We start from the raw sequence: 72,089 nt of genomic DNA, 5'->3' as shown, positions 1-72,089 counted from the left end.
GGGGCAATGTTTCTTAGCAACATGATAGGACATCCGATCTTTAACCATAGTTTAGTTGTGTTTGAAGTGGGTGTGGGTGTTGCTAACAACTAACAATGTTATTTTTGTTAATAAAAAACAAACTGTATAAATTGTAGTTAAATCATATGAGTAATGAAATATGTTATGAGTGTACCAGGGTCTGGTCCTTTTGGACATTTTGATAATGAATCCTTTCTTGAAGCAGAACTCGTGTTAGTTTTGCTTAGTGGTGTATGAGTTTTGCTTTTGTCATGGGGCATTCTTGTTGTAGGTTTTCTTATTTCATTAGTATCTTATCAAATATGTGTATCATAATGGTGCATATACATATTTAAGATGTAAGGGGAGAATGGGCACTCATGGGTATTACTCATGCATCAGTCAATCATGTATTGTCACCTCATTTCTACCCTTAATTACCCATAAACCACAAAATTACCGGCAACACCTACCCACAAGTACCCTAAAACTTTATTAATTCATTTTAATTCTTCAATGGTCAACAATGAATCAATTTTGTGTGGCAAACATTTGCCATGAAATGAAGTCACGCACCTCACCCTCATTGTGTGAGGCGGTGTTGGCATGTGATTTGGAAGCCATGCACTCTATCTATATGGGCGCCCCGTCCTCTCTAATAGCACATTTACTTGCAATTAATGTTCATGACTCCATGAAGATTAGAAATAATATATATTTGATCATTCCTACCCCAATCCTCCGAAACGACCCATCCATGTTCACCCATGGACCATCAAAATTCGAGCTCAATTCACACACATACTGGAAAAATCGGTTAATTAGTGTATAGAAAATGATTATATTAAGGTGAAATTTCATATATATCCTTACAAATATCGCAAATATAATATATACCCATGCAAAACTAAAAATATCGTATATGTCCTTTCAAAGTTATTAATATATCAATTCATTAAAAAATTTAAAAAAATGACCATAGTACTCTTGTTTAATTAGAAGCAATAAAAGGTTTATAGTGTAAACCATTTGATGCGATAAATCTTCGAATGGTTTACAATTTTGAAGTAGTGACGAGAGACAATTTGGTTGTCGTTAAAGGTGAGAAACGTCAATTAAAATTAAAATAATAACATAGGGTATAAACACAATATGTAATAGAAAGGGGTATAATGGTATATTCGTTAAAATGGGCATAAATAAAGGTTAAATTTTTTAAAAAGTAACAGTAAAATGGTCATTTATTAAATTATTATTAATTAACAGGGGTATATATGATACTTTAATTGTGTTTATAAGGGCATATATGATATTTTAGTTACTTTGTAAGGGTATATATGATATATTAAGTTTTGCTTGGGTATATATGATATTTGTAATGTTTGTAAGAGTATATATGACATTAATCCTTATATTAACTACCGTTTAAATTTGTTGCGTAAAACTAAGATTTTACCCACCATACCCGGTATTCACATATAATGCAAAAAAAAGTATTGAATAGGGTGGCCCGAATAGTGGTACTTGTGCCTGTTGTCTTTGTGAAGTGCGCGAGAGGCAATGTTTGTTTCTAACATTCTAAAAGTGTTAGATGGAATTAACAATATGTATACTTGTTGTGAGAAGAGTGGTAGATGGAATGTTTGACTGTAAAGAGTGGCTAGGAATAACATGTGAGTTAACTTGAAAAAAGGCTAGTGATGGTGTTTGTGAAACCGAAAGTGTCATTGAATGGATGCATCAATGAGTATTAATTGGTGAGTTGATGGAAAGTGGGTTTCATTTCATGAATATACTAATCTAAGTTGATGAGTTATTATTTAATACTGGTTTAAATTGATGAGTTATTAGCTTGCATCTATAAATATCAAGTACTTGAAGTAAACTTTTACATAACTTAGTAGTTTCTTTTAGGGACATTACAAGTCTATATGATCATGTCTTAATTTATTATAATGCTTGTTTGGTGGTTCTTGATTAACTTTTGTGATTATATGTTTCATATCTGGAAACATTAAAACAATGACACATATACGGTTTAAGACAATTTAGCCCATATGGTTTTATTGTACTCTGTTTTATAGCACATCCTAAAAATGATGTACAACTAATAAAAAGTTAAAAACACACTAAATCTCATCATCAAGACAACAATAGATTCCAATTCTACAAATTTATTCAACCTCGTCTAGAAAACATAAACAGACAATGACATTCTTCAAGCCATACACTTCCGGTATAATTTAACACAATAAATGTTCTATATTAAATTTAACTTTCTATAATGTTGTTATACACAAAACATGCATCTAAGTAACCTTTCCTGCTCCATCATTTCACAGTCACACCAAACCATCACCTGCACATTATATTAATGCTATTATCAGCATCTACATGTATTTCAGATAATATGACTTTTTTATTTTATCATACCACAATAAACTCTTGCTCCTGTTATGACTCACGCTTTTGTTAATTGAGAGGTATATATGAAGTTGCCCCATTTTTGAATAAACACTTTTTAGGTGTGGGTTTTGGGTAAATAAGTCGTTCTTATTATCCAAAACTAATGACTTGACACCTGAATACTCATATAATTAACCAAAAACATAAAAAACTAATCATACCCAATTTCAAGTTGCATTAATCAGAAAAATTATCTTAATTATGATAAAAAAATGTAAATAAAGAACAATACATTGCTGAGTTAAGACATGAATAATCATATAATTAACCAAAAACATAAAAAAAACTAATCATACTCATTTTAAGTCGCATTAATCAAAATAATTTGTTTAAATTATGATAAAAAAATGTGTAGAAAAGAACAGTACATGTAGTTTGCTTTTCTCCTTAAATAAAATGAACATCAAACAACCAACCAGAAGATGAATTGAGTTAAATAATTTGAATATACAAAATAATAACAAGATAAGCACCCCTATCGTGCAATGCATATAACATTGATAGGAATTCTTCAAAAGTACACACATATATAAAAAATGATGCTACATAAGTAACTAATGCTAACATCATGAGACTTTAAGATGATAGTATTGTGGATAATAACTTATAATAATTATCATAATTACTTGAATCCCCACTAAATGGTAAACCTTTGGATTTCCTCCAACTTCATTAGGCGAAGGACATGAGAGTAACTTCGAAGGTGGATGAAGCTTCATCAAGTTGCACCAAGTGCTTTAAGAATTGATCTAAGTGTTGGCAAATTACTTTTTATGCCCAATTATTAAATGACTCTTTTGCCTTTGTCATGTAATTGTGAAATTACCTCCATTGCCCATCACTCCTCCTTTATATATAACTAGCAAAAGTGCCCGTGCGTTGCGACGGGGGCGTGACGAGCATTTAATCAGGCTTGATTAGTGTCATCGGTCGTGTAAATGAAAAAATGATTAATATAGTTGAATAGGAAACGAAAGTATTCTGATTAGAGTATGATTTGACGACTAAACTTTGAAAAAGGTATAAGTCTATGACGTTTTAAAATGAGTGAGCTGGATTGGGTGTGACAGGTGATGTTAGATTGAATTTGGTTATGTATTATCAAGCAACCCATTCTTGGTTTTAGACAATCTATTATGTCCATCCAAATATTGTGATAGTATTTTGTATGGAGAGTATGAGTGTATGTCTAGTACGTTAATTTTATTTATTATTGCACCCCTACTTCAAGTGTATATAATTTAGTGATTATGAAGTTAACGTTTCGATTTTATATATACATGATTTGTGTATATGGATACTTTAAAAAATCTACAAATAGCGAAAGAAGTAATTTTAATAAGACGTTATTCATGCTTAACTGGAAAGAATAATTATATACTACAAGTATAATAATATGCTATCATAAAGACATGTTTTTGCATTGTGAAATACACCCGAGCGGAGGTGTTATGGTTGGCTCATACCAACAATATGAAAAGCAATGAAACTCAATTGTAGTGACATCAGCAAGCATCGCAATAGCTCATTTTAGTTCTAATACGCTTCGCTTCAGTTGTACACGGTCGACCCAATCATTTTGGGGCGTAAAGCGAAGTAAAGATTTAAAATAACATGCAATCATGTGAAATCAATGTATGGAAAACATAAAACACTCAAGGTAAAAATAATTCTGTAATATTTGTCTAAAATTTCCGTCATGATCAAATATGATGGTGGTAAATTGTGTAGGCCTCAAAATGTTCACCAGATAATAAGACATAATAGTGCGTAAAGTTAACTTTTTTTAGAAGAAGTTGTTTTCAATTGAACATTACATGTAAATGTAAATATGCAAGACGTATATATATATATATATATATATATATATATAGGAATATATGTTTACTCTGATTAAGCTGAACCAACTTCAAGTGAATTCTCGGCTATTACTTTTCCTACAACATCTATATAAGGAGCACATCATTTTATTTGTCAGATGTATGTATGTTTATGTAGTGTGTCTCTGTGCTAGCATGTGTTCTAAACTTCATTTATGTAAGCGTATTAACAATTGGTTTTGAGGTTTCTTCTTTCGTGGGTAAGCTCAATAATAGAATAAACTAGCGGATTTAACATAAACCCCTTTGGTATGTTACAATTGAATGGTATGAGTTTCGTTTGCTCACTGACAACAATTATTAAACCGTCATAAATCGTTATGTATTGTTCATGCTTTGGAATGTCCTGATATTTGAATTATCGACATGAACCTTATACAGCACAAAATATGTTTTGGAGGATTATTTCTATAGTATAAGTGGACTCATTGTTCGGGGATCACGGCGATGATTTTTTTCCTCTATAACGTTAGATCATTTGTTAATGTGTTATATTATATCAAAGAAAAAATAATTAAGGAAAACACACTTATGTTTTGATCAATAAGAATAATATAAAAATTATTTTCACTGTTGACATAGGCCATAAAGTTTACTCAAACAAATGTTACAGTATACCCTATTTCACATTGCGTTAGAGACGATAAATCGTCAACTGTGTAGTGTGACTCCATTTTCGATTAGGCGGTGTGAAATTAAAATAACATGTTAGGGTTGTCCAAAAAGTACTATGTAAATAATTTGGAACTGTACGTGATAAAATCAATGTAACCAACTATATTATTCAGATACAAAAGAAAGTAGTGTGCTAATGCTTTGGGCAATCACACGTTGTTTAACCCAAACTATTAATAAATTGGATTATTAAGTTAAAAATTACAAGGTGGATGGTTAAAATAAAGCGTATGATAAAACTATGAATCCCAATGTCGTACGATAAAATTTATAAAATAGACGATAAACTTACAAATTCTCACTATATTTTTCGATAAAGAAGTAGTATCGCAAACTTTTTGCCTAGTCAGAAGTCGTGTAACCCAAATTATTGATCAATTAAATGACAAAGTTATAAATTCTAATTTCGGATTGTTAAAATAAATTGGATGATAAAGCTACAAATTCCAGTGCTGTTTAATAAAATTCATAAAAAAGATGATATAGTTACAAGTTCTAAGTTTACATGATTAAAATAAAAGGGGCGATAGAGCTACAAAATTTAAGTTTGTCCGAAATTAAATCTTCATGCAATTGCTAGTGTCTCAGTATAAACAATGGCTTGTTATCCTTGATTGAACAACAAAGGGTAGTACGATTTGTCGACATTCTTAGTTCCGTCTATCTCTTCAGTAAATCCATCACTTGAGATAGCCACAAACTTGCAGGTTGAGACGATGTATGTTATGGTTAAACCTAATAGTATAGGCTTCATTGGGGAATACCCATACTTTTGTTCAGGCGTGACCTGCCATCTTCCACAAATCTACGTTCCAAAACGGGAAACCATGAGTTACAAATATGTGGGGGTCTTTTGAATGACAGCCAGATGTCCATCTAAGGGTTTTGTTGGAAGCCAGATGTCCATCTAAGGGTTTTGTTGGAAGTTTTGGGAAGGTTGTGTTAATGAATTTCCCCGTGTGAGTATCAAAAGCCAACAACAAAACACGTCGCCCTAAACCTGTGGGGTTACAAACAAAATACAGAACTTCGTTATTGAATGTTCCGCATTACCATTTATGGTCCTTTGTTCTTAGTTGATATTCATTTAGGGTTCCGGCTATTTTCCAGACCCGTGGTTCTAGTGTGTATAATGGTGATAAATTTTTAAGACATTGTTGTACCTCATCACCCATTCCATATTCTTTTATAATGGTTTCTTAGTTAATCTGTTGTTATAAACATGAATTTAGACCACAAATAAGTTCACAAAACTCTCATTCGATCCCACCGGTAAAAAGTTTCACTATTTCAAAATTAACTTCATCTCACTTTGTATTGTATTTCCTAATAGGTGGGCATTTTGGTTGTCAAGGAGCGGTGTTTTCATAATTAACTCCACCGTGAAACAAAGAAGCCAATATGTGAAATAATAATAATAATAGCACATGTATTATATTGAATTCATAGTTGGTAGAAGTTAATGTCACACCTGATAATTCATTTCTTGTTTATGATACACTCCTATACTAAAATTTATTAAAAATAAATATGAGAATTATGAAAGTAATTTGTAACAATTTTATTTATACATGTCCTGCATATAAGAATGCATACACTTTTGCAGAAGTACCATTGGCGCGCACTTCAATTCAGGCAAATGACCATAATATCCCATTGCATGGTTATGCTTCATAGCTCCCCTCCGATAAACACTTCATCCAATCAAACACTCCGCCGACACATTATTTAATCTGCAGAAATTTTGGTCATAAAAGGGAAATAGACAAACCAGAAAGAAACATGTTAGTGATATCGAAGAGATAGAGGTATGTACTTACAACTCAACATATTCATATTTCAAATATCTAATTATTATTTTGGTGCAGATGATCATCTAATTACCAAAGATGTATTATTTTTTTGGTTCAGTTTTGTTTTTTGTATTTTTAACTACAATTTTATAAAAGAATGTAAAATTTAAGAAAACTTAGCAAACCAAATGGACTAAATAGTCGGCACAACAATTTCTCTGTAGCTTCAAACTTCAAAGGAAATAGTGATAATCGACTATAAGTCAATATTGCACACTAAAGATGTTAACTATACTATATACCATCGATGTTAATAGATGTCAATTCTCGGCATCTCAATTAGCCCAAATAAACAAAAACAATCCTCAAATGATTTAGCTAGACTAATCACACCACATAAATAGTAAGAGAAGAATTAAAAAAAAATTACGATTTAGTTACCTAGTGTGTTATTTGCAAAAGCACAATAGCTTCGGGCCCATGGATGTTATTAGATGTCAACACTTCACATCTCAATTAACCAAAGTAAAAAAAAACAAACCTGAAAAAAGATCAATTAAAGTGGATTTATCTTGATCAATAACGTACATGTTTAAAATAATAACCAAAAAAAAGGAGAGCACACGCTTCACAGTGGGTGTTAGATATGACCACACTATTGTTGGTTATAATAATTTAAAGTGCTACAGTTCTCATCAATGTTGCATGATTAAGTAGTTATCAAGTTGATATATAATATGTAGGATTCAAATTTGTTGTGTATATGCCCGTCAACCCATTCCCGGTTTTAAACATATTATTTTGACCCTCCAAAAATAGTCGTAGTAGTTTGTCTGGCACGCATGAGTATATGTTTAGTACGTTAATTCATCCATTTTTAGCCCCTATGTCAATTGTATATGATTCAGTCGGTATGAAGTTGACGATTTCATTACATATATACACAGATTGTGTATATGAAAAGAGATCTATGAATGACGGAAAAACGTAATTTGACTAAGACGCTAATAAGCTTAATCGGAAAAAAAAATGTAACATATGATTAATAATAATATCTTATCATAAATACGTATATTGCATTGTATAAAATTTGTTAAAAAATAAACAGAAAACACAAAAAAGGTACAAGTTTTTGCACACACATGCAACAAATTCCAAAAGTTGTCTTCCAAGCTTACGAACAGGACCAATCAGGATCAATCAAGTGCAAACCGTAGTGTTTGGAAAAAAATCATATAAACTTTGATTACACTTCTCAAAAACCTGGTGACGATGACATGGCATCATTCGTATTGCTAAATTAATAATATGATTATATCGTAAACAACCAAAGTCCGTAATCACTTACAATACATGTTTATGAAGGGATAACATGATTCAAAGGTATCTAAATTCTACCAATCTCCGGGTTGCCGACATATTTATGAAAAACTTACCAAGACCCCTCTTGGAATATTTTTGAATCATGCTTTGTGTGCGTCCCCCACCTGTTAGATTGAATGGGGGGTTAATAATATAACGAAGTCAGTGCAATCAAATGTTTGTATATATGGTAGTTATAGCCTGGTCAATATCGTTTATTATATAGGAGAATTACCTTCTATATTTTTGCATTGCTCTCTTTGTATATATTCTTGTAGTTTTTTCCAATATGATCGTTTTTGGACATTATCAATTCCTCTTTCTTAAAAAATTATACAATTAATATTATTTATCCTTTAAAAGATTGCTCGACGCACTAATAATAACACTAAGACTCTAACTCTCTAAGAGCACGTGCAATCAGCACTACAATAGATGCGCTACACACAACGTCAGTTGAATATGTAATCGCTTTTCCAAAATCCACTCTTAAGAAGAGTTGCATCATTATGCTTAGTTGCTTGTATAAGTTCCACAATTTCATATTATACGCTTTGAAGCAAAACAACAAATGTATAGCAAGTAAAAAATTTTATAACCAACTCACTGAAAGTAGGCCAATCACTTTTATCCGAAACTCGGAACCTGAAACCTGACCCAATAAAACTCGAACCTTGGAACCCGAAATACACCAACCTGAACCCATACTATAGTAATTTGGGTCGATTCGTGGGTATGAGTTATGGGGTTCGGGTCAACCCAAATAAACATTTTGTTTAAAACATGATATTTTCTAATGATCTAGTGTGTAATGTATTAATAGGCTATATGCATTACATTAGGCAATTAACATGAAAATTGTATTACTGAGTTAATTACCATTTTTTTTTTGTTGCCGTGTCTTATTATGAGAAAGCCCCAATACAATGGTTTATAGTCTATATATGAATACTGTTTGCCCATAATTGAATTTGTTTTATCTAACGGTTTGTATACTTTATATGAATAGTTTGCCCATGATTTTAGCATATAGCTTTTTAAGTTTTAGTTTTGTTTAAGATACTCGAAACCCGAAAAACCTTAACCAAAAAAACCAAACCAAAGTAAACTGTAGTTTGGGCCGAGTTTTTGTTGTAGATTTAAAACATCGAAGCCCGAATAAACCAACCCGGGCTAAAAGTGCATAAGATAATTTGTAAATTAATTAATAAAAAATCGTTAAAAAATATTTTTTAGATTGCAGGCCTTTCATCAGCCCAGCAAGAAGTGTGATCTAGAAAAAAAGGATTAACATTTCCTTCAAGAATCATAATCTTAGCAACAACAACCATGTCACATGCATGCACTACAAATACATTATCCATTATTGTTAGATTAATAAACAATTCGGGTAACACAAGAATGATAAATAAAGTCTAATTTATTAGAATAAAATAAATCAAACCTCAAGTCTCGTCTGTTTCAAGCCCCTATTTGCATTGATAAGAAGGTATCATTCATCTTGTTCTGTAATGTATAACCTTAATGCTTATTACTCAATTTCAAATTTTCAAAAGTTGAGGGTATATAAATGCATATCAAACCAATAAAAAATGTACTAATTGTATTTTTATACCGAATGTTCGAGTCGTGCTAGTGGATCACCTCGCTAGGGGACTTAACAGACTTGAGTTGAACCACAATCACCTCTTAAGGCATTGAACGAATATCATGATCAAGTTAACCACAAATGGGTTCCTTTATAATGATACCAAAAATAGGAGTGTTTTATGGATTTTAAATTGACCAAAACTAATTATATAACCATGATGAACCATCTTTCATTGCCTCAAATAGAGCAGACATAAATCTTTATAAGTTCTGATCAAAAGAAATGAAAGAATTTACATTATGCAAAAAGTCTACAGTGTATAGAAACTGATGAAATATACACACTGTCTAAGTTATAAGAAATAAACTTGCTAAAATTAAATAGCACTTAATTATCGTTACATATCCTCAAGCTTATGAGATAAGACTTACACAACTACTTGCAGAAACCAAAATCCAATTAAAAGAATGATATAGATAATTTGTCTAAAAATAATTTGCTTACATCCAAGCAAAACAAGACCCCACTATCATATGTTGTCTTCATGTTGCTACACCTGCACATATTGAAGTGTAACCTTTCGCAATTAGAATTAAAATCTCACCAGACAATACATCAGTAGAAGTGGGTTATGTGACATTCATCATTACAGGATACTCCCAAACACCCCAGTTCAGATCCATTGTTGGTACATGATTATGAACATATGGATCATTATAAGGTATACTTCTATGAGAAGCAGGCAAGCCGTATTTGTGTGAACTCATGTTCACTGACTAATATGTGCACTCTTGGATACAAATAAACCATAATAATAAGCATTGTTGTCAAATAAGTACACAAGTTTTGCAATAAGACATGTAATGAATAATGAAACAACCTGACCATACATGTTAACAACATATTCATCAGCTATAAATATTTTTTTTTAAAATGCATGCTTTTTGATTTATAATAATGATTTTATTATCCCTCGTTAATTTAAGTCAACATATGGCTTCTAGAAATTACTAATGTAAATGAAAATATTGTTTACAAAAAATAAAACATGGAATAAAATATTTAAAATAAGATTACTTTTTTTCTACAAATATAATAATAGTCTTCTTAAAGTACAAATTGATTTAAAAAAGGAACCCGGTTTTATTGAAATTATATATTTAGATTAAAATTAATATAAATAGTATTCTCCCTGTGAATATTTTCATAAGTAATATACAATACTTAAAAAAATATAGTTAATTACAATACCAAATAATCATTTTTGTTATTTGGTACTTTTCAATGTTTTTATGCTTATTTTATAATAATATTTTATATAGCTATCATTTTTGAAAAGTTATTTCTCTTTAAAAAATTGCAACGCCTTATATTCACTATGAAGCTTGATGTTATAGTGTTTCTAATTCAAATGTAATATTATTTCTATTACTATTCTCTATCTTCAAACAATAAGAAAGTTTTATTAATGGCAAACTGAATACAAACCAATACGTTATTCAATTTTCAGACATTTTCTACATCAACGTCATGAATAACAGTATTAAAATAGCCACAAGCATATTAAAATAATCACGTACTTTTTTTCTCTTGACAAAATTTTCTTCATCCCATCTAATATCCATTTTATAAACGAATATCTAACAAAAAGTGTTGATCAAAGTTACAACTAACTAAATGGGGCTGAGGATTCTTGTTCAACATGGGTCACTTAAAATAGATTGCGGTTTTCCCAAGAGAATCCTCCTGTTTCCGGTGTACAACAGCCAAAACAGTATGTTTATCGAGGAGGACCGGACAACCAAAGTGGAACTTGAAACTTCAAATAAAGAATTAGAAACATAAGCGTGACAAGCTTCACAAGTGTTTGTGTTTTGTTGTAAGTTGATGATCTTGGAAGCATCCTTCCAAACAAGCAGGCTTCTATTGTTTATATAGTGGATGAGAGGCTTTTGAGTTGGATACAAGAACTAAGAACGAAATAAATAGTTATTAAACGTTTTTAGTGTCATTATTAGTTTAATCAATTCTAATCACAACTCCCGACCTTTCATATGCTTCATTTAGTAAAGAAGCTACATTTATTGAGCAAACTCAACAATCACAAAACTTCTTAATTGAAAGAATTATTGTTATATTAATAACTAATAATATAATATAGATAAATGATATATAAGCCATAAAGGATACAACAGTAAATAGACAAAACATGGCGTTTTATAAGCTTGTACAATATGCTTGAAGAACGAAACAATGTAATGTCAAATTACTTTTTCTGCCCTATTATGAAATGACGTGTCTGCCCTCATGCTCTAATTGTGAATTTACCCTTTCGTCCATAACTCCTCCTTAATAATATAATATAGATATAGATATTGTGTAATATTGGAAAGATGCATTGCTAGGTATGAGAACTATAGCGTACGAGTTTTTAAGACACCAAAACCCGTTTCACATTTTTTTCTTGTCACTTCTTGCGCCACCTTGAACCTTTTTCGTTTATCGTCATTTAGATAAGCTAAATGATTTACCAAGGGGCATATCTTGTTGGCAAGATAATATTTGTGTTTGTATTGAACTTCATTGACCTCAAATAGACACTTTGGATGTAAAACGTCGTTGGAAATTAGTTGAGGACATTGAGGTCATTGGAACCAAAGAATATGGATGAGCTCATTACCAGACTACCGGTACAAAAATTCGCAAAAATAACCTATTCTAACCATTCACATGTAAATACTGGTTCGAATTTTTGTTGAGTTTTTAGTCATCAACATAAATACTAAATATTCTGGCTCTTTTATTTCCTTATCTAACATCAACATTAACTATTCCCATAAGAACAGCCAAATGGCCAAATTAACAAAGCTATAAATACCACAAAATAAGCTAAAGGAGTAAACTAGAAAGAACCTAGTTATACATTTGGTTTAGAGACGATCGAAGAGCTAAATACACAGCACGCCATCCGGCTTGTGTTGGATGAACCGTGTCCCAGAAGAACGCTGAATCGGGTTTTTCACAAACAGTATACAACTCCTTCCCATTTTCGTCCAAACTACCACAGTGTACACCACTTCTTGTGCCTATACAACAAGGCTTATATGGAGTATCAAACTTCAAGTTCCCTGGATTCCACAAATTCATATAAATCCCAAGAACACAAGATCAATCCCAAAAATTACCGAGTTATTTAAATTTGGAAATTAGGAAACTGAATTTTAATTTTGAACCGAATATTAGAACCAAATGAAAATGATCAAGAATTAGAGTATTGCATACCTGTAAGATCTCCTTTGCTAGTTAACACCGTGTTGAACGCGCTAAAGTTATCAAGAATGAGAAAGCTAGAAGCTTTGGTGTTATTATTCAGTGTTGTCACAGCCTGCTGCAACAACTGGTTATGGAAACTGGCTGCTGTGTTCGGGCTCTCCTTGCATTGTTGATATGATGTAGAGATGGTTTCTTGGGGGAGGCATCCTACGGGCTGCAGGTTAGCCACCAACACTCGGTGCACGCCCATATCATGAATTGCTTCAAATTGATTGCTGTTTGATTGACAACTTTTGTAATGAATGCAGGCAGATCCTGCATATTAGACAGCCGTTTCGATAACATAATTAAACACATAATCTAGATAATTATATGTGCACGTTATGTTTGTAAGGGAATTGGTTCATAGATTTGAAAACTTTAATGAATATTAATGTATTTATCTTCCTTTCATGAAACTTTGAATCTTCACACACTTACATAATATACAAAACTGTTGGTAAACAGATGCAAAGTTAATCGGAAATAAAGAAAAGATTTGGGACGATTTTCTGGTTTATATTCAAACTGAAAATGAACGATTACAAAGGAAATTGGAAATTGAAAGTACTGAGTTTTTCTTCTTTTTTTTTTGTTATGCTAAACAAACTAACATAAAGGCTATATATAATAAAAACAAAAACGTGCAGACTCCCACGTATTACTCCATGATAGCTAAGTTGGTTAGTTAATGGGTCCATGACTCCTTCCACTTTGTTCCTCTTCTTCCGGTCCAAGTAAACCGAAAATAATCCAACAAAAACAATAACAAAATATAACTAGGAATCTGTAAATAGGGTCATTAAACCGGTTAAGTTCACAGGCTGGCAGGTCAAACTTGACACGAACCTGATCACGACACAAGTCCGAAAATCACGTCAGACACGTGAATCCGAACATAACACGGGTTTTGCGGGTTGACACGAATATGATCCGTGCATAAAACTATCAAGAAGTATAATAACAAAAAATTAAATGAAATTATTATTATTTCTTCATATTAATTAATATTGTAAAATTATAGATTTAAATCCAAAGATACAAAAGTACATGAAATAATCATGTTTATACTATAAAAACCTATTGCTCGGTCTTCTTTTATCTTTTTAAATTTCGAGATAAAATGCCCACTCAGTTTAAGTTATGACATAATAATAAAATATATTTTTTATTTATAAATATAAACCAGTTAAACAGGTCAACCAGCAAACCTCCCAAGCTGACAGACCGCGGCCTATTTAAACTAGTCCGTACCCATATGAAGTACCTTTTATAGTTTATTAACAAAACTGTGTTTTCATAAAGATATGTTAGGGGAAGTTACCTGCTCTTTGCCACCAGTCAAGGTGTAAGCCCCGTAGTCATTGCCCGAGACCGTGACAAGAGCCAAAGACGATTCTAAATCCCGCTTTGTGTAGACACCCTCTTTAATTAGTCCTTGAAAAAACCCAATCTGGGTGGTCATGTTTGGCTGCAAGTTGCCAGTGTCAAACACCCCGGTTCCACCGCAAGCAAAGTTCACTCCGCCTCGCAACTTGTCCCGCGCGTATTTTCTGAATGCATACGGCAATGGAGACTTGATCCCCATAAACCTGGCTGCAAATTTATATATTAGACAATAGAATGCCTATGTAATCTTGATGTATATATTCTTTTAATTTGGCTCATATGATTTGTGTTTTAAGACATGCACGTACTTAAATGATTAAATATTGTATTGTAATTATTCTAGTTTAAAATTTTAGAGTAATAATAACTATTCTATTCTAGTTATTTATTAATTAGATGTTACGGAGTAATTTCATTTGTACTAAATCACAGTATCACACCCCTGTATATACATCTATAATATTGTACTTCCTATTGAAGTATATAAAATAAGGTGTCTCTAGTAACCACAAGAAAATGTAGAGTTGTAGATCATCAAACATGCATGTGTGTTGCAAGGCCGGCCCATAGGGGTGGTGGGGTGGTCGATAGCTATGGGCCCGACACCCCGTTAGACCCGGACTTTTTTTAAATATATTTATTTTTACTAAAAACAATATGTATATCTAATAACTTAATTAAATGACCACTAGCTTGGTCTAGTGGTAAAGGGGTATTACTCTCAACTAAAAGGTTATGGGTTTAAGTCTCATTTGAGATATGTTTAATATTATTTTTATACAAAAAAAATTTACACAACCCAAATTATAACTAAGTAAACCTATATAAAAATTTAATTGTTTAAACTAACAAAATACTCATTTTTAATTAAGGCCCGAAAAAATTTCGCCTTCAGCCCAAATTATTTTTTTTTACTTTCTCGGACTCGGGCATGGTGTGTTGTGTCATGTATGTTTTTAGGATCTTGCTTTTTTCTTGAGTCTCATATCGGTAAATTTTTTAATATAATAAGCTAGTCTTTATAAAAAGAAAACGTTTTCCGAATTGAACTGGACGTCTAATCGATCTTCTTACCAATCCACTGTCACAACGATACAAAAACTACATTACAGCATATTAATTACTATTAAAATATGAAAGTACTTGGATTTGTAACCTATAAAAAATATGATTACTTTAATAATTAACATATGAAATATTGAGATTTTTTTTTTTTTAAAGTTAACTCGTGTCCAAGCACCCGGTTCATTAGTCAAACCAGTAATTGGTCGGTTCGAATGAAAACGGTTCAAAGAGACATCACTGAACCGGCTATAATCGGTTCGATTGTAAAAACATTGGATAAGACTTTAAAAGCCAAAGAAAGATGAATATGATGATCACAAAAGTTTCAGCGAAAAATCTGTGGCAATATGTCCACGTGTCATTAATATAAAACATAGGTGGCACCTTCACGACCTAGCAAAAAAACATATATCACCCAAAAGACCAAAACTAAAATGTCACAAATAATAATACTGACATTAAAAACAAAGATAATAATAGAAGAAAAGAAAAGAAGAAGAAAAGGCATACTCACCCCACCACTTTATTGATGAACACAATGACTAAGCGGGCATCATCTCACACATAATCTTTAAATAGATCAAATTCATTTTTTACATTTTAAAAATCTTCACAAATTTTAAGTGTTCATAAATAATTAAAACCAGACTCTCTGTTTCATAGTTTAACAACTCGGTGATTCGAGTTCAGAGGTGTAATGATCAATCGACAGCTTGAAATTTTGAACCAACCGTTAATTTATTATTATTTTTTTATTTTTGAAATATGCACTTATTTACACGTGCTACATATTAATAAATCATATCATTTAAATATGAACTAACGATTATAAAAAGTAAATTTCTAAAAATCAGTTCAAAACGCTAAAACCAATTAGTTTCGACCAGGGGCGAAGGATATCAAGGGCCAGAGGTGGTCCCGGCCCCCCTGTTTCTTCATGCATTAGTGTAAATTTAGTTGTTTTTCGCCTGAAAACTTTTTTACGTAGTGTAATTTTACATGTTTTCGGCCAAAAGTTTGAGCCCGGCCCCCCTCGTTTATGATTTTTCTTATACTTTTTGAGTCCGTGACATTCGTGTCCAAGCTTCGCCACTAGTGTCAACCGACCCTATAAACAATCAGACCAATTTGGTTTTTTTTTGTATCTTACCTCCAAATCGATTCGTTACAAACTAGCCGATTGCCTCTAATGCTTATCGCTTTTGTTAAAAATTTAAGAATATTTTGGGAGACATGGAAACTATTATTAAGGATTCAATCCAATCCCAAGAATTAAGCTAAAAATCTTGTCACCATAAATTATGCATTTTATATATTTGTATTTATAGTATTTTAGTATTTCTAGAGTTTAGCTCTTGTATCTTGTATCTATACGTCTCATTATAATATTCTATTCAAAATGTGGTTGATCAATTCTAATAACAGCTTAGAACGGGGTAGGGAACATACCAACATAATCGGTGAGTACACGGCCATCGGAGAATCTTCCGGCAGGCTTCCCGGGGAAAGTGAGACCATAGGGAGGTTTCCAAGAGCTAGCGTGTTCCTTGGGGTTGTTCCCGGTATCCGCATACGAATCTCCGAATACAAAAAGCTTCAATGGTCGAAACTTAACGTCTGCATGTTTATTATCATCATTTTCATCCGCAAATACCGCTCCTCCTGCATGTATACACACATATATATTATGTAATTAGAAACCATGTTGAATATATGTTTCTGGTTATATATTGTTAATTCGGATTAATATTTACCGGTGAATACCAGGAAGAGGAAAAGGAGGGAGAATGTGAGTTCCATAAGGCCGTACGTACGTCCGGTAGGCTCTCACCGCGGCGTCCGACGTGGCAGGGAAAGATGATGAAATTGAGAAGATATTCTGACAATCTATGTGTTATATATATATATATATATATATATAGGGATGAAGGGGCGGGCTATTTTATTTTATTTTTAACTAGGTTAGTTACCCGTGTAGCACACGGGTTAAAATAAATAAATTTATTTAAATAATAACATAATGTAAAATACAAAAAATATTTTCAATAAATATAAAGATATATTATAAGGTAGAATAAATTACACAATACACAATATGGAAATAAAAAGTTGTTACAAAATTCATAAATTTTAAAATATTTCTTTGTACACAATATTTGTAATTTTATTTGTAACTTTATTTTATATATCAAAACTTAGTAGTTTCACATTGTTTTTGCTTTAAACTCTAAATAATCCAACACATAACTGACCACAAGCTAAATAAATTGCCTAAAGATTGAATTTAGTTTTTATTAATCGTCATTGCAAAACAAAAATAAAGTGAAATTTCATTCTTTGAAATTGATTATTTTATCTAAAGGTGTAGGATTTTTTTTACGAATAAAAGTATGTGTTCCAATATTAATTTTGGATATGATTTCGGCTTTTATAGCACGACTATCATATTGTATTTTCATATGTAGTTTAGTTTCATTGCATAGACCAATTTTCTAGTTTTTTTTTTATTTTAAGTAACATCACTTCAACATCGGCTTTAGGACTAATCTATGACTTGACAACCTTAGATTTGAGGCCATTTAAAACATCATAAAACTAATACTTTCTTGTAACGTATCATTTTACTGAAAAATGGTAATATTTTCATCTCCCGGACACATGGATAACAAACGTTTGCTAATTTTTTTGTACGACCTCATTTTTTTGGTGCAAGTACAACTCATTCACTAAAGAATTCTATATTTTTGAAAACTTCAATAATAGAAGGATATACAAAGTCAATTTTTCATCTGATTAACAGTGTGCTAATGTCTAACATTTGTATACCAAAGATAAGAAGTTGTCTTATCTACCTGAAAACCAAAACATGTAGTCTAGTGTTTATATATATATTTTTAATTTTTATGATGATGAACTTAACATAAACGATGAGTTGATTAAATAATCAATTAAAAAATGAAGTTGTAAATGGTTAATTTTTAAACCAACCCGTGACCGAACTCGTTCTAATCATAAACTGTTTTAACCTTAACCATGTTTGATACATTAATCAGTTAAAAAACCGGCTCATTTAAACTAACATAAACACTGAATTTGTCTTTTTAAGGTTTTGAAAGAAAAAACTTGAAATTTAGTGAACAGTCATATATATTTAGACCATGTGTAGTCATAAAGCTCCACTACCAGGGGTTATGCGTCACGTGGCGCCCAGTCAGAGTTATGGTTTTGTACAAAAACAGGCTGTAGTCATAACTCTCCACCCCCAGGCATTATGCGCCATGTGGCGCCCAGTCATTATTAATTTTATTTGTTTTTCTTAAATACTAAATCATTTAAATAAATTAACATAAAATTAAAAATTACATTAAACTTCCAAATAAAAAATACATTAAACTAAATTAAAAAAAATACATCAAATTAAAATAAAAAACATAAATAATACTAATAAAACTAAAACTCATTTATATTTTTCTAAAATTTTCGCTCGTCGAGCGGCTTTTAAAGATTGGCCTATCGGGTCGTCTTCGGATAGCTCGTTTGATAAACACTCGATGTCTTTGTCCATCTCATTCCTTCGAAGTAGGTCGACGGCGTCCAAATTTACTTGAAGTCGTTGGGTTCCAAGTTGGTGTAAATCGTGGAGTCGAGAGTTCATTAATTAGAATTGGCTTTCCAATTTGGGATTCGAACCCGTTGCCGACGACGAACCGGCCCCTTCCCCTTTCCTTTGCCTTTGGTTCTTCTACCCCCAGGCCGAGGCAGGTCGGTAGTATTCACGGGGTCATTATCGCTTAAGTTGAAGTTTCGAGCGTCGGAACTGGGCGTGTCTGGATCAACCGAATACGATGTTTTAGACTTTTTTTTTACTCGGGCCACCATCGTTCGGCTTCGACACCCAACACCAAGCCCCATTTTGGGTGAAACCTCAATAGGTCTTTCCAAATGCCAAAGTAGTTGAAGGTCCCGCCGACCTTATGTTGAAACTCAACCAACGCGTTATCCATGACTTCCGCGTCCGAGACACCGCTACTCCTAATTCGATTCATCTGAGAGAAAACCGTATGGAAAGCCATGCATTTAGTGTTTATGTCGCCCCATTTCGACAGTAACGAATCTTTTTCTCGACGCGAGTCCCCGCCAAGGTTGTGAAACCTCTCTATAATTTTGTGCCAAAATACCCCCGTTTTTTGATAGTTCGCTAAAAAAATAAAAACATTACAATTTTAATGTTTGTTATAAGAAATTTAAAAAAATATATATATGCATGTTAAAAACCTACCGCATTTGGCATCTTCCGATATCTGGCACCAAGCACGAGCACATAGTACGCACTCGTCGGGACTCCACTGGATCACCGTCTTTCTAACCCGAGGTTCCCCGGCGGGCTTCTTTGCGTGTTTTTTCGAACGTCTGCGTTGGCTCGAACCGCCTACGGTCTCCGGGACGGGTTGTGTCTTCGGCACGAACTCGACCTCGGGTTGGGTCTCCGGGGCGGGTTGGGAACCCGAACCGGAAAAAATGTTCGCCGTCGGGTTTTGAAAACCGGGCACCGCATTTGGCATACCGTTTTGTAGATATGCAATGTACGCGACCATTTGCGGGTCATACATTTGCGGGACGGGTACGGTTGGCGTCGGGGCGGTAGATTGGTTCGGTTGTGGATTTTGGTTGGGTTGACGGACATATTGACCGAAACCGAGAATATTTTGGTTGTTGTTTGGAAACATGATGGTAGAAATATTACTGTAAAAGATATAAATATTTGTGTAAATTGGTATAGATTGGAAGGAATGTGTTAAAAAATATGAGTTTGGTTTGTTTATATATTATAAATATAATTAATATAATTTTTTTTAAAAGACCCAACGGCTCCAAGACCAACGGCTTTTTTTTGGATCTGCGTGCCATTCTCCGCGTTTTAGATACAACGCATAAAAAAAAATAATCAACATAACGCGGGGGGGGGGGGGGGGGGGGTGTACCCCCCGCGTTTTCACCAAAACGTTGGCCAGTACACCTGGTCTTAGTAGGTAAAAGTTTATTGAAATTTTAAATTTAAGTTAACCTTGTCTCTTCATCCAATAATATCATTTATTATAAAACCTTAATATTAACTAATTTATAATATATTTAAACATTAAAATTTTCAATCATTATTCAAAATCAATGTGAAAATTGGTTACTTACAAAAACTGATATTAATAACCAATACAATAAATTTATACAAAAAAATAACATATTTATGCTGGTATTTAATTTTTTAAAATCAAGAAAAAAATTATTAAAAAGAGAAAAATGAAAGATTAAAAATAAAAAAAATGAAGTACAAAACTATTAATAAGAAGGATAAATGTATTTAATATGAGAGAGAGGAGGAAAAATTTGGTAAGAAACATTTTGGTGATGACATGTGGCATTAGAAAGCTTTATTTATTATATAGTATAGATTCCTTTTATGTTAACAAAAATACATTAAATTTAAAAGTTATAAATTAATCAGTGTCCATGATTTACGTTAGTAAATTTTGACCTTAATTAAAGCAATTATAAATTGGGGTAAATATATATTTATATAAGTCAAAAGTTAACATAGATAATGGATTGAGCATAAATCAGTCAACCTAAAAAATTATATATTTAATATAAATTTACCTAATTAAAGAATTATTGAATGAGCGTATATTAGTCCGAATTTTAAGCTGCATAAGTATTCAATTTTCGTCATGATTAATATAAATTTAATGTCTTTACGAAAAAAAAATGTGTATTATAATTTATTTGAGTGTCTATTTTTTTATAAATTTTTCGTATCTCATATTACAAAAAAAGATTTTCTTTTTAAAAGTCCAGACTTAACATAGTAATTTGATTGAGCATAAATCAATCAAGTTAACAAATTATATATATAAAATAAATTTAACGAACAACGAATGTATTCAAGTTGATGACAGAGTAATATAACTTGATCTAACTTAATTATATAAATAACTAACGAACAACGAAGATGACGCTTATTAATCAATTAATGCCTAAGTAGATAATGAAGTCGATTTAGTGTTTATATAAATAATTAACGAATACGAAATCAAATGAGAAAGCAACTATAACATACCGGCGGTCCGAACATGCTGCTGCAACACCGGAGAAGTGGAATCGATTAATGCCTAAATACATAATGAAATCAATTTAGTGTTTATATAAATAATTAACGAAGACCGAATCAAATGAGAAAACAACAACTATAACATACCGGCGGTCCGAACATGCTGCTGCAACACCGGAGAAGTGGAATCGATTAATGCCTAAATACATAATGAAATCAGTTTAGTGTTTATATAAAATAAATTTAACGAACAGCGAATGTAATCGAGTTGATGACAGAGTAATATAACTTGATCTAACTTAATTATATAAATAACTAACGAACACCGAAGATGACGCTTATTAATCAATTAATGCTTAAGTACATAATGAAGTCGATTTAGTGTTTATATAAATAATTAACGAACACCAAATCAAATGAGAAAGCAACTATAACATACCGGCGGTCCGAACATGCTGCTGCAACACCGGAGAAGTGGAATCGATTAATGCCTAAATACATAATCAAATCGATTTAGGGTTTATATTAATAGTTAAAGAACAACGAATCAAATCAGAAAGCAAAAACTATAGCATACTGGCGGTCCGAACATGCTGCTGCAACACCGGAGAAGTGGAATCGATTAATGCCTAAATACATAATCAAATCGATTTAAGGTTTATATTAATAGTTAAAGAACAACGAATCAAATCAGAAAGCAAAAACTATAGCATACCGGCGGTGGCGGTGGCTGGTGCGGTGGCGGTGGCGGGTTCTGCAACACCGGAGAAGTGGAATCCGGTGAGAAAACGGGGTTGGCGATGGCGGTGGCGGGTGTGGGTGCGGCTGCAACACAGGAGAGGAGACGAACGGAGATGAAGGCATTCTACAGCCTGATTACACCAGTGAGGAGGACATGAAGGATGAATTAGGGTTTGTTTGAAAGATCTGGTGGTAACAATTAGAATCGGGCCGGGTTAATGGTTTCTAAATGGATTGTGGACATAGGCGGGAATGGATGAGTGAGGGTGGGCTAAATGAATGACACGTGGCTATAGGAAAGCTTTATTTATTTAATTGTATAGATAAACAGTTAAGCACCCTTCTAAATTTGGAAGATCTAACAAAAATGTTCTAGATTTAAAAAAAAAATAATGTATCTTGTATGTGTGGAAGTAACGAGTCAGCTAGTTTGTTTACTGCCCTACTCATAAGCTTACTTGAGTTTGGTATTGCAATATTCAATCTTGAGAGTTTATTAGGTATCTCATGTGTTGCCAATCGATCTCCGGTCTGAATCTGATCAATAATTAGTATAAAAAACGAGTTTGGGAGGGGAGGGGGGGGGGTGGTTAAAACAAAATTGTCCTAAGAACTGTAAGAAGCGATTATAAAATGACACTGCTTGTCTATGAGGCGAAGGGTAATACATCTAACAAAATATAGGTAAAAATCTAGGGGCAAGTTCACAAAGTCACAATTACACGGTGAAAAATGTAGCCTAAACTAATATGGGTTGAAACTAAATGTGACGCATCATTATATGGGGGTAAAATGCACACACCCTATACCGAGTTGAAACTTAACCAGATTGGGTTGAAAGCAAACGTGATGCGCCATTTATAGGTGAAGTGCACCTTAAACTGGATTAAAATTGATATGGCATACCGTTAAAATATTCTTAAAGCTTAATTAGAAACATTCAAAAATTTAGTTTAAAATGGTTAAAATAAAAAAGTAAAAGAAAACACAGGTACATTGCTTTCTCATTGTGAAAATCTAAAAATGAAGCTTGTAAAATATTATTGCTATTAAATTATGCATTTAAAAATTTTGATAGATAAAATGTTAAAATGTGTAAAACGTAAAAAAGGAACGGCAAAACTAAATGTTTAACAAAATAATAAAGGATAGAAAAGAATAGTAAAATTGAGTAACCAAGACCCGTGGATTTTACTATTATTTTATATCCTTTATTTATACCAAGCCCGTAGAGAAAGGCATTCTCAGATTCGAACCAGGGTGTCGCTCGTTATAGCTCAAGCTTCTTAATGAATTAATGAAAAGACTATACAACTATTCAGACTTAAAACATATTATATATATATATATATATATGATATTAACTGGTGGTGGACTGGGGGTAATGTTCATACTGACCACCAACAATTTCAATAAGATATACAATCACCACAAATTAGGTGATAGTGTCTTTTCTAAGTTTTTATTTACTTTTGTTAAAAGAGAATTACATATATAGAAAACCCTAAAATGAAGTATATTTATAGTCTTTGTCAAATATTATGATCTTATAGAATATAAGAATTACTAAGTACTAACAACGACGTATCCTACCTACACTTCTCCATTGCGCCACTTGACGGTTGACCAAACAATTAATTAATATTAAAAATTATTTTATTGATAGTTTGGAGTTCGCATAAATTTTACTATGGATTCGAACTTGTATGTGTATCTAAACTTGTGTTCATATTGACTCAATTAGTAAATAAAATACATATGTTATAGTTTGATTGTCGTTTCAATGTAGAATTAAAATTCTGACTTTGGTTTAAATATACTTTTTAACTAATTAAGTATAGAAATTTAGAACTTAGTTGATTAGTAAAGGTAAAATTATGATTTCACCTTGTTAAATACCGAAGAACTTCTTGCCTTGTGTGTGAAATGATTTCCATACTGAGGTTGGGGATTCGAGACCATATATATATATATATATATATATATATATATATATATAGAATTTTAAGGGTATGTGTTCCGAGTTCAAATAAAAAGAACTCGATCCGTTACCATGACTAGTTGGTCTAGTTGTATGTTGTCACTGTTGGAATACCGTATGCCCGAGACACATAATTAGGTTAATGTGGCTAGTTGTGTTTGATCCAAGTCGGGTCATACCCAATAACGAGTTAGACACACACCAATAATGTATTTGTTAAGATAAGATCTATGAGACAAATACAGAACACGATACATTCAGAAAATCGGGTTTCTGAATACCTACTTGAAAGTGTTAAATAAATTAATTGGTTATTTAACTATGTGTTCTTTTATAAAATGGTTTATGAAAGATGGGGTGTTTATATATTTTATAAAGTATAAAATTAATAATAAAAAAAAAAAAATATTTTGGGGCCGGTTTTGGGTGGGCCCCACACCCCAAAGTTTTGGTCAAGTTTTGTCATGGATTTGGTATAGGTTGAGTATTGGTTACTTGACTTAAAAAACCTAACACTATGATATGATTTGATTTGGAAGATTTTATATCAAGACTTTCAAGATAAATAAATAGAACAACTCTTTCTTTCCTTCTTGGTTTTGTTTTCGGCCAAGAACAAAAGAAGAGGCTCGGGTCTCGGTTATTCGTGTTCAAGCTCCCTAACATAGCTCGGTGTGTGTTGGAGGCTCGGGGTATATTCCGTTTGAGGATTTTCCCTTTGAAAGTCTAGCATCAACATCATCATCTTCTTCAACATCAACTACACTCTTAAAAGGTTAAGAATGTAAGTGTTTATAGTTTTGATAGTTTAGTTTTTCCGTATCATTTGATCCTTGCTTCGGGTTTCTAATAAATAGATTATTGGTAATCTTATGACATGAATAAACTAGGTTGTTCATGAACATATCTTATATAAACTTGTAATATATACATATATAAACACATGGATACATATGTTTAGTTTGCAAATATCACGCTTCCGCCTTTATTGTGACTAGTTAAATGGTTAACTAAATTTATAAATTCCATAGAAACCCAACAGTCACACCTACAAATGTAAGGTTGTGTGTTTAAATCTTTGCAATACAAGGTAATGTTTAAAAAAAGATATGTTAAATGTACTTAATTTAACACAAAATATAATTGCGTGTTGTGGTATATATATACTAAAACCATTAGTACAAACTCTATAAATTTACCATTTTTATATACTTAATTAATAACTTAGAACTAGGAGTAACGTATGTTTATTTTCTGTTTATACCCCTTTTGCTTTTCAAGTATTCTTAAAAAAGGAAAGCTATTAAGAAAATCAATAGATTTTGCGTTTGAATTGTTTTAGAATATTAATAGACGCAGTAATAACATTTGTCAAAATTTGATGATTTTCGTTCACGTTATGGTATTTTTAAGTTCGAAGTGCATTTAAAGATTTTATTTTAGTATGATACATATACTAACAATACACGTCAAGAGCAAGATAAGCTAAGCTTTGTACCAAGAAAATATTCCCTATTTCCGTATATCCATCAATGAAACAAATATTTCATTAACTTAGAGATAAGAAATAAACATTCGAAACTAAAGATGTGCAAATAAACTGGATACTGGTAGGTCAACTTCACAAAAGAAAAAGGTTCGGACATTCAGGCAAACCCGTTTTGAACCTGAAAAACCCCGTAGGTTAGTATACCAGTTCATAGTCGCATGCACTAAAACCAGTTTTGGACCCACCCGACCCAATTTAATAAAAAATAATTGTTTCTTTTCCCAAGCCGGTTATAACCCGAACTGAATTGATTTGATTGGTTCACATTTTCCATTTTACACAAGTTTGTAACCTGAACCGGTTTTGCCAAAACCGGTTTTTATTACCTGTTAATCAACCGGTTTTAGAGCACAAAAAACCCAGTTCCGGAACCGGTTGCAACCCGTTCCCGACCCACGGGTACAACTTGGTATAGGATTTTCCACGGAGCCGTACCTGGAACCGGATTCAAAACCAGAAATATTCGGACAAAACTCGACCCAACCCTACCCAAAACTAGGGGTGCTATTCGGGTTCGTTTTTTCGGGTTTCAAAGTTTTAAATCTTGACCCGAAACCCAACCCGAATCTCTCACGGGTTTTTTGGGTTGGGTTAATCGGGTTTCGAGTATCCTAGAAAAAAAAATAATAAATACTACAATCCTAAAATAAAAACAACATATTATTCTTTGCCCGTAAGCAAATAGTCAAATAATAAACCAACATAACTTAATAAAACAATCCAAAAGTAGAGTAAAACTAACTCGAACCATAATCGTCTTTAATCAGGCGTGATTTGATTGTTCGATTATGGTTGCTATTAGTAATAAACGAAAAACAAAAATAAACAATAAACAATCGATCTATAATAGTTGTAATGAAAACAATCGATTGGAACTAGATTCTGATAACGTTAGTGGCTAAGGGCCCAAGACTAAGCGTATTATACCTAAAATTATATTTAATTTCAAAACTAAAAGTTTATTTGGTTTATTCAGGTTGACCTGAAAGTTATAAATCAAACCCGAGAATCAACCCGAATTACTTCGGTTCGGGTTCGGGTTCGGAATTTTCGGGTCGAGTTAGTTCGGGTTCGGGTACATGTTTTCTCGGGTTTTGGGTAAAAGTGACAGCCCTACCCAAAACCCAAAAAAAACCAGGAAAACCCAGTCAAATACCCGAATATACCCAGAATCGATTCCCACCTAGCCCAATTTTTACCTTTGTTGACATACTCGAAACCAATTTCTACCCGGATTATACACCTCTATACACCTTAATTCAAAAGTCATAATTCATTGGGCCGTAATAACACCACCGAAGTTTGGGCTTTCTTAATATGCTAATGATAATACCGAGCCCATTTGGTTTCACGAGGGTCTTGTCTTTTGAGTTTGTAAATGCCGTTTGAAATCGTAACGGCTACATTTTATTTAATTTTCAATCTTTATTCAAAATCAAAATCAAAAAATCAAACTCTTTCCTTTCTTACCTTTTATTATTATTATTATTATTCTTTCCATTCCAATTCCATTTCCATTCTCTCTGCAATTCAATTCTTGATTCTGCGCTTCAATGGCTCCAACACCATCATCATCATCATCCGCTAAACCCAACCAATTCGGCTTCACACCCAATTCAAAACCAAACCAAACCCACCTCAAAACCCCTCAATCCAAACACCGCCTCAACTTCAACTCCACTAAACCCTCACCAAACCCTAATTCCGCTCCACCGCAACCCGCTGACCACCCGGTCGAAGTCATCGGCAGGATTCGAGACTACCCGGACCGCAAAGACAAACCCCTCTCCGTCCTCCAAATCAACCCCGATTCCCGCTCTGTTCGGGTCAAAACCGATATCGGGTACCGTGATTTCACGCTCGACGGGGTTTCGTTATCCGAGGATCAAGACCTTGATGGGTTTTACAAGAATTTTGTGCAGTCGAGGATTAATGGTGTGAAATTGGGGGAAAAGTGTACTATTATGATGTACGGGCCGACTGGTGCGGGGAAGAGTCATACGATGTTCGGGTGTGCGAAACAGCAGGGGATTGTGTATAAGTCTTTGAAGGATATTTTGAGAAATGGTGATGATGATGAGGAGGAAGAACAGAAGGTGGGGTTTGTTCAAGTGACTGTTTTGGAGATTTATAATGAGGAGATTTATGATCTGTTGTCGACTAATAGCGGTAATGGTGGGTTCGGCATCGGCTGGTCGAAAGGCAATGCTTCAAAGGTACAATTTTTTTATCTTTTCTGACTTGGTAGTTATTAAAAAGTAGTTGGATTTTTACACAGTATTTATGCACACCTAGTGTTTGATATAAAGCTTAAATGAAGAGTATATGCTTTCAGTTATTACAGAATATATATGAAATTAAGGCAAAATCAACTGAAATTAGAAAGAAAAATAAGTCCATAATATAAAATTTTGCATTTAATTTTAGGTTTTTTAGCTTCTTTGTTATACTTTAAAAACAGTTTTTGTTATACTCTTACACAATGAAGCTTAAGCTTACTCATTTACCATATTAGTTGGAAGTAACAATGGTTGATTTGATTTTGTAGGTGAAGTTAGAAGTTATGGGAAAGAAGGCTAAAAATGCCACTTTCATCTCTGGGACTGAAGCAGGAAAGATATCAAAAGAGATTCAAAAGGTCAAGAAGCGGAGAATTATCAAAAGCACATTTTGCAATGAAAGAAGCTCAAGAAGTCACTGCATGGTTTGTTTTGTTTGTTTGAAGTGTCAAGTTTTGATTATGAAAGTGGCTTCATTTAACCTAACTTTGTGTGTGCAGATAATTCTTGATGTTCCAACTGTTGGAGGAAGGTTAATGCTTGTTGATTTGGCTGGTTCTGAAAACATTGAGCAAGCTGGTCAAACTGGATTTGAAGCCAAAATGCAGGTAACAAACTAATTAGTTATAAAGTTCACTACTTTGAACCTGTGTTGTATGTTTTTGTAATGATTGTTTTGAACTTGCAGACAGCATAGATCAATCAAGGTAATACAGCATTGAAGAGAGTGGTGGAGTCCATTGCTAATGGCGATTCTCATGTGCCTTTTAGGGATAGCAAGTTAACCATGCTTTTGCAGGTAGGTCTTCCATCTAGACCTGTAACGTTCTTTCATGTGCGTTTATTCGATAAACGAACAAACTTGAACTGATATTTTTGTTAGTTTAGTTAAACGAACGTTTATGTTTGTGTAAGTTCGTTCATTTACGCTCGTTAATATACTCATTTAATAAAATTTTGGCCCATCGGTTTTAAGTTAGTTCACATTACTTTTAACAGCATAAACGTTTGTGAACCGTTGGTTTATACTGTTAACGAACAAACATACATGAATGGTGAACTGTTCGTTTGCTTGGTTGAAGTTAAACGAACAAACACGAACACGCTTTGTTCGTGTTCGTTCTTTTTGTATGATTATCGGCTAAATGCTGTATGTTTGTATGCATCAACAGGATTCGTTTGAAGATGACAAGTCAAAGATTCTCATGATATTATGTGCAAGCCCGGATCCCAAGGAAATTCACAAAACAATATCAACATTAGAATACGGTGCAAAAGCCAAATGCATCGTGCGCGGCCTCACACACCCATCAAGGGAGAAGATTCATCTTCAGCCGACTGTTCAAGAATCGCAGCCATGGATCAGTTCATTAGCAAGCTGCAAATGGAGAACAAGATACGCGAGAAAGAAAAGATTGAAGCTGAAAAACAATTACAGAAAAAAGAATCAGAAATAGCAAATCTGAAGGCTAAACTTGCAGATGCAGAAGAGAATATGAACCACGTGTTAAGACGGGAACTGGAGAAGAAGATAGAAGAGTGTCAGAAAATGGCTGATCGGGTTGTTGAGATGGAAAGGAAGAAGATGGAACAGAAGATTTGTCAGCAGCAAGAAGAACTTGATATGTTGAGAAGGCGGTTAGAAGATATTGAATCTGAGTTGACTCGGTCCCGAGAGGTGAAACAAGGTGATGATATTGAAGTAACTGGTTTTGCTAAAAAGCTGATGGATTTGTATGCTGCTGAGGATCCAGGGATGGAGAAGTCGATGGATTTGGATCAGTCACTCGATTTGGAGATGAGTAGTAAAAGAGTTGATACTAATAATATTAACAGCATACAAGCACTGCTCGGGTATCCTGCTACGGAGAACAATGAAGATGTTTATGTCCCAACTGTCACGAGTAAATCGTTTTTGAGCACTGTGTTTGAGGAGGATGAGGAAGAAGTAGAAGAAGTGCAAAAAGACGTAATCGAAGAAAAGATGGTGTATCCTCCACCAGTCTCGGCTTTTAATTTTGATGTAGGCTCTTTATCGACAGCAGCAGCAGCTGGACCCGAGTCTGAGTGTATCCAGGATTCAGCCTCGTCAAGGCAGATGCGCATCCAGAATATTTTTACTCTCTGTGGAAACTACAGGGAGCTATCGCAACACCCTCCTATCCCTGCCACAAACAAGAGTATTGTGTGTGATTCAAAGGAGAACTGCCGCCTGTTGAGCAATTCAAATGATGTGAAAGTTATTACATCCATTGATAAGAAACTTCCTCTCAGCTCACTGGAGAAACTTCCATTCAGTTCCCTCGAAAACAAGCTTCCGTCCGAATCTTTCTCAACTGCTTGACTGCATTTCATTTGAATGAACATTCTTGTGTGTTTTCTTGTGACGAGTACATAATATCGATGTACTCTGTCTTGGTGACTCGTATCGTACATTTAGATGTAAAATGCATTGGTAGTATTATTGTTTACTGTTTTTTAGTTGATTTTAATGTTGCAGATTGTTGGATCCATCTCAGATTGTTTTTTTTTTTTTTTTTGTGATATTTGATTTTGGTGAAGTCTTTCATTTTATCATTGTTCAGCCACAGAGGTGTAAAACCGATATTCAAAACCAACCGGCATGATAGGTGGTGACCAGCCCTGTTTTTTAAAACCATGATCCAGACTAAGCCCGGTAGAGTGGGCGGGTCGGGTGGGTTCGGATGACGGGTCAAACAGGTCATTACAAAAAGAGTATTGGTTTGGTTTGGGTCAACACAAGTTCTATTTAAAATGGAGTCAGGTTGAAATGAGTCAATTCAAGAAATGAATACAGAGGGATGGACCATTAAGGATTGGGTCGGTCTCAGATTGCTCGGGTCGACTTGGACAGGAATGATGAATTGTTAAACATACACACATGTGACATGACATATACAGACACTATTTTCGTATCGAACAGGATGATTAGTCATTTAGGTGACACTTGTTACTAAAAGCGTATCGAACAGAATGGTTGTAATCGCCATTTTCGTATCCATAACAGATTACAAAAAAACTATGTCAACCATTTGTTTGTGAGTTGTAACCCTGCTCTTTTATTTCATTTCTATCAACATTTGAATTTAGCAATACAGAGATGCCAAATGGCTACATGTACTAAGCCATAATAATAAGCAAACTAGTAGTAAATGCGGTTCAAAGAAGACTGAAGTGTCAAATACACAGCTCGCCATCCGGCTTGTGTTGGGTGAACCGTGTCCCAGAAGAACACAGACTCGGGTTCTTTACAAACCGTATACAACTTCTTTCCATTTTCATCCACACTTCCACAGTAAGCGTCACTGCGTGTAGCTACGCAACAAGGCTTCAATGGAGTAACAAACTTCGAGCTACCTGAATTCCACGAATCATTTAAATAAATCTCAATAAAATTTACAAACATTGACGGTCCCATACTTGAATATGTCTCTCATTATTTGTTCAAAATGTTTCAGATTTCGGGTTTTTCTGCCATCCCTAAATAGAGGTTGAAGAGGTAGGTCCCAGCAGAGCCCAGTTGGACCCGCAGGACTCACCTTGAAGAGAGACGTCTGCGCAGAAACCAACTGGATCCGCAGGACCCACCATGCTCAGAGACGTGACGTCCTTACGCGCAGTACGCAAGCTGTTCCCGCAGGAAATGCCTCCCAATGGTGAAGTACTCCGCCTGTTCCCGCAGCTGCGGATACAAGCCATCAGGGAAGGCCACCCGCGCAGCAAGGCTACACGCACAAGGCACTTAGCTCTCAATAATTCAGTAGTCACCTGAAGGAATGAGCAAAGCCGGGAACAATCCCGCACAAAGGCGGGAGGGGGAATACTCCCGCCCAAATAAGCCAGTCCGTACGATACTGGAGGATCTTTTGTACTGTACCTGACGAGGTATGGGCAAAAGATCTGACCAGAGATACGACAGCTCATTGACAACAGTATGGCGAGCAGCATGCTCTTGTACTGTATGTCACTATTAGCCGCTGCCTACTCACCAACTCCTGTCATACCACGTGCATAGCCGGCAGTTGGTGGAAAAGGAATAGTACACAGCAGGCCTTGTCACTGTCAGCCGCTGCCTACCCACCAACTACCAGCATGGCACGTGCGTAGGCCACAGTTGGTAGAACAGGAATACTATTCAGCCGGCTATACCTTCTTGGAAACCTACCTTCGGCTATAAATACCCCAAATGGTATGATCATCTAATCTCATCTTGTATCTTACATCTTATACCTGATATCTGCTCTAGCAATCTCTTAATATACACTTATATTCAAGAGCAATCTAGTCTGATTCTCACGCCGGAGGGTGGTCACAAGGAGGTACCCCCCCCCTTCTCAGTGACGAGCTCACGGTGTCTGTTTTGCAGGTTATCAGAAGAACCATCTTTGCTGGGTCTAACCCCTCGTGGGAAACATCTATTTAACCCCCAGATTATCCGTAATCTGCCCGGGGCCGATTAGTGTTTCTTCAGAGGTGCAAAAGGCCCGGTCCCAAAAAGGTTGACTACTTAAAAGATTGTTTAGGTCCGTTCCTAAACAAGTTTGGCACCCGTCTCTTGGACTAGTCCAGCAGTTATTGCAAGCGGGAACCAAGCGAAGGGCCCATAACCTTTTTATTTTTTTCGTTTACCCTTAAATTATTTTAATTAAGAAAACTATATTTCTAAAATATTAACTACAATATGTTTTAATAAAGCATAAATTATAATACGTGAGAAATAAAATCTTGACTGTTCATTTGTGAAGAATAAAACTATACTTTTGTAAAAAAAAAAATAAGCCTCAAAGTTGTATTATAATGCATGAAAGTATAATATTTGGTATTCATAATGTAATACTAAATTACCTGATAAAAAAGATTATTAATTATATAAAATAACCGTATTACATGAAAAAAAAAAACAGTTTTACGTATTCGACTTATAGGATCGGGCATTTAGGACAGGACATTCGGGCTTAACAGTTTGTGCATCTCTATTGTCTAAAAGTCTACCCGAAAACAAATAAAAGTAATCAAGTGTTAAAAAAATATTGCATACCTGTAAAAACTGTTTTGCTATTTAACACAGTGTTGAACGCGCTAAACGTATCAAGAATGATAAAGCTAGAATCTTTGGTTTCATTGTTCAGTGTCGTCATGGCCTGCTGCAACAACTGGTTATGGAAGTTGGATAATAAATTCACGGTTTGGTTACATTGTCGGTATGATGAAAAGACGGTTTCCTTTGGGAGGCATCCTATCGGCTCTATGGTAGCCACCAATACTCGCCTTATGCCTGTATCATGAATCAGCTTCAAATCTATTTCCATTTGATCAACAACACGCGTAATGAATGCAGGCAGTCCCTGTACATAAACAACTGTTTTCAATAACATAATTACATAAACCATAATGCAGTCATAAACCGCAAACCTTAAATCCTAAGAGGTTACCTGTTTAGTGCCACCTGCGGAAGAGTAAGCATTGTAGTCATTGCCTGAGATCATGACAAGAGCCAAAGATGATCTTAAATCCCGCTTTGTGTAAACTTTGTCTTTAATTAGTTTTTGAAGAAATCCAATCTGGGTGGTCATGTTTGGCAGCAAGTTGCCAGTGTTAAACACCCCGGTTCCGCCATGAGCAAAGTTGAGTCCACGTCGCAACTTGCCTGGCGCGTATTTTCGGACGTTATATGGCAATGGAGACTTGATCCCCATAAACCTGGCTGCAAATTCATAACATATTAGAGAATTCAACAATGTATATCTCAGGGATATCAGATATGTGCATAGGTCAAATTCCTTGCACAATATCAAATTATTGTGAGAACAAAAATAATAAATCTGAATCGTTTAATTTTTTTAATCAAATGTTGATGCTTTTAAATATTTTTACTTTTTAACATATAACTGCGCATGTTTTGTACTTAAAAAAGACCATTAAAACCAATTTACCCGTTTTCTTTATTGTTTTAACCGTTTAGCTACACATGTGTATGCTATGTGTACGTAATATAACCTAAACCTACACGTGGATTTTATGATTTTATACATAAACATAGTTTTCTTCATACTTTTTTGAATTACATGAAAGATAAATAAATATATATAACATATTCCACTTTTTCTCGCAATATATAGTGTTATGCATATATAAACATATACATACATATATTTATATTGTTCTTTAGTTAAAACTGTTTCTAAATTTATGGCCTATATATATGCTTATCAAGGGCTGCCTTGTGAAGGGGCGGGGAGGGCGAGCGTTCCGGGCCCAACCTCCCATGTAGGCCCGAAAATTTTAAAATTATGTTTGTGTATATATTAAAAAAACATGTATTCTTAATGTTAAACTCAATAACCCAGTTCATGCCTATTTCTATAAAATAAAATAGAATAAAACATAATAAAAATTGCATAGCCTAAACCATAACCAAATAAATTCATTTAAAAATTTAATTGTTTAAACCTAATATAAAAACTTTTTACTTGAGGCCAAAACTTTAATTATATTCAGATAAAAAAAATGTTGGTTTTGGATTAGTAATCATAGAAAGAATGGTATGATTCAACACTCGTTAATGATTAAAACAACTTTAAATTCCCCACTTAAGGGTTTTGCTTGGGAAATAATAATGATTTTTGAGTATAGAAGATGGAAGACATAATGATAAGTGAAACAGATCAAAAGTATGAGGTGGCAAAGGGGCACTGTGGCACCACACAAAGGTAAAGCTACACTTACCCCACAAGCATTCAGGAGTCTCCTTACTTTGTGCGTTTTTAAATTTTTATAATGAAGGACTAATCTTATTCATGTAAAAGGTATTAATCTATTATGTTATTTTTTACATTTTAGCCTCTTAAATTTACAAGAATGCATACTGTGGATCATCAAATAGTCAAATGTCCAAGTGAACTACACGTAGCGATACGCTATATGTTTGTGTTTTAAATGCTTCCATACGACAATGTTGTCTAGGTCATCTGGTGCAACAAATCAATTATTTTAACGGGTTTTAGATGAATATTCAACAAAATAACATTTATTTCATAATGTATAAGAACTTTAGGACTTTTTATATGATGAAGCACGTGAAGAGGCAACATACCAGGCCTCCTTGGAGTTTAACACGTATTGAAACAAATATAAATTTATGCTGCAACGAAACTATTTCTTAAAAGTATATAACTACTGTAAATTCAAAGTTAACTTATTATTCAGTATTTTTTACTCAACTTTTAAAAAAGATTTACTAAACTTTTAAGGTATATTGGTTTTTAATACTCTCAGCTTTCCCTCATTGGTAGATAAAACTCCCAACTTTCAATTTGTCACACACCACTCCCAAATTTCACCATATTTTCCTGTACCACTCCCCGTCTAAATGAACACTAACCTCGTTAATGTTTTGGACTAAAAATGCCATTCAAATTAGTTGAGGGGTAAAACAGAAATTTTATTTTTAACACGCAACCTCCATTTCCGGTGACCTCGTTTTTCCGGCGACCTCTTTTTTTCCGGCGAATTTGAGTTTTCCGACTATCTCGTCTTTCAGTAAAATGGAGATGGTTCAGAGGTGTAAAAAGGTGATGGAGATCATGAAGATTATGCACCGGTGGAGATATGATGAAAATGGTGCTCGCCGGAAACCTGCAATTCGATTTTCCGGCACGCATGCGATCCCCAAAGGTGGCTGGGTGAGACATTGGTGGTGGCGGGGGTTGCGGTTTTGGGGCGGTGGGCGGTGAAATGATGGATATGGTGTTCGCCGGAAACCTACAACTCGCCAGAAAACTCAAATTCATATGTGAAGCTCGGTGAAATGATGGATATGGTGTTCTGAAAGACGAGATAGCCGGAAAACTCAAATTCTCCGGAAAAAAATGAGGTCGCCGGAAAAATGAGGTCACCGGAAATGGAGGTTGTGTGTTAAAAATAAAATTTCTGTTTTACACCCTCAACTAATTTGAATGGCATTTTTAGTCCAAAACATTAACGAGGTTAGTGTTCATTTAGACGGGGAGTGGTACAGGAAAATAGGGTGAAAGTTGGGAGTGGTGGGTGACAAATCAAAAGTTTTAAACAAATCATATTTTTACGTAGTTTTAAAAACCAATATCCCAACTTTTAAACAAATCATATTTTTACGTAGTAAATCAAACTATTTGCTTTCATCTAACATCGTTTGAAGGAAGTTATCTCATGCTTTTTATCCTCTATATAAACTTAGCTCGCCACCGGCCCTTCCTTTTACATTTAACGTGGGAACAAAAGCTCACTTACGGGCTCTATTATGCAATATTGTTTTGCTAGTTTGGTACTTTGGTTTATAAACTAATGTAAGCTGATTTGTATTGAAGATTCTTTATAAACCAGCTTACCAGGTAGGAAACACCCATACCATCTAAACGATTCCAATTTTAAAAGGTGTTTTCCCTTGTTACATATGTAACAACATCAAATATCATATTGCCTATTAATGTAACAATGTTACAAAATAATGTGTCCTTAGTAACCACCATATAAGTTGATGGGGGTAAAACTCTAGACCATAAACATGTATGTGTGTTGAATACATGATATATATGTATGAACACATGAGCAAATATGAGGCAACGTGTCATTAATAACTAAAGAGGATAAAATTTAAATGGTTATAAGTTTTCAGGCAAATATGTATTGACACTTTGTCCATATGTAATAATTTAAAAAGGTAGCCGGCTCCATGCCTCCCATCACAAGCTAGCAACAAGCATATATCACAAAAACTAAGGACAAAAGTTTATAAATATAATACTGAAATCAAACAAATGGGTGAACAAAAGTAAAAGTATAAACGTAAGGTGGGGCACGGAATCATGGCTTTCTGATGACTCGGCTGGGGCATCGTATCATATCACATACACTCTTTAAAGTGATCAAATTCTTTTTATAACGAAACTATTTAAACAGGTGTATGTCGTTTTGACGGTCTAATTATTGGGTTTGCAGTTTGCTTTTGACGGTTTACTTATTAGGTAAATGCTCAGAAATTTAATACAATTCGAGTATTTTTTTATATATATATTTTTTTTGTAATTTTGGAAGTTGGAACGTTGATTATGTACGGAGTACTACTGTACTGAATCCTTTTAAGAAGTTTAATACAAACTAATGATCTTGAATTAAAAAAAAACCGGTTAGTTATTGTAAGTTTAGCTAACCCAACCACCCCGGCCGGTTTAGTTTGTCGTTTTCAAAACTATGGAGTCAAATTCGGTCGCATTGAATGATAACACCTCTGATCTTAACAAGTACAGGTCTAGTTATTAGTTTCGGTAAACTTTTATAAAGAATAATAAACAAAAGAGTATCAACAGGATTAAGTATTAGCTAGCCAGCATGTCAACAATATTATAAGTCCACACAGGGTTTAACTGTTAGCACTTGACATAAAAAAACGTAACTCATATATGCGAGTCGATTTCTTACATTTTCTAACGGATTGGTACCCGATAAGAGTTGCTTGATTGCTTCATTTATATATTTGTTACATTTTATAGATAACATATCATTTTTCTATTCCATTTATTAAAATCAATGTGTTTGATTTTGATTGTTGGAATCTTTAATGGTACAAACTACAAAGGGACTTCTTCATTATTGGTGGAGTTGGAACGATAGTGGTTTGCTAAAAAAACAATAATAATGTGTACATGATCATAAGTAGTATAAGATTATATTTAAACATAGAGTTTTTGATTTTGTCAAAATCAGGTAACTAAATATTGTGTATTAACGGTACTTAACACTTTTGATGGTATAAACTATAAAGCCAAGATTATAGTTAAGTGCCAAATTAGGAATTATCTTTTTAAATATTGTTCCTAAGTTAAAAGTAATGTAAAGTAAACATTAATAGCAAAATTCATTTAATTATATATTATACTGAAATGACAAGCATAAAACTCTTCTCAAAATGCATATTAATCTCTTAATGTTACCGTAAAACTCACGGACTCACTATTGCTAACACTAAGAAGAGAGAAACTTTGCGTTAACTACAAGACCTTTATTTTCCATTAGTAAGAAGCAATGGTATTGTTTTTGTTTTTTTTAATGAAGATTCAAGTTCAAACCGTGACACGACAATGTGATATTTGAGTACGGTCAGCTTATGACCTACATCAATTCTAAATATCTATATGTAACTCTTCGACAAGTATTTTTAAACAAAATGTTAAATTTATAAAAAAAAGTACAACCATATCTATATAATTATACACCTTTTCATAACAATATCGGTTAAAAGGGAAGATGGTAATATTGCAAACAACTTTTATATTTATAATATTGATCAATATTAATTCTACTTTAAGGGGTTCTTTTTATATTTAAAAAATAATATAAATGCACTTATTTTCAGAAAATCATAATAATTACTGTACATAAAATGTGGGTAAAACAGTATTTTGCTTTACTATGCTTTGGAACCATGCTTATTATTATTATTAATTTCCAGAAAGAAGATATAACATGACACGTGGAATTATATAAGTTAAAAAGTATGGATTAATATTAATATTATGGAGCATATATACTGACCGAGGTAATCGGTGAGTACACGGCCGTCGGAAAATCTTCCGGTGGGTTTTCCGGGGAAAGTGGCACCGTAGGGTGGTTTCCAGGAGTTAGTCAGTGACTTGGGGTTGTTTCCGGTATCAGAATACGAGTCTCCGAACACAAATAGCTTACTTGGTCGGACTCCGCGGTATATATGATGATGATGGTGGTGATGCTTTGGTTTCTTGATAATCTGATCATGTTCATTCGCACGTACAGATTCTCCTAACACATGGTTTGTAGTTAGTAAATTAACAGCAGCAGGTGAATGTTAAATGTGTTCAGGCGAGTGTAAAGTTACCGGCGAGGAAGAATAGGAAAATGATGAAGAGTGTGTAAGGGTGGACACCGTGGAGTTCCATTAATTAGAGAGAGGAGAAAAGTAAATCGAAATAAGACTGTGACAAGTATATTTTATATCAAGGAATGTTGGTTTGGGGGTGGTGGTGGGGTGGGGTTGTGTCTCGGGTCGTGAGAATGCCATTAACAAGGTCTGGTATGGTGGGTAAGACTTGTTTGCTTTTATAGGGGTAAGATTTGTGACACCCGAAATAATCATACCTGATTATTTATAATAGTGTTAGTATCATTAACCGAGTTGGGTCGGCCTTCAGGTTTTGCGAGTGAGACTAGTTTGCTCACCCCTAGCACTGTATTCTTTTAAGTATTTAAGCATTCTTCAAATTTTGTAGAATTTATCATCTGGATAGCTTAAACTTTGTGGCTTCTTTGAATTTCATGTTCTCTTGAAATTAACTTGTTTTCAATTTATAAATAAGTCGAGCCAAGTTGGCTTGGTTTATAAATGAGCTGAACTCTAAGCAAAAGTAAGATGGCTCAGTAGTTAGTAGGTAACATGATTGACTAGTTTATTTACGTTAAGCCTAAGTTTTAATGTTATTTATCAGTTAGCCCACATAGTATGGACCATAATCTCAACTTGAGAACATCCTAATTAATATTTATTAGAATATAACATTTTTACTTAAAATATTAAAATAAATATTTAATTTTAAATTTATGCGAGTGCCTCGATCTTATTTGAAGTGCAATTTGAATAGCTTGAGAGTACAATTAAAAGTCTTACATCGGACGTGGTTCAAAAACCTTGTGGCTCACTTGAAGCTCATTCATAAATAGCTTGCTCAAAATTAGCTTGTTATAAAAGAGTCGAACTAAGTCAACTTGTTTACAAAAATGCTATTTTGTAAATAGTTTTACAAACCGACTATACTCGGTTTTACTCTTTTATAAATACGCTGATTTTAGTCAAGTTATACCTGAACGACCTTGAAGAAACACTAATCGACCCCGGGCAGATTACGGATAATCTGGGGGTTAAATAGATGTTTCCCACGAGGGTCAGGTCCGGTAAAGAAGGATGTTCTTCAGATGACCTGCAAAACAAACACCGTGAGCTCGTCACTGAGAAGGGGGGGGGGGGGGTTCCTCCTTGTGACCACCATCCGGCGTGAGAATCAGACTAGATTGCTCTGAATATAAGTGTATATTGAGAGAAATAGCTAGTGAAGGTAAAATACCAGATGATGATACCGTTCCAAGGTGTTGGAGTATTTATAGCCGAAGGTAGGTTTCCAAGCAGGTACAGCCAGCTGTATAATATTCCTGTTCTACCAACTATGGGCTACGCACGTGCCATGCTGGTTGGTGGGTAGGCAGTGGCTGATAGTGACAAGGCCGGCTGTGTACTGTTCCCTTTCCACCAACTGCAGGCTATGTGCGTGCCACGACAAGGGTTGGTGAGTAGGCAGCGGCTAATAGTGACAAACAGTACTAGAGCATGCTCCTCCTCGTACTGTTGTCGGTGAGCTGTCACCCTGTGATTGGTTCATGGGCTGCTTTGGTCAGATCTTGTCTATTTTGTCCATACCTTGGCAGGTATAGTACAAAAGATCTTCCAGAAGCATACGGACTGGCTCATTTGGGCGGGAGTATTCCCGCCTTGCTCATTCCTTCAGGTGACACTTAATTATTGAGTGCCTTGTGCGTGTAGCCTTGCTATTAGTGCGGGTAGCCTTCCCTGATGGCTTGTATCCGCAGCTGCGGGGACAGGCGGGGTACTTCACCATTGGGAAGCTTTCCCTGCGGGGACAGCTGGCGTACTGCGCGTAAGGTCTTCATCTCTGAGCATGGTGGGTCCTGCGGAACCAGTTGGTCCTTGCGCAGACGTCCCTCTTCAAGGTGAGTCTTGCGGGTCCAACTGGGCTCTGCTGGGACCTACCTCTTCAAGTCCCCCCAGTCCAATGTTCTTCTCATGAATTGTTAATAAGTGAGGTGAACTTTAGACTTAAGCAAGGGTTTTGAAAAGGATTTAGTTTTAAGGTTGTCCGTGGGGATTCTTCCCGCGGTTTCCCTAATGCCACGTGCAGAAATTCCCGACTTTTCTGCTTGATCTTTGGGTATGATGCGGGTAGGTGTGTAACCTCCTCGCAAGTCAGGAGCGTTGAGTTTCACTTGTAGATTATCCACGAGGTTTTGGTAGTTTTAAACATAGTGATCAATTATGTTAAAGAACCAATTCCTTCCTGGAGCTTTAAACAATCTAGTTCTCAACGTTCCCACTATGCGTGGATGTTATTTCCCTTTCCGCAAGAATGGCCCAGAAGATCCTTCTTGGTTTCGATTCCCTGCGAGTGCTAAGTATGTGAAGGGTTTCGCCTTGACACTGTACCCGCACTCGTCTTATAGTTAACTTACTTCCAAGGTATTCTTGGCGTCCATTCCCTGCGGGTGCTAAGTATGTGAAGGGTTTTGCCTTGACACTGTACTTGCACCTGTCTTATAGTTACTTGGTTGCCAAGGTAAGGGGTATTTTCCCGCTTATTTTTGAATCTTTTTGAAATTCAAAGAGTTGGTGAAAGGATAAGAACAGTCCAAACTGTTGAAACGTCGTCCGACGGTTTCTCCTGACAGTGTCAGGACGTGCAGGAAGTTATGGCGACGTGACAGTATACGGTCATTCCAGGCGCTTTTTCAGGTGCGTGGGTGCGATTTTTCGGGCGCGTGGCCGCGAAATTAATGGCACGCGTCCTTTCAACAGCTGTTGCCAGCTTGCTCTTTGCCACGTGTCATAGTTTCATTGCACCTGCGATTTCTCTCTCTTCCGCATTAAATTCATCGCATTAATTGCGATGAGTATATAAAGGGCGAGAGGGTGCACCTTAGTCCTCACTTTCACTTCTCTCTTCATCTTCTTAAAACGATTTCCGGCGAATACTCAATATTCCGTCGAGCATTCTTCTGAAATCGTTGTTCTGTACATCCAAAACATGTCGAGGAGGCTGAGTTGTTCGTCGAGAATCCGACGTCGACGTCCGAAAAGGACGACAAGAGCACTGCCGGCGAGTGCCAGTGCGCTCTTCCTACTGACCTCTACCAGTACATCGTCCGGAAGTTCATGCTCGAGCCTTTCGAGTCTGAGTTTCCGGAGCCTCATCAGACGGTGTACGATGCCCCCAAGGGCAAGATAGGGGTGTACGCTGCATTCTTCGTCTATGGGAATCTGAGGTTCCCATTGACGAAGTTTGTGTACCGTGTTCTGGAGAGACATGGTGTACAATTGACGGAGGTACACCCAATGGCGATCGCGAAGATCCGCCATTTCGAGTGGGTGTGCCTCATTATGGGTGTAGAGCCCCATGTCGACCGCCTGATGACCTTCTACTCCTGGAGGTGCATCCAAGGGTGGTACACCCTGGTCAACCGGATCAAGGGTCTGAAGATTTGCGCCACCGAGCGCAGTCTTCGGTCGTGGAAGCGGGAGTTTTTCTTTATCTCCGCTCGCGTCGTCCCCCTTGCGATGACGTTTAAGAATGGGAGAGCACTCCCCGCCCTTCACGCCCTCAACCACCAGGAGGCGGAGTGGTTCGCTAAGATCTCCCGGATCCAGACTCCGGTGTACCGCTTTGCGGAGTCCGGGATGGTGATGCTTGGGATGAGCCGGGTGTGGAAGGAGGCGTCCCAGATTCCCATCGTCCTCGAATACGGTTTGAACTCTGTCCCTTATGGTATGCTCTGTCTTCTTTGTTGATATAGGTTTTTCTTCTAACTGTTTCTCTTTTTGTTTAAGAGGGAAACGACTTGCAGTCTCTCCTGCAGCCGCGGGAGAGTGATGGTCCCGCTCGGATGGGTACTCGTGCTCTGGATGAGAACGAGTTGCCCATCCTTGAGCAGACGGCGGATCGGTTCGTGGAGATCTACCCGCCAGGCCACGAGATCCTGAGCGCCAGGCGGCCAGGTAACTGAAACCTCTGCGGGAATTCCTCTAATTTTATCGTCTTCTGATGAGGAATCAGCAGATGGTCCTTTATTGGCGAGGAAGAAGAAGGCTGCCGGCGGGAAGGGGAAGGCGAAGGTTGCCTCCGCTGCCGATCCGGTGAATCGATCCGAGTCGGAGACCGAGAGTGAAGAGGTGGCGGGGAACCCCGGTGGTGTTAAGACCACTGCTCCGGAGGTTGAAACGGCTGTCACCTCCGAGCAGCCCAGGACGACGATGGTAACCGGTACGAAGAGGCCGGCTCCATCGGGTTCGTCCCCGCCTGTTCGCTCCTCCAGGCTCAAAAAGACCCGTAAGTGTTCATAATTTTAACTTCTTATCTTTCCGCTATTATACTTATTTATCTTGTCTTCGTGCAGGCGTGGATGCTAAGGCATTCCAAAGTAGAGCGGGAGGGAGCAGCTCTGGACCCATGAAGGTAGGTTTGGTCAACCTACCCGAGGCGATGACCCAGGCGGCTACGCCTGCTTGCAGTACTGGTTCGGTTACTCATCCCGTTGAGCCAACTGTTCCAGCTGTAACCTTATCCCCGCCGGCTGTCAGTGCCATTTTCACCTAATCCATCACTGAGCCGGCGGTGATATCTCTTGCGGGTTCTTCCGCAGCCGCGGCCACGGTTGTGAGTTCACCTCCGGTAAGTTCACCTCCGTTGGTTTCGGCCGCGGCAGCCTCCACCACGTCTCCTCCGGCGCCTGCGCTACGGCCGGTCCTTCAGGTACGTTTGGGGTTGGGGCGTCTAGCCAATCCTTGCCTCCTTCCCATATCCTTGACCTTTTGGATGGATATCCCTTAGGTTCAGGTGATGGGTTTGGTGGCTATCGGCCTGTTGTCGACCCTACAGGTGCGTAGGGTTATTTTGGCCTATATCCCTTTCATCATTTCTTTTCCTTAACTGTTTTTTGTTTTATTGCAGTTCGTGATTCCAACGAGGTGTACGCTCCTCGGTGGAAGATCCGCCGGGGAACGACCCTCCGGACTGCTGAAGACTGCGTCGAATGGGCGCGTCACGCCGCCCCAAGCGGTGCGCTGGGGGAGGCCATGGCCAGCTACCAGAAGGGTAGGCTGTCCAACGAGCTTCGAATCCTTCTCGCCCGGATGCAGCCGCGCGTCGAGCTACTTTGTCGTGAAAACGACAAGTTGAAGACGGCGCGTAGCCTTGAAGTGGCTCAGGCGCGGGACATCCGGGAGGAGAATGCGAAGCTTGCCGCCGTTGCCGCGGAAAAGGAGAAGGCCTTCAAGGCCCTTGAGGTTGACGTTCAGGCTCGTCTGGAGGCCCGTTCCAAGGCTGCCCAAGCTGTTAACGAACAGCTTCGGTTGGCTAAGGAAACTGCAAGGAACGCAACCGAGAGGGCCACCAAGGCTGAAGCTGCTGCTGAGCCTCTACGCATCGAGAATGAGGAACTTAAAGCCAAATTAGAGAGGCTCCAGCAGGCTCATGATGCCTTGGCCATGGAAGATGCCAAGAAGCTCCAAGAGATCTTGGACCAGAGGGGGGTGCTTGACCATACTGAGCGTAAGCTAAAGGGCGTCGAAGAAGCTGCAGCCAAAGATGTGTTGCTTGCCAACCTCACAAAGAACGAAGCCGAACGCGCCCGTAATGAAGCTCAAGCTGCCCTCCAGGAGGCTCTGGTTGCCAAGGAATGGCTTCTTCGAGAAGCGTTGTCGCAGGTATGCGCAGCTTCCTAACTTCTAACTTTACGTTTTTCCTTACTCTTGAGTTTGACAAACTTCTGTTTTGTAGGTTGTGCATCGGGTGTTCACGAACACGTCATATGACGATGCGATGAGCGCAGCCCTCAACGCTTCTCATGAGGATGGGGAAAAGGCTGGCTTCCTGCTTGGTATAGGGTTTGTTGAACAAGGCATCCCGCCTTCCAACTTCCCTCTTTACAATGTGGATACTGAAGCTGCGTATGACCAAGCAGTGAATCAGTATGCTGCCTTCCCGCATCCGGTGGTGGAGAAGGTGAACGAGATTGCTGCTGCTGATGATGGGCTAGCTATCCTTAAAGCTTTCCTTGAATCGCCACACTCTACTGATGGTGCGGGTCCAAGTGGAAGTGGTCCTGAAGCTTGATCCTTAAGATCCCTTTCCACCATTAGAGTAGATTTTTATTTTTGTATAGCTTCTTTTGTATGCGGGTATGTACCCAGCAATCTTTGTAATATTTGAATTTCGATGGAATAAAGATTATTTGCTAATGCCTTGCCTTGTTTATTTCACGCATATTTTGATTTAACTTAGCAATTTCTTTAGTACTTAGATAAGTTAAATTTTCAATGTGGCATGTAATAAGTTAAAAGTTTTGCTTCCTTTTTCGTGATTGTGCGGACCGTCACTTGCACTTAGGATGGCCAAACTTTACCTATATCTGACCTGCGTGGAAGTTTTCCTCATCTTTTTCCTTTGAAATTTTCTAAGTGTTTTGAATAAGTTAACCTTTTATTGCGCGGTTGCCAATAGGTCAATGTTCAGTTTCCTTTATCATGATTGTGCGGGTAGGACCGTCACTTTCATTTATTGGGATGACTAAACTTTACCTGTAGCTGACCTGCGTGAATGTTTTCCTTAGAAATTTTTACCGTTTTGTGTTTATGCGGATTTTGCCGCCTTCCACACGCAACGACTTACTTCTTCCCATATTTATGCGGTGAACACCGGCACATCAGCGTGGGAAGTTCATACGTATAAAGGTAAGGCTATCAACACAATGTGAAAGGAGAATCATTTCCATTAGAAGTGGCTCTAGGCCTTTTCTTTACAAGTTTGGAATTGATCTACATGTAACATTTGCGTAATTGAGCTCCGTTCCATGTTCTTGGGATAGGAGTGCCATCGAGCCTTTCGAGCCGGTATGCGCCTTTTCCCAAAACTTCTTTGATAATGTATGGTACTTCCCAGACCGGTGCCAGTTTTCCTGGGCGCTCCTGGTTTGAAGCCTCGTTGTTACGCAATATGTAGTCTCCTACATTGAAGTTGCAGAGTTTTACCCGCGTGTTGTAGTACTTTTGCATTTGTCGCTTGTAGTTTTCTTCACGCGCTGCGGCTAAGTCTCTGCGTTCCTCGGTTAGCATAAGGTCTAACCGTCTTTCTGCATCATTGTCTTCTGGCTGAATCAAGACCCTTGGTGAGGGTAAACCAATTTCGACTGGGACCATGGCTTCAGTGCCACAAGTGAGGCTGAACGGGGTTTCTCCTGTACTGGCCTTTTTCAGCGTTCTGTTTGCCCAAAGGACGTGTGGAACTTCGTCTACCCAGCCGGATCTGTGTTCCAGGAGTCTTTTCTTTATGCCTTCGACGATGCTTTTATTTGCTCTTTCCACCTCACCGTTACCTTGCGGGTGTGCCACTGAGGTAAAGGTGTGGGTGATTTGAAGTTCTTCTAGCCATTTTTGTAGCTTCTTGTCAGCAAAGTTGGTGCCGTTATCACTCACCAAAGTCTGTGGAAGTCCAAAACGACAAATCATAAATTCCCAAATAAATTTTTTAATATGTTTTGCGGTTGTTTGGGCTAAGGGTTTTGCTTCTATCCACTTGGTAAAGTAGTCGATGGCTACTACTAGGAACTGGACGTTTCCTGCTGCTGTAGGAAATGGGCCTGTCACATCGATGGCCCACTTCTGAAATGGCCATGAAGAGGTGACTGGAACAAGTTCATTCTTCGGGCGATGCGTGTTGGGTGCGTAGAGCTGGCAAGACCTACACTTTCTGATGTATGCCAGCGCATCCATATGCATCCCCGGCCAAAAGTATCCCGCGTTGTTTAGTTTAGCTACAACAGCGCGTGGACCTGCGTGTACTCCACAGATGCCTTCGTGTACTTCCCTTAGGAGGTAGTCAGCATCCTGGTTGTCCACGCATCTTAAGAGTGGGCCAAGAAAGTTACGTCTGTAAAGGATGTCATCAATGAGCTGATAGTTTAATGCTTTACAACGTATTTTTCTTGCCTGTGTTTTTGACTCTGGTAGTATACCCGCTGCAAGGTATTTTATTATTGGTGTCATCCACGTTTCTGTGCTGGTTTGGATGACACAAATTTCCTTGTGCGGGACTGATGGTGCTTCGAGGAGTTCAATGCGGATGTCCTTTCCCAAATGGGTGAAGGCTAATGATGCAAGCTTGCTTAACGCATCCGCAGATTTGTTTTCGCTACGCTTGACGTGTATGACTTTACAATCATTAAAATCGCGCATAAGGGTTTTTGCTTGTGCGAGGTACAGGGCCATTGTGTCGTTCACGGCCGTGTACGTTCCATTTATCTGATTGGCTACTAACATGGAATCTACATGGGCTTCCAAGTTTTTCACTCCCATTTTACGCGCAATTCTCAGCCCTGCCAAGAATGCTTCGTACTCGGCTTCGTTATTCGTACTTGGAAAGTCCAGTCGAATAGCGTAAGTGTATTCTTGGCCTGCTGGGATGGTTAATTTCAACCCTGCCCCTGAACCCTCGTTGTTGGCTGCTCCATTAGTGTAGAGTCGCCAGACATCATTGATGTCCTGTGCCGGGGAGGGTTGAGCATCCTCCTGGCACTCTTTCTCCCGCCAAGGTGGGACTTCTGCAATAAAGTCGGCCAGGACCTGGCCTTTCATAGCTGGTCTTGGCTTGTACTTTATCGCATATTCCCCCAACTCAATTGCCCATTTGGCTAGACGTCCCGATAATTCGGGTTTGCCTAAAACTTTTGCTAGTTTGAAGTTGGTGAGAATGGTGATTGGGTGACCCTGGAAATATCGTCTCAGTCTGCGTGAAGCTTGTACAAGTGCTAAGACTAATTTTTCCAGGGTGGAGTACCGAGTTTCTACGTCTGTTAGGACACGGCTAACATAGTAGATTGGCATCTGGATGCCTTTCCGCTCTGCTAGCAGGACCGCTCCGGTTGCTCTATCTGTGGCGGAAAGGTATAGGATTAATTCCTCCCCCGCTTCTGGTGCTGTGAGCGTTGGGAGTTCAATCAAGCGTGACCGAATCTCCTGAAAAGCTGCTTCCGCTTCTGGTGTCCAGCAGAATTGCGTTTTCTTTAAACAGTTCCTCAATGTTGACACGAAAGGAAATGACTTATCCGCATGGTTTGCCAAAAAGCGGTTAAGTGCAACTAGTCGTCCATTCAGTGTCTGAGCTTGCTTGATGGTAGTAGGTGATTCCATTTTGATAATGGCTTCGACCTTTTCAGGGTTCGCTCTGAAGCCATCTTTAGTGACGATGACCCCTAAGAACTTCCCTTCTTCCATCCCAAAGGAACACTTGCTCGGGTTGAGCTTCATGTTTATCTTCCTGAGCGTGTTGAAAGTTTCTTCAATGTCTTTCAACATTGCTTATGCGTCAGGGCTTTTGATGACCAAGTCATCCATGTAGACTTCCAAGTTCCTCCCAATTTGGGCAATGAACTCTTTGTCCATCAGGCGTTGATATGTGGACCCGACATTCTTAAGTCCGAATGGCATCATTTGATAACAAAATGTGCCATCGGGCGTCCGAAATGCGGTTTTGTCCTGATCATCTACAGCCATGTGGATTTGATGATACCCCTTATACGCATCCAGGAAGCATTTAAGGCGAAACGGTGCTAACGAATCTACCTTAAGATCAATTTCGGGTAACGGATAACAATCTTTGGGGCATGTTTTGTTTAAGTCTTTGAAATCTATGCACATGCGCCATTGTTTGTTATTCTTCGGTACCATAACGGGATTTGCAACCCATGTTTGATATCTGCTAACGCGTACGATGCCCGCGTCAAGGAGTTCCTTGACTTGGGTTCTACATGCGTTAGCTTGTTCCGCCCCCATTACTCTGCGCTTTTGTATGACTGGCGTAAAAGCAGGGTCACACTTCAGCTTATGCTCTGCCTTACTTCGAGGTACACCAGTCATGTCAGCTGGTGTCCATGCGAAGATATCAGCGTTTTTCAGTAGTAAGCGTTTGAGTAAGGTGCGCGTGGGATCAATGACTGTTGGGCCAATGGTAACGGCCTGGTCCGGGTATTTGCCATTGAAGGCCCATTCTTCCGGTTCGGTGATGGTTGGTTTAGCCATCTTTGTTTTAGGTTTAGATTAGACAGATGCGATGCATACCTGGGGAATGCCGGTGATCATCGCTACACCCTCAGCTGTTGGCCATCCCATCATGCCGTGGACTGAAGATACCACGGCGTTGAATCTTGCCATCCCGTCTCTCAAAGAGAATGTCGTATGTGTGGTGTGGCTTCCTCATTACGACAAAGTCCACATCTTCTGTGCGGGAGTGTTTCCCGTCCGAGAGAGTGACGGGGAAAGATAGGATACCCAGGGGGGTGTTTGTACAGCCGTCGAACCCTTCCATCGAGGCGCAGACCGTTTCCAGGCGTTCCCTGTCTTCGTCATCTAGCTTGTCAAAGAACTGCCTGTACATCACCGTTGACGAGGCGCCGTTGTCAGCAAGAGTGCGTGAAGTGATGTAGTGCCCAAGCTGGCTTTTGATGACGATAGGGCCTTCTTTGCTGGGTCCTCCTGGCACTCGCGGGAAGCGCACTTCAGCTTCCTTCCACGCGCATGGTTCTGTCGCTCGTCTTTTTCTTCCTGTGATGTTAGTATGAACCATGTGGATGCTGATGTCAACGGGCTTTCGTCCATTGCCTTTATACCGTTTCTCATTCCTCCCTCCATTCTTGATTGATGCCACAAGGTGTGCAAGTCTTCCATCCTTGACGAATGTTTCAACTATATCCTTCAAGGATGTACACTCCTCTGTACTGTGACCCTTTGTCCCGTGGAAGTCACAGAATTTGCTCTGATCCGCATTAGGTCGTTGCCGGATCATTGGAGCTTTTGGCCATGGGAGTTTTTCGGTGGCAAATATCTCCGTGACGCTTTTGGTGAGTGGCGTCCACCGGTGTTTTCGGCTTGAAGGGTGCGTGTTATCCCTTCCGCCAACAAGAGGGCGAGAGCTGGATGAGGTGTCAAAGTTTACCCTTTGCCAAATACCTAGCTTCCTCTTTTTGTTCTGCCGGGCGATCCGAACATTGTTTTCTCTGGTCCTCTGCGTGTAGAGATGTGTACTTTGGGGAAGGTCCCTACCCAGTTGCTTCTCTGTCTCGGCAAAGCGCTTGGCCGCCGTCATGATGGCATCCCATGTGGATGGCATGCCGTCCTTACCCGTCAACGTGCGGATAAGCTCTGGGTATTCGGCACCCTGGATGAAAGCGGCGCGAACAAGATCTTCACTTATGTCGCCCAGACTCAGCTTTTTGGAGTTGAAGCGAGTGATGAAGTCTAGTAAAGATTATTCTCCTCTCTGACGCAGTTGAGGATCGTCCACTGTTCTTCAGTATATTTCCTCTGTTGACTGAAGTGTTGGCTGAACTTGTGCTGAAAGTCCGCCCAATCATAGATTTGGTGGACCGGTAAACGATCGAACCACGCCCTGGCCGCTCCAACCAGCGTCATCTGGAACATATAACACCACGTGGGTTCCGTCCAGCTGCTGACGGTTGCCCCCACTATGAATCTGTTCAAGTGATCATCAGGGTCGGACATACCATCATAGGTGCCGATGTTGGACATCTGTTTGGCACTTTTTGGGGCGATTGCTTCCGCAATGTCCCTTGCAAACTTGGACTTTCCCGCATTTGCAGCAGTTGGTCTAAAGGTTTTGGAGAAGTCACGTGGGTTTCCTCCCGCGTTCCTTGGTTTGAAGGTTTCTCCAAAATTCCTTCTTGGTTGGAAGTCCGTTTCCTTACGCTTCCCTTTCGCCCTGTGACGAGGGTTTGCGTCGGTGTCGTATTCCTCCCGATCATCGTCCGAGTACTCGCACTCACTGTTCATGTTGAGCTGTTGTCGAGTACTTCCGAATTCGTCAGCCTGTTGGAGTGAACGTAAACGTTCATCCAACTTAGCTTGGAACTCTTTCTGACGTGCTTCGGCCCACGCCTTAACTTGATCGAGTGTTTGGCGAGGGAGCGTCGTCTGTTTATCCAACTGGGCATCAGTGAACCCCAGTGAAATATTGTTTACTGCACTTGCCCCGGCTTAGGTAACCGGGTTAGTGTTCGTAAAATTTGTATAACCGCCGGTGTTCCTCCCAGTGGCTGGGGTTGTGGTTACCGGGGTTTCCTGGTCACTTACTGGCCTTAGGACCGGAGTAACGTTAACGATTTCTTCAGAAATTTTGAAAAAACTGAGAATTAGTTCTAGCTTTTATGCACGGATGGCGCCAATGAAGAAACACTAATCGACCCCGGGCAGATTACGGATAATCTGGGGGTTAAATAGATGTTTCCCACGAGGGTCAGGTCCGGTAAAGAAGGATGTTCTTCAGATGACCTGCAAAACAAACACCGTGAGCTCGTCACTGAGAAGGGGGGGGGGGGTTCCTCCTTGTGACCACCCTCCGGCGTGAGAATCAGACTAGATTGCTCTGAATATAAGTGTATATTGAGAGAAATAGCTAGTGAAGGTAAAATACCAGATGATGATACCGTTCCAAGGTGTTGGAGTATTTATAGCCGAAGGTAGGTTCCCAAGCAGGTACACCCAGCTGTATAATATTCCTGTTCTACCAACTATGGGCTACGCACGTGCCATGCTGGTTGGTGGGTAGGCAGCGGCTGATAGTGACAAGGCCGGCTGTGTACTGTTCCCTTTCCACCAACTGCAGGCTATGTGCGTGCCACGACAAGGGTTGGTGAGTAGGCAGCGGCTAATAGTGACAAACAGTACTAGAGCATGCTCCTCCTCGTACTGTTGTCGGTGAGCTGTCACCCTGTGATTGGTTCATGGGCTGCTTTGGTTAGATCTTGTCTATTTTGTCCATACCTTAGCAGGTATAGTACAAAAGATCTTCCAGAAGCATACGGACTGGCTCATTTGGGCGGGAGTATTCCCGCCTTGCTCATTCCTTCAGGTGACACTGAATTATTGAGTGCCTTGTGCGTGTAACCTTGCTATTAGTGTGGGTAGCCTTCCCTGATGGCTTGTATCCGCAGCTGCGGGGACAGGCGGGGTACTTCACCATTGGGAAGCTTTCCCTGCGGGGACAGCTGGCGTACTGCGCGTAAGGTCTTCATCTCTGAGCATGGTGGGTCCTGCGGAACCAGTTGGTCCTTGCGCAGACGTCCCTCTTCAAGGTGAGTCTTGCGGGTCCAACTGGGCTCTGCTGGGACCTACCTCTTCAGACCTTCAAGCAAGCTATAAGGTTTTTGAACCTTCTCTAATAAAAGGATAATATATAATATATATTTTTTTGTTTTTCTCTCAAGCTATCAATAGCTCTCCAAAATAAGTTTTTTACTCACCAATAACCGCAAACTTAAGTTTTTATCAACTTCTTATTGGGCCAAGCATATGATATATTTATTGTGCTGCCTATCATCATTCATCAAGATTAACAATTTAACATGAGGCATCTTTCGTTTGTTAGAACTTAAATATTTTCTATTCGGCCCAACACCTGGAACAAATTGGGAAAGGAGCCCACTGATTTTTCACGAAGTCCCATTATATTTTCGATTTATCATTAAATTTTAAATTCATTTTTAAAGAAATTTAATTTGAAAGGGGTTAGCGGCGCAACTTGCTGTTCGCTTGCAATCTGTTTCATGTAATCGCTACATTGCTTATATAGAGACGACTAAATTAGTAACAAAGAAATTTTGTCAGAAACACAGAATCTCAACTTCATTATTCCAAATCAAGAATGTTTTCTCAAATACATACCAAAACAAAGTTAACGAATACACAATAAATAACTCGAACAAACATAAAAAGAATTCAGATATTCATTGTGACCATCTGATACAAAGACTTCGTTTAGAAAATACGAAGAAAACAAGATATTCTAAACAAATTTGTGAAACCCTAAATTGAGGGAGAAGAAATTCTAACATAAAAGATACAAATGAACCAAACATTCTTTTAAACGGGTCAGTCACACAAAATCTATAAGCCCAACTTCCAAAGCCCATTGGTCATCAAAGCCTATCAACTATAAGATTACCTCCAAGCCTTCAAGCCCATTCTTCAATTATCCTAGTCTCACTAACAAATAACATAACTATATACAAGAACAAAGTATTAGAACTAAAAACATACAATATTATATAATATTTTTTTTATCATTCGTATTCAACTTTGACACATTTCAACAAGTTTTTTACTTTCTATAATAGTTGTTAACAAGTTCGTCGACGCTTAAATAAAACAAATTTACATATTTAAGAAAACAAAACATGTTGTGGTGACAAACCGACACAAATTCGCAAATTCGTTTGGTACTGGGTTATAACACCGAAACTAAAACAAAAATAATTACATTAACAAAATATGCCCATTGACGCTTTAAAACAACGCAAATTTGGTTGCACTGAAACTAAATCATAAACATAAATTAGCAAGCTTAATAAATGTATTAAAAAAAACTTAATAAGCAAATTTAAAGTTATAACAATAATAAATGATGAATGTAAAATTCTCTTTTTATCAATGCATATAAGAATAATTATTACTAAATATTTATATAACCAAAAAAATTTGAGTGATGCAACAACAGGCTTGAACTTGAAAACCGCACCTATCAATTTAACAAACTAAACAACAACCATCTGGCCATAACAATATATTTGCAATTCTTCTAAACAAAAAAAAAAAAGAAAAAATGACAAACAGAAATTCTTTGTGACACCAAGAATTGATCTTTATCTATATAATAATTAATGATAAACGTCAAAATCTCTTACTAAAATCAACGTTCCCAGAATTGTATGTACAAATAGCCATTCTGACTATGTCTATTAAGTTTTCAGATTGGTACTATCTTCAAATCTTTTTCCCCTTCTAAATCTCGTATATTCATACAATTGCCACTTCAAACTTTATATTTTGTTTTTAAGGCTTTTTATTTTATTAATATATAAACCCAAGAAAAAATAATAAGTTACCATAATTTTTTAAATTAGTTGTATATTTATATTTAATATGTTAAGTTATTTACGACGTCGTACGACACCTGAAACACTGTTTGACGACTCTGGCAGACCCGACCAATAAGACAATCAGTTCAACGACAATATACAAATGGTGGAAAAGGTTTGCTTAAGATTCATGAAACAAAAACACTTCATCATCACCAAAGCAAGGCGCTCTATGGCATCATTCTCAAGGCGGTTTATGCATTTGGAGAACAATGAATGAAGTTATATTTTCCAATAAACCGGCTTCTCTCTCAAAAAAATTGGAGGATATTAACTCTATATATGGTTCAAAATTCACTCGTCGTATAAAATTATTTTATGGCTAGATTACTGCAAATTCTCCTTGTAATTTGGTTGTTGGTTGTCTGGTCTCTAACTTCTTGCTAGCTGTTTAATGAAATTTTGCCGTTCAGAAACAAATGATGATAAAACCATTATTGTAAGGATGAATTTAAGATTATTATTTTAGTTTTAGCATGAATAAAGACCCAACTAAGGCGATAATCAAAAATGACGTACGATATGCAAATGTTATTTCGTAATTATCATAAATTTATTCGAACGATGCTAGAAATTGTGATTCGTGAAAATAGAATATGTTTGTAACTCATGCAAAAAATTACAGATTTATGCTAAAAGAATAAAAGCAACATTTATCTGATTCAATTCAACTATTGACTTCTTTTTGATTAAAATAGTTTCTGACTTGAAATATAGTTTGTTTAGGTTGTTGACGGAGTTAATACCGATCTTTACCTCATTCAACAACCTTGATCCCGTATTATCATCATCTCCCGCATGTGTATTCATCGCTTTGTCTTCATTAACACCTTGAAGTTTGAGGTTAAGAGTGTAATTTGAGCATTTTAACTTCTTGCATAGTTGCATTAATTAAACATCTAGATAAGTTACTGGATAGTTTTGTTCTTTGAAACGTGTCTATTACGATTCTCAGTCCATACATTTTGTAATCTTGTAACTAATCAACTTTTAAAGGAACCAATCGCGTCTCCATCTCTGACGCATGTCAGCACCAACCAACCGCGTACATGGACGATTCATTTCAACCACAAGGATAGAATTTCGCGCAACGATGAGAAATAAAAAAGGAAAAGACAAAACCCTATTAAAAGAGAACTATTAAGTCTAATATCTATCTTACCTCGCTCGCGCGAGACAAGACACATTAGACTGGGGGGGCTTGAAGAGGTATGTACCCGCCTTAACATCGAGCGGGGCGGGTCAACCCACAAGATATAGACAAGAGGCTTGAAATCAAGATATCATGAAGGCACAAAGCCAAAACCTATGCGCACGGCGCATATCACATATGCTCACGCATCACATATGCTCACGCATATCATATATGCTCACGCATCACATATGCTCACGCGTATCACATGCTCGCGCACCATATATGCTCACGCATATCACATCTGCGCGTGGCGCATATCGCATGCTCACGCATCATATAGGCTCACGCATATCACATCTGCGCGTGGCGCATATTACATATGCTTGCGCATATCACATCTGCGCGTGAGAATAAAGAGAAGACTTCGCACATCCTCAGGATAGGCGCGTATCACACGTGCACATAATCAACCTCGTCCTTATCCAAATCAGGATAAGGACAACCTTGATTGTGCTCGTCAGACAACCTTCCAGAAGGTATCCTTTAAGAAATAAGAATATGCTGATGTTGACAGCTGCCAATGAAAGGTGGACAACTCAGCAAAACCCATGTGCTACCACGTGATTGCACATGGGTCAGGTAAAATGCCTGGGTCAGAGAATAATCAATGAAAAAGCACCAGGTGTCCTAAGGACACGTGGCGCAAAGCAATAGGAGGAGGCCAAAAAGGCCCTAATGGGATCTGAGCCCAATCATTGGAAACCCTAACACTATAAATACCACACCACCTCCACAAGGGGAGGTAAGCAAGAAAATACATTCCAATTCCTTACTCGCTCTCAGATTATTATTATCTTCTCCTACAATCTCTTATTCTCACACCGGAGGGTTACCCCAAAGAGGACCCCTCTGTCCCTTTCTGAGGGGTAAGTTCACGGTGCTGCTCGTTTTGTAGGTGGAAGAATTCATACTCCGGAGAACCATCGGTGAAATAGCATACTCATACCCGAGGAAAGTTGATCGTCTACCAGTGAGCCGATCCACGTTTCTTCATTGGCGCCATCCGTGGGATCAACCAGCTTCGATCACTTTGGCAAAGATGTCAGGGTGGAAGTAATGAGCAACCCGTCGGTGGGAGCGAAGTCTGTCCTTGTAATTCATACAACACCTTCATCATGGATAACTCCATTAATGGAATTCTTGAAGGAGGGAAATATACCGGACGATCGCGCACATGCGAGGAAGATAAGACACAAGTCGCAGAACTACGAACTGCTTGATGGTACGTTATATCGACGCTCTTATCTTGGACCGCTCATGAAATGCCTAGATGCTGAGGAAGCAAGCTATGTGATCAGAGAGATACACGAAGGAATCTGTGGAATACATGCTGGCCCGCGCATGGTGGTTGCCAAGGCAATGAGAGCAGGTTACTATTGGCCAGGCATGTACTTGGACGCGTTAAAAGAGATCCAAAAATGCAAAGCGTGTCAGAGCTATGCGCCAAACACCATGCGGCCAAAGAACAACTTGATTCCGGTGACCTCCGCATGGCCTTTCCACAAATGGGCAATCGATATTGTGGGTCCCCTACCGCAAGCGCAAGGGCGAGTAAAATTTTTGGTAGTGGCAGTAGACTATTTCACAAAATGGGTTGAAGCCAAGCCACTAGCAAAAATCACAGCCGAGGCGATGAAGCAATTTATCTGGAGCCACATCATATGCCGTTTTGGCCTGCCCATGGAAATTGTGAGCGACAATGGCAGACAATTCACCGACAGGAAGATATCCAGCTGGCTCAAGGAATTGCGCATCAACCAAATCTTCACTTCAGTATACCACCCTCAGGGGAATGGCCAAGTGGAGCGCGCGAACCAAAGCTTGCTAAATGGGCTGAAGAAAAGGTTGGAGGGAGAATCCCATTCATGGGTCGAGGAGCTACCTAATGTCCTGTGGGCGCACAGGACATTAAGCAAAACCAGCAATGGCGAATCCCCGTTCAGCCTAACCTATGGAACGGAGGCTATGATTCCAGCAGAAATTGGATGCCCATCCCATAGAGTGCTCATGATGAGTAAGATTGATAACGAGCGCGAAAGAAGGTTGGATCTCAACTTACTTGAAGGGCGCAGAGAAGCGGCTATCATCAGTGAAGCCAAATACAAGAAAAAACTAGAAAAGTATTACAATCAGCGCGTGAAAGAATGCCACTTCAAGAAGAATGATTTTGTCCTTCGAAACAATGAAGCTAGCCGCGCGATACCCCCGGGAAAGATGTCCCCCAATTGGGAGGGACCTTATCAAGTCTCGGAAGAATTGGGAAAAGGCGCATACGCTTTAAAAGATTTGAATGGAAAGAAGATCCCGCGCGCATGGAACGCAGCACAGCTTAGAAAATGTTTCATGTAAAAATTGTCAAGTTTGTAATCAAGGCTTTTTAAGCCATTATGAATAATGATACGCGCTATCTTCTCTTAATGTGTGTTTTTGCATACATGTTTCACATTTCCCTTTATTAATTTTGAGCAATATGACAACATTGTATTGACATCAAAACAAAAATAAAACGAAGTAAAACATACGTGCGCGAGCTTCAAGCTCAAACGCGTTAACGAGTTTTAACTCTAAAACGTCAGGGCCTTAGCCCAATAATACGAGCCTTAGCTCAGGGCCTTAGCCCAATAATACGAGCCTTAGCTCAAATCACTCACAAGATCCATCCTACATGCTGCGCAGCTAGACCATAAAAATACCTAAGCACAACTAAGGCAAAAGCACATGCCAAAACATAGTTGTTAAGGTCTCAGGTCGAGGTCGCGCATGGAATTGTAATGGATATCAGAGTAACACATACTGACGTAAAGGCTAAAAAACTCATAATTCCCTATAATAAATGCGCGATAACGTCGCGCAAAAGAGGAATAATGAAACGCCAAGGCACGTGTCAACATAGTCAGGATATTGCAAAATCACTTAAAATATGACAAGGATTAAGTAAAATAATTTCCTTACAACCTTGTTCTTATTTCAACGTACAAGCATATCTTATATTCAACAAGCAAACATGCAATATAAAGAGATGAATGGGGAATGCGCAAGATGCGAATAAGGGAAAAACAAAATTTCATTCCAAAACATGGAAGGTTACAAATTTACAAAATGATGAGATACAAACTGCAAATAAAAAAAAAAAAAACATGAAGGGCTTCTCAAGTCTCTCTGTCGACGTCAGCCTCTTCATCGCCCTCATCATTACCTCCCTCAGCATCTGGCGCTGCCCGCTCCTCGTCATCTCCAAACTTGCCATAGTCAAGCTGTTTGTCTTGAATGGAGTCGTCTTCTATCACAATAGTGTCAGGAGCGGGTCCTTTGGCCACGCCAGAGCCGCTAGCAGAGGCAGCATTGCCCGCGCCATCATCGCCGCCACCAGCCCCTTCACACTCGTCAAGTAATTTCTTCAGAGCGCCGAGATCGGGCTGATCAGCAAGCAAGGCTATCTGCAAAGTATAAGGAAAAGTGTGAGTACTAAAAGACTAGGAAAATAAGTCAAGGTAAACTCATTAAGGTTAAAATACCTGCTCAAGGATGGGAATGGGAGTATTCAAATACTTCTCCCCCACCTCGGCCATGTCCGCGCAGACAACGTCGAGCTGATAAGGGTAGTCGGATGGGTTCTTCTTCAGCATGCTATATTCACAGCCATCCTTAAACCCTTCAGCTCGACCCACCAAGCGCGAGGCAGCGTTGCAATCCATCACAAGGGTCTGAAACTCGTCTGAGTATTTCATCGCATAAGCGCAACGAGTCATACCCTGTGAGACTAGCCATTGGCGATCCTGCGCGAGGGAAGAAACAGACGTCTCAAGAGCAGGAATCTGAGAGTTTAACAACTCAATAGTTTCCTTGGTCTGTTTCAGCTCCTCTCTGTCGGACGCTGCTGCCGCCAAGGCCTCTTTCCTTTCCGCTCGCGCAGCATCGAGCGCTTCTTGGCTAGACGCTGCCGTCGCCAGGGCTTCATCCTTCTCTGCCCGCGCGGCCTCAAGCTCCTTCTTCAGGCGCGCAACCTCACTCTCTAATGAAGATTTGTCAGTGATAGACTGCACAAGCGCTTGGTCACGCGCCTCTGCATCCAGCTCCAAGTCGCGCACTCGCCGCGCATACTTGGCCGCGTCCGCCTCTGCTGCCTGCAGCTTCTCCCGCGCAGCCTGCAGCTCATGCTCGCGCTTCACGAAGGCAGCGTTGGCACTTGCTCGGTTCTCGCTGAGTTCTGCTTGGAGTTTCTCAGCTCTCTCCCGAGTGTCAGAAAGATTCCAAGCAGATACCTTAGCCTCTTGCTTGGCCTCCGCAAGAGCATCACGCACCTTTACATAATCATAGCGAAGCTCTTGGGAGGCAGCAAAGAACGCTGACCCAGCGAAAAGATGGTCGTTGAGCAAGTCCACGCGGGCGCGCTCCTCCTGAAACCTCCTTTCAGCTGGAGGCACGGAGTGAGCCCAAAAGTCTTCACACACCCCCATGGACTGAAATGAGCTATCCTCAGTAATATTCCATCTCGGGCGGTATATGTGATCGGCTTCCTGCAAACACAAAGCAACGTTCTAGTCATCTAAACACTAATATGGAAGTCCGCGCAGCGGAGCAAAACGAACTTATACCTGCGGGGAGCATGCAGAAAAGTCAGCGCCAACCCCATGAGAAGACTGTGCCACGAAATCTCGTGGCGCTACAGGGCTTGCGCGGCCGCCATCGGAGTCTTCAAAATGGACCTCCTCATCTTCCTCTGTAACAGGCCTTTTCTCCTGCGACCTGGAAAAATCAAAACCAGTCTCGCGAGGAGGGCTGCGCGCAGGAGGAGGTGAGGGAGGTCTCGACGCCGCGAGATCAGCGCGTAAAACAGCCTCCTGCTACTTAGTAATCCCAATGAGGGGAGATTCAGTGCTTGCAGGAGCAGGAGCAGAACCAACGGCGCTGGCGCCGGCGCCAGCAGTGCCGCCAGCAGCTTGTGTGCCAGCTATAATGCCTATGAAAAAACCAACAAAGAGAAATGATTCAAGACTTGATCTAAAAAGAAAAAAGTCAGAAAATAAAAGCGCAATATATACCTTGGCGCACCGCCGTTCGCGAGTTAAACATCGCCATGAAGTCCATTTTCCCCCTTTTTGAGGCCAAAACAGGGGACTTCAAAGCAACCTTCGGCGCAGCCTCGGTACCTTGTTGCGCCTGAGGTTGATCCACCAAGGTCTCCGGCTCTACAAACATTTGAGTGAGCAAAGATTCATTAATAACTATCGGAATCACGCTCATAAAACCATAAAGTATAAACAAAGTATACCTGTTGAAGAGGAAACAGCAGGCGCAGCGCCGCTTCCCTTTTCCGCCGCGCGAAGAGAGGAGGTGGCGGCACCATACCTCGTGTGGACAAGAGGACTGCCCACACCTTGAGGCAAAGAAGACAAGGAAACCTTGGAGGTAAACCCCTTGGTTTTCTTAAGTCCCTTCGCCTGAGTAGGAGGATCCTGAGCAACAGGGGCATCATTTTTCTTCTGTTTTTTACTGGTCCCTGCGCCAGTTTTCTCTTTAGCTTTACGCTTGAGTTGTGGCACCTCAGCTTCCTCCACCTCTTCTTCCGCGAGCTCCAGCTCATAGTTCTCGAGCGCATCTACAATACGTGCAACAAAAATGTTAACCAAATTTGGTATTCTAAAAGCATAAGCATAAGTACAAAGGCCTACCAGGCGCATCGCTGTCAAAGCAAAATCCCAAATCAACAGGGATGAACATATCAGCGAAGCGATCGGGGAAGCCAACTTCTCCAGCGCCCAGCGCGACAGAGCCACCCTCCATATGCTCATCATAGGCGGCGTGAACGTACTCCTTGCTTACTGCATAAAACAAGACAAAAGGATATCAGCAAAACGAATTATATTCGCGCAGAAATAATGCAATGAGCTAATAACTCACATAAGCCGTCAACTTGGATAACAGGCTCAGTCGCGCTGTCGGCCCACCTCCTGCTCATACCAACCCCCACCAGCGCCTCCTCGCAAATATTCTTGGCGGGGGATGGTTCAGCAGTCAACTTATTAACCCATGCGCCAGTTGGGTTCTTAAGAACATTCCCATCCGCGGGCGCAGAAGTGATCGTGCGCATGGTCATGCGAATGGGAATCACACCAGCCTTAATATAAAAAAATTTCTCAGACCAGTCATGAAGGCTCTTGAAGGAAACAGTGCAGCACTTGACCTTCTGACTGCGAGGAATGAATGAGAACCAAGAATCTTGGATTTTTGGTTTATAAAAATATTGAAAGCGCCGAGGGTTGGCTCCTCGCGCTGAGATTTGCACATGAACTCAAAATGAGTCATGCGCACAAGTCCAAAGGGATGGACTTGGGATATGTGAATCCCATGAAATTGAAGCAGCGCACCCACAAACCTTGTCATCGGAAGACGAAGGTTGCAGTGAGTGAAAAAATGGCAATATAAGGAGATATAGCCAGTGGGCGGATCCGCCGCCGTTTGCCCGGCCGCCGGGAGCATACAGCCGTACTCAGGGAGAAAACCCTGAGAGGCGATGAGACTGTCAAAATCAGACTGTCTCAATTTACAGGGAATCTCATCCCACCTCTTCACTGTTTTGACCTTCCCCACCTCCTCCGACGAGGCCTCGGCAGCCCGTTTCCTCTTGCCGGTCTTCTTCAAAGTAGACATGACTAATGACTTTACACGGCGTTTGCTGGGGGAGATTGTGGTGTCTAGGTTATCAGACATACAACTATAAATCAAACAGAGGTTACTTCAAGAACGGAAGTCTGGAAGCAAAAGACAGGCACTTAATCGGAATAAAAATGGAAGGAAGGAAAAAGCTCTGAAATAACAAGGAAGATGAAGAATAATAACTCAAAAGGCTTGCTTTTATAGGCCCAGGAGAGAAACAGGTACTGATCAGAGTTCATGCGCCCCCACTCGCAGGTGCAGGCCAACGCGAGCGCGACACGTGTCCCTGACACTGTGTGAGGGGACATGAAAGGGAACGAAACAGGTACTGATCAGAGTTCACGCGCCCCCACTCGCAGGCGCAAGCCAACGCGAGCGCGACACGTGTTCCTGACTGTGTGAGGGGACATGAAAGGGAACGAAACAGGCACTGATCAGAGTTCACGCGCCCCCACTCGCAGGTGCAGGCCAACACGAACGCGACACGTGTTCCTGACACTGTGAGGGGACATGAAAGGCAACTGTAGCACCTCGAGCACACGAAAAGTCTGACACGTCTCCATCTCTGACGCATGTCAGCACCAACCAACCGCGTACATGGACGATTCATTTCAACCACAAGGATAGAATTTCGCGCAACGATGAGAAATAAAAAAGGAAAAGACAAAACCCTATTAAAAGAGAACTATTAAGTCTAATATCTATCTTACCTCGCTCGCGCGAGACAAGACACATTAGACTGGGGGGGCTTGAAGAGGTATGTACCCGCCTTAACATCGAGCGGGGCGGGTCAACCCACAAGATATAGACAAGAGGCTTGAAATCAAGATATCATGAAGGCACAAAGCCAAAACCTATGCGCACGGCGCATATCACATATGCTCACGCATCACATATGCTCACGCATATCATATATGCTCACGCATCACATATGCTCACGCGTATCACATGCTCGCGCACCATATATGCTCACGCATATCACATCTGCGCGTGGCGCATATCGCATGCTCACGCATCATATAGGCTCACGCATATCACATCTGCGCGTGGCGCATATTACATATGCTTGCGCATATCACATCTGCGCATGAAACATTTGCGCGTGAGAATAAAGAGAAGACGTCGTGCATCCTCAGGATAGGCGCGTATCACACGTGCACATAGTCAACCTCGTCCTTATCCAAATCAGGATAAGGACAACCTTGATTGTGCTCGTCAGACAACCTTCCAGAAGGTATCATTTAAGGAATAAGAATATGCTGATGTTGACAGCTGCCAATGAAAGGTGGACAACTCAGCAAAACCCATGTGCTACCACGTGATTGCACATGGGTCAGGTAAAATGCCTGGGTCAGAGAATAATCAATGAAAAAGCACCAGGTGTCCTAAGGACACGTGGCGCAAAGCAATAGGAGGAGGCCAAAAAGGCCCTAATGGGATCTGAGCCCAATCATTGGAAACCCTAACACTATAAATACCACACCACCTCCACAAGGGGAGGTAAGCAAGAAAATACATTCCAATTCCTTACTCGCTCTCAGATTATTATTATCTTCTCCTACCATCTCTTATTCTCACACCGGAGGGTTACCCCAAAGAGGACCCCTCTGTCCCTTTCTGAGGGGTAAGTTCACGTTGCTGCTCGTTTTGTAGGTGGAAGAATTCATACTCCGGAGAACCATCGGTGAAATAGCATACTCATACCCGAGGAAAGTTGATCGTCTACCAGTGAGCCGATCCACGTTTCTTCACTCTAAATCCGCAAAGTTAACAAGTTTAACATGGACTCGTAAGTAACAAGCACCAGTGTTCTAGTGGTAGAATAGTACCCTGCCACGGTACAGACCCAGTTCGATTCCCGGCTGGTGCATCTATTTAAGTCATTAATTTTTCTTTTTGTTTGTAATCACAGATTGGATCGATAAGTGAACTGAGCACTGTTTTTTGTTGTAAATAATTAAAATCCTTTACAGTATATTGTTATATTTTGCATGATTCATGAATCCAATTAAAAAAATTTCAAGTTATATATTTTTAGTAAATTTACTTCTGATTTTAGTTAAGCTCAAATAATAATCCAGTTTGTTTATAATTTCAACACTTTCAAAGAGGGTTTATAATCTTGTTATATTTTATTTCTATTGTTTCTGCACCAGGTGTGGGGTCGAATACTAGAATATCAGGGCCTTAAGTAACCGGATCTAGCATTTCCGAACTTTACCTAAATTGCACATAAAATAACATGTTAGAAGGGTGTTGAGTGGGACTTGAGACACAATTAGTTGAGTAGGAAAAAACGTTGTTGAGTAGGAAAAAACGTTGTTCATGAAAAGAATGAGGGGTCTAGCCTCGAGGACCACCCTCATTGTATTTATGTATGTGAGCTATGTAAATAATCAAGTCGATCAACATCATTGTATTTATGTATGTGAGCTGTGTAAATAATATGTATAAACCGTCGGTGTATAGAAAATATGGAAGAGTATGAGAGGAAAGAACCTTAAAATTTAAAAGAGTCCTTATATTGGCTGAGTTTTGGGTTGGATTCAGCCCATAGCTAGAGGTGGTAGCTAAGCTCATATATTACAGTACATAACATGTAAAATTGTAAAAGATTTCAAATGCAACGTGTTCTATTTTTTATTTGCATAAAAGAAATATAAAACATATTATTTACCAAAAAAAAAAACATTTTAGCTATAAGAAAAGTTAGAAAAACATGCATGCCTTTAGCTTGTTCGACGTTCATGCAAACAGTTGAATAAAACTTGTAATTTTTTAAAGTTGAGGACTAAACTAGCTTGCAAAACATACAAACCACCGAGACCATCCATGTATCTAATCCTTTGGATTGTTTTGCTAATCCCTTTGAGAATAAACATAATTTCAATTTCATGACAATCATAAAGAGTTATATTTTTCCTAGTTTGTACGAATTGACTGGTCGATATGTTTAACTAAAGGGTTTAAACAAATTCACACTAACATATTAACATACTTGTTTAATCAAACAACATAAGCATATCAACTCACATACAATTTGTTTATTATCTGGATTATACTTTACAACACGAAACCAAATAAGAAATTACCACCTCTAAGTTGGTTAACCTTTTCTTTTCTTTTCTTTTTTTGCATAAACATTAATATTTTGTTTTATTATATAGGATTTTTTTTTCTTAAGTATTGATGGTCTAAATTAAAATTCACGGGGTTTTACCTTTTTAAAGTAATTGCCAATAAAGCAATAAAGCTCCTGTCTGTGGGATCTTTAAAGTCTTCAATTATGAGCGGCTTTTTTCGCGAGTACACGATTTACAGTTTACACACTATATTTTATGCAATGACAATATAACCTCTCTAAATATCAAATAATGCAAAAAACTCACCGGACTCGTATTTCAAAAAGACCAATATAATTAAACTTATGTGACTTTTCTATATTCGTTTGTTTAATAAATAAACAAACTAAAAGGAGTAACTTTTAAGCATGCAAATATGAATGTGTCTTATTCGTTTCTTTGCATAGTTTATGATTTTACATTTACGTTTGTTAATTATGTTCGTTTACATAATTGTTAAAGTTTCTTTTTAGTAACTAGAAGTGGTGGACATGATGTTTTACTCCACTAGGTCGCTTATTTTGATGCCTCAATGCTTCTCAACTTGGCATCCGAGTTTTCTTGTTTGGGGTAAGTCAAGTCACATAAATAACAATAACTTGTCATTACAACTAGTAACTTAAAAGAAAAAAAAGGTACTTTTAGGTAATTAATTAGGACAAGTAAAAGGCATTACAACGTTCTATATATAATTCATTTTAAAAAATTAATAGAAGTACTTCATCGAACTTGATACTTATTACTTTTGCATTTCAACCAAAACATGTTTAGATTGATCATTTATAAGGCTTTCTTTTTCTTTCTAGGTAAGTCCAAAACTTCCGATGGTCAGTCAAAATCGTAATATACATTACGTATAAAGATAATAGCCCATAGTTTACCTGCCTCTTTATTGTAATTGGATCCTTTTATTTTTAATATTATTCATCAAAATGCTATTAGGCCCTCATGCATCAACAAAATCTTGTGTAATCGACAACGAACAAACAAACACAACCACATTCGTTTTCTTTGTTCGTGTTCTTACATTTGTGTACATTTATAATTTTTAAAGAACGAATATAAACAAACACAAACAAGAGAATCCGTTCATCTAACTGAAAACTCGTTAAAGTTTTAACATGACACAGTCAACGTTGATAAAATGAAAGAGTTATAATATAATTGACCGAGAATCATTTTCCAATTTCCAATCAAGCGACAACAATAATAATATTCTTCCTCTGCTTCTGGTACACGTCTGGCATAAAAGTTCTGTTCCAGATCGTCAGCGATGGCGGCTGCTGCTCTAAATTAGGTATTTATTTATCAGATAACGTAATATCTGTTTACCTACTTTCATTTATTGAACGAATAATCTCTTATTATAAGTTTTTTGATCGAATGCCAAATTGTTTTGACTGATACAGCACGCACCAAATTTTGATGAATTCGTGATGTTTCCGTTTTCAGTATAATATGATTTTCATTTTGTGCTCACGTTGGATTCAGGTTGCGGTTGATTTTGATAATCGATGGATTGTGTACGTTGATTAGGTTGGTATTGACTATTTGAGCTATCATATGTTTTCTAGGGTTTATATTTGGGGCTGGATTATCAATTTTAGTTAGTGTTTGTAGAATTCCGGACTGTATTCACAAGCTAGTGTATATGAATGGACCTAAGTTGACACGTTGGTAATAGGATTAATATGGTAATGACAGAGGCTTTGGATGCGTGATTTATACAATATTCTATTGCAATAATAAAGTGTTTATCAATCCGGTGCCTTGAGTTCTGCCTTCAATGTTTGTTGCTAAAGATGATGCATTTCAAACTTCTTAATTTGTGAAGTCCAAATTTATCTAATTGGCACTCAGATTAAAAGTTTAATATGTTTATTATGATCTTTTTCACAGTTGTAGAAAACGTTAGATTGATCAGGTGAAGTAATCTAAGAAACGGGCCCTTCGTGATCTTTTAGGTTAATTGAACACATTGACTAATCATAACACATTGAGTAATTCAAGTAACTTTGCTTGCTGCTATTAATCTTTTTTAGTAGCTATCTACAAATTTAGATGTAGTTTTACATAAAAGTTAAATATGATGAAACAGACTGGTGACCTTGCAGCGGTGGTAGATCATTGTGTTTCAATCACCATTTATTCAGCTCACAATGGGTCATGAACTTCAGTATATATTGGAAACCAAGAGATTTGTGTGGCTTGTTGCAGTTGTATTTGCTGTGTTTATGATGTTTCAGTATTTTGAGTTTCCAAATGGTCATGTTGTATCATCCTTATTTTCTGCACGCGAGGGTCAAATAGTTATGAATACCACCCGTTTTCATGCCTCAAACACCAGTAATTTAAGTAGCTTACATAATAATACTTCACACGCTTCAAGTCCAATATCTCCAACCGTTTTACCACCAATATCATCATCTTTACCACCCACTACAGCAGTAAATACTATAAATAGTCCTACAATACATTCAAGTCCCAATACATCTGTCAAAGATTTTAAAGAATTACAGAAAAATCCCGTTGCAAAAGAAGGTGTTGGTACGGGTAACGTAGTGACAATATCAGAGATGCATGATATGTTGGTTCATAATCGGGCTTCATCCTTTTCTATGGTATGCAACTTATTTTCTTAAATCTTCACTTTTGGTCAAATGAAATTGTTTTAGTCAACTGTCAAAGTGAGTTCTTAATTACCGAATTTTTTATAGAAACCTCGGTGGTCTTCATCAGTTGACCAGGAATTACTAGATGCAAAGTTTCAGATCGAGAACACTCATTTCAATGAAAATGATCCTGAACTTCATCCTCCCCTTTTTGTTAACGTTTCACGGTTTAAGAGGTAATTTCCTCTTTTTTTAAGCCTGTCAAGACTTTAAATATGGTTCCTGTGGTTTGCCCATATTGCAAGTTTGGTTATTAAGCTTGAGAAGCTACATGCGTGGTCCCCAAAATTTTAAAGTGTAGTGCGGATGGTCCTCGAAATGGATGGGCGTAATTTGGTTTGACCATCTGTGTCACGCTCTAGATATTTTAAGTAACACACAATCACACATATAATTTCTCAAACTTGAGGATTAAACTTGCAATATGGGCAATCCACACGGACCATCCGAGTAATTAACTCTATTATTATTATTGTTATTATTATGAAATACAGGAGTTATGAATTAATGGAAAAGATTCTCAAGGTATACATATACAAGGAGGGAAGTAAGCCCATATTTCACCAGCCACAAGCAGTGCTTAAGGGAATATATGCCTCTGAAGGATGGTTCATGAAGCATATGAAAGCAAGCCCACATTTTGTTACTAAAAGCCCAAAGCAAGCCCATTTATTCTACCTTCCGTTTAGCTCTCGGATGTTGGAAGAAAAAGTATACGTTCCTGATTCTCACACTCACAAAAACATAATACAGTACTTGAAGAACTATCTTGACTTGATTGTCGGGAAATATAATTTCTGGAATAGAACCGGTGGATCTGATCATTTCTTTGTTGCTTGTCATGATTGGGTAAGTTATATGATCCTTCATTTGATTTGTTTAACTCCATTTAGTTTAGAGGTACACAAACAAGCCTGACCTTAAACGGCCTGGGCTGGCCCGAAAAGCCCGGTTAAGCCCAGAGCCATGAGAGTCTGGTATGTGGTCCTAAGTCCTAACGGTTACCTAGGTGTTGCACTTTTCTGAAAAATATAACAGTTTGGTCCAAACAACTACTTTCTGTTCATTTTCATTGCAACTTTTGAATTTTATTTTTTGGGTTAAATTTTCTTTTTTTATTTTATTTTATTTTTTATGCAACCTCTTTAGTTTAAAATTTATAAAAGAAACTTCAAAGTTGTCGTTAAGGTTTATCTTATTTACTAAATTTTTGTAAGGTAAGCATTTTTCAGTGAATCTTTTAATGGGAGAATTCCATATATCCCCTTGTAAACTTCACTAATTGCATACTACCCAACCCAAAACTTAAATTGCATATATCCCCTCCCTAACTGAAAGTTCACATAATGACAAAGATACCCTTTCAAAATTAAAATATTAGCATTTGTTTTTCATTTTGGTGATTGTCACTCATGTATTTATAATTGTTACTCCAAAAGCTCGTGATAAAGAAGAGTAGATTATACATAGATGAAACTAAACATTGAAAAAACACAAAAAATAAATCCTAGTAAAAATACAAAAAAGATTAAAAAGAACTCATTAGGCTGGGGGTAGTGGATTAAATGGCGCCACCACCCACGTTGGACCCAAATTGGAGCCGCAATCCACGTCCGCATCGCGGCACCCCTCTTTGCCCCATTGCGCTGTTCTTTGCACCCACTCCCGTGTGGTGTAACTTCTCTTAAACCCCAAAACCTGCAAAAGTGATCTGAAGTGGATGGTGGTGGCGCCATGGGCTTTTATCCGCTACACATGGTCTTAGCGAAAGATTTTTAAAAAAAGGAAAAAAACCAAAAAAAAAATGTTTTTTTTTTGTTTTTTGTTTTTGTTCTTATACTTTTTTTTTTGTAAAAACGACAAAAAAAATGTTACAAAATGGTAAATATGAAAATTTGGGAAATTTATAGTTTTAGTATTAATAAGGGTAAAATAGTTGTTATATTATATATATTAAAAAAATGAATAAATAAACATAGGTAAGTTTAATATTTTTCTCACTAACTGTCTAACTGAGATAATATATGCAATTTTGGTTTTGTTTTGGGTATATATGCGATTAAAGAAGTTTACAACTGTTTTTAATTATATACATTTAAAGTTGGACCGTGCTTTAATCGGACCGCGTAGACCCAACGGGCCCATTGAATGCCTAAACTTAATTTCAGGAGATAGGCCCTTCTCTGCTCATGTTAGGACCAGTCGTTTACTGGTCTTGTCTTGTGCGTTTTAATAAAAGTTTCGGGTTTATTATTTATTTTATATATTGCTTTCAGACCCCATCAATAACAAAGAAACATATGGATACTTGCATACGGGCCATGTGCAACTCGGATGTCAAAAACGAAGGATTTAAAATAGGAAAAGACGTTGCTTTACCCGAAACACTCGTTAGTTCACCCAAGAACCCGTTAAGAGAATTTGGCGGGAAATCCGCTTCCCAACGCACGACACTCGCATTCTTTGCGGGCCGAATGCACGGCGACGTCCGTCCAATCCTCTTAAAACATTGGGAAAACAAAGACCCGGAAATGAAAATATTTGGAAAGCTACCAAAATCTAAACACAACCGAAATTATATTGAACACATGAGAAGCAGCAAGTATTGTATATGTGCTAAAGGTTATGAGGTTAATAGTCCTAGAGTTGTGGAGGCTCTCCTTTATGACTGTGTTCCCGTTATCATATCGGACAATTTTGTCCCTCCGTTTTTTGAGGTTTTGAATTGGGAGTCGTTTGCGGTTTTCGTGAAGGAGAAAGATATCCCTGATTTGAAAAACATTCTTGTTTCGATTCCTGAAACGAGGTATTTGGTGATGCAAGAGAGGGTTAAAAAGGTCCAACAACATTTTTTTTGGCATGTTAACCCTGTGAAGTATGATATATTTCATATGATACTTCATTCAATATGGTATAATAGAGTGTTTAGAGTAAATCTGTAGTGAATAGAAATGAATAATCCATAATTTATTTATTTAGTTTTTACAACTGTGAGTTAATTGACTTCTGAGTATTACTGACAGTTTTGTTCCTCAGGAACATCTGCATTTGCAATGAGTGTGACTGAAGAGAGAGTAGTACTGTTGACATCCATGCAAAACAAAGTTAATTTTACCCTATTTCACCTGTCTTTGTTCATTATTATCTTTATTTCCCGCCATTTTTAAAACCCGCGAACGAGTAATGATAGCTTAAACCTGTCTTCACTCGGTAAATTACGATTTGTTCTATAATAATCACTACTATATAACTGGGTATTAGTTACTGTAGTTTAACGAGCAATTTTACTGAAGTAGTCAGTGTTGCTAATCTGTCGTTAATTTTTTCGAGAAAGAAACTTATTAAAAGTTATAATTAAATCGGTCATATAAGTAATTAAAAACTGAAGTTACATAGGTAACAGATCAGTGGGAAATGTTATAAAAAAATTGCCTGAAAGTAAAATTATTAGGTTTGTAAAATGAAGTTGGTCACAAATTATCAGTCATTAAATTTTAAAATAAAAACTTAACTAAAGATAAATCGGTCACACATTTTATAAAGAATAGTGTAAAAATAAGATAACAACATTTGAATCGATTGCTAGTTTTATAAAAGTTTAAACTAATAAAAAACTTGGAAGTAAAACAACGTTGTTTGAGGTAGTGGTCACAAGAACAGATATAGAGGCAAATACCTTTGCATGCTACCTCAAAGTCACAAAAAAAGTAACCTTAATGGTTATTTCAAGACATGCGCTATATATAATATAACAAAATCACAAGCATGGGCAGAACCATACCACACATAATACAACAGATTATGTGTATTATGTGGGCTGTTTCGTTTTGTTTTTGTTCATGTATCTTGTGTGGGCTCTTGCGGCTTGTAAGTTGTCCGTTCTTTTTTCTTCTATATAAATTTGCCTTTCAAAAAAAAAAAAAGACATAATACAACAGATTCACATGCACATTTAATCTTCATAGGTAATCTCTTACCCTTGATGAGGACTTTCAAAAATATAACTTTACATTCATATCGAGTAAACATGTGTTTAAGGGTTTTTTCACCTGCAACAGTGTCATTACCTTCATATAATGTCATGATTGTTTTATTACGCATGTTGGGATATCATGTATGGGTCCATATCGGTTATAAATGCTGGAACTTGACAAGAAGGCATGCACATTTTGGTCTCTCATTGAGCAATATGCCATAATGCTAGCTAGTGAATGTTGTTAAAAAACTTGTACCATCTTGTTAAGCTTTGATTTTTAATTTATTTAGTCGCTTTAGAAAACTTGTAGAGAAAGTTGAATAGACCAAATACATTCATTACTTAAGAGGATGAACATCGCAATGTTTCAGTTGGAGCTTATAGTTATAGATAGTTGGACAATTACACTAGTGGAAAACAATAAGTAGAA

At 37.9% G+C, this 72,089-nt stretch overlaps 2 protein-coding genes and 2 pseudogenes across 4 annotated transcripts; 2 read left to right on the top strand and 2 right to left on the bottom strand.

Annotated features, from left to right (window-relative positions):
- Positions 1-12,509: 12,509 nt before the first annotated feature.
- On the bottom strand, positions 12,510-17,434 carry LOC143637667 (GDSL esterase/lipase At5g03610-like; annotated as a pseudogene). Its single transcript, XR_013154472.1, has 5 exons — positions 17,288-17,434; positions 16,983-17,195; positions 14,404-14,675; positions 13,050-13,355; positions 12,510-12,895 (listed from the first exon to the last, which is right to left on the bottom strand). The product of XR_013154472.1 is annotated as a GDSL esterase/lipase At5g03610-like (transcript).
- A 10,026-nt stretch (positions 17,435-27,460) lies between these two features.
- LOC143637666 (kinesin-like protein KIN-10A) lies at positions 27,461-30,700 on the top strand (annotated as a pseudogene). Its single transcript, XR_013154471.1, has 5 exons — positions 27,461-28,123; positions 28,456-28,611; positions 28,687-28,794; positions 28,875-28,985; positions 29,359-30,700. The product of XR_013154471.1 is annotated as a kinesin-like protein KIN-10A (transcript).
- A 436-nt stretch (positions 30,701-31,136) lies between these two features.
- LOC143637665 (GDSL esterase/lipase At5g03610-like) lies at positions 31,137-39,166 on the bottom strand. The gene is made up of 5 exons (XM_077104999.1): positions 39,096-39,166; positions 38,777-39,019; positions 33,640-33,911; positions 33,246-33,552; positions 31,137-31,564 (listed from the first exon to the last, which is right to left on the bottom strand). The coding sequence occupies exons 1-5, from the start codon at positions 39,154-39,156 to the stop codon at positions 31,350-31,352; spliced, it is 1,098 nt and encodes a 365-aa protein (XP_076961114.1). The 5' UTR covers positions 39,157-39,166; the 3' UTR covers positions 31,137-31,349.
- A 27,102-nt stretch (positions 39,167-66,268) lies between these two features.
- On the top strand, positions 66,269-70,626 carry LOC143637681 (putative glycosyltransferase At3g07620). The gene is made up of 5 exons (XM_077105012.1): positions 66,269-66,308; positions 67,126-67,632; positions 67,729-67,859; positions 68,178-68,532; positions 69,960-70,626. Exons 2-5 carry the CDS (start codon positions 67,171-67,173, stop codon positions 70,623-70,625), a joined length of 1,614 nt encoding a protein of 537 aa, XP_076961127.1. The 5' UTR covers positions 66,269-66,308; positions 67,126-67,170; the 3' UTR covers position 70,626.
- Positions 70,627-72,089: the final 1,463 nt, after the last annotated feature.

This window comes from Bidens hawaiensis, unplaced genomic scaffold (genome assembly GCF_021521415.1).
Source record: "Bidens hawaiensis isolate Kalapana, Puna unplaced genomic scaffold, B.hawaiensis_p1.1 tig00008375_1, whole genome shotgun sequence".
Lineage (NCBI taxonomy): Eukaryota > Viridiplantae > Streptophyta > Magnoliopsida > Asterales > Asteraceae > Bidens > Bidens hawaiensis.
The sequence above is the reverse complement of the archived record's forward strand: the minus strand, read 5'-3'. Positions and strand labels throughout refer to the sequence as shown.

Coding starts and splice junctions, on each gene's coding strand:
- LOC143637665 (XM_077104999.1), bottom strand. CDS start 39,156: ATGGAACTCCACGGTGTCCACCCTTACACACTCTTCATCATTTTCCTA. Junction 33,912..38,776: donor TGTACTCACCGATTACCTCG/GTCAGTATATAT, acceptor ATGAATTTGCAG/CCAGGTTTATGGGGATCAAG. Junction 33,553..33,639: donor CCGCAGGTGGCACTAAACAG/GTAACCTCTTAG, acceptor GTTTATGTACAG/GGACTGCCTGCATTCATTAC.
- LOC143637681 (XM_077105012.1), top strand. CDS start 67,171: ATGGGTCATGAACTTCAGTATATATTGGAAACCAAGAGATTTGTGTGG. Junction 67,633..67,728: donor GGGCTTCATCCTTTTCTATG/GTATGCAACTTA, acceptor AATTTTTTATAG/AAACCTCGGTGGTCTTCATC. Junction 68,533..69,959: donor TTGTTGCTTGTCATGATTGG/GTAAGTTATATG, acceptor TATTGCTTTCAG/ACCCCATCAATAACAAAGAA.